This window comes from Lotus japonicus, chromosome 1 (genome assembly GCF_012489685.1).
Source record: "Lotus japonicus ecotype B-129 chromosome 1, LjGifu_v1.2".
Taxonomy (NCBI): Eukaryota; Viridiplantae; Streptophyta; class Magnoliopsida; order Fabales; family Fabaceae; genus Lotus; species Lotus japonicus.
Genome location: NC_080041.1, coordinates 11,539,299 through 11,610,960, shown reverse-complemented (window position 1 = coordinate 11,610,960; position 71,662 = coordinate 11,539,299). Strand labels below are relative to the sequence as shown.

General features: G+C 37.0%; 7 protein-coding genes across 8 annotated transcripts; 2 read left to right on the top strand and 5 right to left on the bottom strand.

Moving 5' to 3' along the window:
- Positions 1-1,410: 1,410 nt before the first annotated feature.
- Positions 1,411-5,031, bottom strand: LOC130733616 (uncharacterized). Its single transcript, XM_057585843.1, has 2 exons — positions 3,507-5,031; positions 1,411-1,849 (listed from the first exon to the last, which is right to left on the bottom strand). Exons 1-2 carry the CDS (start codon positions 4,715-4,717, stop codon positions 1,735-1,737), a joined length of 1,326 nt encoding a protein of 441 aa, XP_057441826.1. The 5' UTR covers positions 4,718-5,031; the 3' UTR covers positions 1,411-1,734.
- A 1,292-nt stretch (positions 5,032-6,323) lies between these two features.
- On the top strand, positions 6,324-7,306 carry LOC130733615 (uncharacterized). The gene has a single exon (XM_057585842.1). The coding sequence runs from the start codon at positions 6,510-6,512 to the stop codon at positions 7,116-7,118; it is 609 nt and encodes a 202-aa protein (XP_057441825.1). The 5' UTR covers positions 6,324-6,509; the 3' UTR covers positions 7,119-7,306.
- Positions 7,307-7,671: 365 nt separating this feature from the next.
- Positions 7,672-12,419, bottom strand: LOC130733614 (26S proteasome non-ATPase regulatory subunit 7 homolog A). The gene is made up of 10 exons (XM_057585841.1): positions 12,054-12,419; positions 11,867-11,959; positions 11,608-11,689; positions 9,649-9,745; positions 9,404-9,479; positions 9,181-9,239; positions 8,909-9,031; positions 8,561-8,618; positions 8,371-8,456; positions 7,672-8,037 (listed from the first exon to the last, which is right to left on the bottom strand). The coding sequence occupies exons 1-10, from the start codon at positions 12,238-12,240 to the stop codon at positions 7,966-7,968; spliced, it is 933 nt and encodes a 310-aa protein (XP_057441824.1). The 5' UTR covers positions 12,241-12,419; the 3' UTR covers positions 7,672-7,965.
- Positions 12,420-26,880: 14,461 nt separating this feature from the next.
- On the bottom strand, positions 26,881-28,863 carry LOC130731604 (WUSCHEL-related homeobox 5-like). 2 transcript variants are annotated; one of them, XM_057583885.1, is made up of 2 exons: positions 28,298-28,863; positions 26,881-27,275 (listed from the first exon to the last, which is right to left on the bottom strand). In XM_057583885.1, the coding sequence occupies exons 1-2, from the start codon at positions 28,641-28,643 to the stop codon at positions 27,073-27,075; spliced, it is 549 nt and encodes a 182-aa protein (XP_057439868.1). In that variant the 5' UTR covers positions 28,644-28,863; the 3' UTR covers positions 26,881-27,072. The 2 variants fall into 2 exon arrangements, with proteins under 2 accessions (XP_057439868.1, XP_057439866.1); XM_057583883.1 differs by having other exon boundaries at positions 26,881-27,281; positions 28,298-28,854.
- Positions 28,864-34,436: 5,573 nt separating this feature from the next.
- On the top strand, positions 34,437-35,075 carry LOC130725104 (uncharacterized). Its single transcript, XM_057576379.1, has 3 exons — positions 34,437-34,622; positions 34,708-34,878; positions 35,052-35,075. The coding sequence occupies exons 1-3, from the start codon at positions 34,437-34,439 to the stop codon at positions 35,073-35,075; spliced, it is 381 nt and encodes a 126-aa protein (XP_057432362.1).
- Positions 35,076-50,148: 15,073 nt separating this feature from the next.
- On the bottom strand, positions 50,149-51,924 carry LOC130725046 (protein FAR1-RELATED SEQUENCE 5-like). Its single transcript, XM_057576324.1, has one exon. The coding sequence runs from the start codon at positions 51,922-51,924 to the stop codon at positions 50,149-50,151; it is 1,776 nt and encodes a 591-aa protein (XP_057432307.1).
- An 11,595-nt stretch (positions 51,925-63,519) lies between these two features.
- On the bottom strand, positions 63,520-65,388 carry LOC130733613 (probable aquaporin PIP-type 7a). Its single transcript, XM_057585840.1, has 4 exons — positions 64,955-65,388; positions 64,306-64,604; positions 64,046-64,186; positions 63,520-63,956 (listed from the first exon to the last, which is right to left on the bottom strand). The coding sequence occupies exons 1-4, from the start codon at positions 65,289-65,291 to the stop codon at positions 63,864-63,866; spliced, it is 870 nt and encodes a 289-aa protein (XP_057441823.1). The 5' UTR covers positions 65,292-65,388; the 3' UTR covers positions 63,520-63,863.
- Between the last annotated feature and the right edge of the window lie 6,274 nt (positions 65,389-71,662).

Here is a 71,662-nt window from a genome sequence, read left to right as displayed (position 1 = left end):
CAACCTTCCTCCTTGATATTTGATAGGAAAATAAAGAACTGTCAACTCACAATTGATTTACAAAACAAAAAACCACCATACGCAATTGCAGAAATTTAATCTCCCATCATGAATTTAAGAAGACGCACTAGCCAGTACCATATGAGAAGATTGCGGTTATTGAAATTGAGTAAAAAAAAGGCAATCCATATGCAGTTATTGAAATGGAGAAAAAAACTACAATGCATATTACCATTATACCCATAATTGTGTGTTATTTTAAAATTGTTATTTGGTTTTTTAGTCCATAAAAAAAAAAGGTGTTACTTGTTAACTTACACCTTCTAAAATTCTAGTGGGTGTAAGTTAACAGCCCCGTATATATATATATATATATATATATATATATATATATATATATATATATATATATATATATATATATATACTCACAACAAAAAGTTCCAAATGGGATAAACATACCTATCCAATTATACATAGGTGCTTAAATTATCCATCTTACTAAAGTTCACAGCTTTCTCTCTTCCTTTCATCAAACGATCATGACGTCCTACTAAAACCAAAGCTGAAATTTGCATCTGGGTATACAAATTTAAGCCAGTTTTATCTAATTGCAAGTGTTGAAATGGGTTACAACAGTCGATTAGAATGACTATAGAGATCACTACTTTCAAAGACTAGTTTATGGGATCGCTTCATAATGCCGGTTGTTCCTTTCAGTCCTCTCCTTTCTTTGCTTTTTGGATTAGGGAGCTACATCAAGCAGAGGAGTGTCTCAAAATAGGGTCATAGAGAACGCAGGCAAAGATAGATACAACGTTAATGACCGTCCCATTAAGCAAGTGAGGCTAACAGTTCCAATCACTGATAACCCTACTCAGCTAGCACTACCATTAAGGACAAAGGTTCTGGAATTGGCATCATGTGTGCTCCTTGCATTTGTGAACCAATTTTCAGGCTACAAGACCAACCCCCTAAAATTCACTTGTCTCAGAATTTCACATATCAAGCACCAATAAACCATTTTTAAAAGCCAAAAAGTCATAGCAAGAATCATATAACAGAATGCAGAATCTGGAATCAAAACCAGTATAGTTAATTCAAGATCTCTTCCTTCTTGGCACCAATGGTGAGAATTTTTTCCAAAAACCAAAATTAAATATTTCTAGCTCACTTCCAACACTTCAAAGCCAGCAAATTGGTGTTAGAAACTCAAAAAAATTGCTGAACATAGAACCAATAAAACAGAACCACTTTGTCAAGATTTCAAGTCACGCATGAAGCTAATAATAAAGATAGGAGGAGAAAGACATACCCGAGTTATGTGCCAAGAAAACAAGGATTTAAAACCTATTTTACACTTAAAAACAGAGACTAAAATAGGGGAAAGGGCTCGGAATAATCACAGAGGAAGCGAAAAGGAGAGCATCCATTAAACATATGGTCAAAGTTTCAGAAAGCCAAGGCAAGAACTGAAATCCTTATACAAAGTTATAGAAACAACAGACTAGCTATTTCTTCTGACTGGTAATTACTCCATAACCATGAAATTTGAGAAGGGGTCTAGACTGCATCGTTGGGCATAATTATCAACTATAGAAGCAACAAGCTCGTGCTAATTCTCATAAAGTACTCCACAACATAAGCATATGCAGGATAGGAAGAATCTAATCTAGTATTTCTCCACCGTATTGAAAAGTCAATACCTTAATACATATTTTCGCAACTTCAAATTCATCGAGATTCCCAATCCTTCATTTTTTTGCTTCCTTTAGGTTTCGCTATAGGTGCGTCCATTGCTGCCATCTTCTGATTATATTTTGCACGAAGTGGATCATTGTAAGTCCACCTGTATTACAAATCAACAACATTAAGTTAGTATAAAATGTTACTCCTTGTATGGTAAGCAAAATGAATTCCTACCATCAATGCATTAACAAATCCAGAATTCATGGTATGGGAGATAGACCAGACCCATAGAAAGTACTTCAGGGCATAAAGACCTCAGAAAGGCATTTACTTTAATAACAAAAACCAATCCAAGCTATATGGATCCAAGAATATTCAATAATCCAGCTTAAAGAAAAATGTAGAATTTAAAACAAATGCATACATGGTGATGCAGCAATTTCTGTGACAAAGCAGCGAAAACTCTACCTAAACATGCTAAAGCCCAAAATTTCGAAGATGTTTATCAACATATAATAAAATGACCGTAAGCCTATCAACCTAGAATGAAAATGCATGATAAAATCCTGGTGAAAGAACAAAAAAGAATAGACCCTATTTGACTTTTCGTTGTTATAAAATCATAAGTGTGGTTACACAAGTTACAACAATATCCAAAACAAACAGATTCAGCATTGATAATAAAGCTAGCATTTTAGAGACACTGAGAATAGACCTTAATCAAGATAATAATGTAGAATAATAAGTTTTAACTGTTATGTTACACTCTCTTAACTTCACAAGCAAATGACAAAACAAACAGAAACATAAAAAACACATCTTTAAAAGAAAATGCATTATAAAGACACATAATAGCTACTTGACTTCTTTAAATGCCAACTAAATTACTGTTAATAATTTAGCATAGAATTATCATGATCTCAATTACAAGAATTTCGATAGAATATTTTGTACACACAAATCATAGATCAGACTGGGACATGAATAATGGGTGACCACAAAAGGTAAAGCATGCAACACAATCATTAAAAGGTAAAGTATAGCACACAATATTGGGGATGGAGACCAAAGAAGAATACAATCAGATTGAAGAAGTAGGTGCAGTATAGACCAAGAAGCTGGTCACATATGGAGCTAGACACTTTAGATAAAAACAATGGCTGCTGATAAACAATTCAATTAAATCATGACATGCAAGAACAAGATCACTCCTTACGGTCTAGCTTAATTCACTAAAGAAGTATCAGTAAAGATCACTTATTACAGTCTAGCTAAATTCACTAAAGAAGTAATAATCATTAGGAGGAAAACAAAAACAGAAAATACAGATGTCAGGGTGAAGTATTTGTAGACTTCAAATCAGGTAGACAGGTACACATTTTTACAAAATGAACTCCAGCAAAATAAAATCTATAGAAGGCTTAATTAAGCTTTTTTCAAATGAAACATGTCTTCAACTACATTTCTTCCAATCAAATCCCTACTTAAGATCAATCTCACACAACCAAATTCCTTTAAGAAAAGTCATCCTTCATAAAAAGTACTACATCATTTGATCCCTTATCGGCATTAAAAATTTGTAGATCCTAAGAGAAAAAGAAATCATAAATCAACATTTCAGATTAGACCTAAGCTTCTCAATATCATGCCAAGAATGTGAAAGTAAGGGTCCATTACCATTTTGCATCAGTGCCATAGCAGATAAACAATATATGTTTTGGAGGGATAAACGAACAAAAAGAAATATCAATGAATAGAATACATAATCTACCATTATTTTTTAACTAAAATATAAGAGAAAGAGAGAGTGAACTTACGGGTTGTTCCAATCAGTAGTGTCCTCATTGACAAGATGAGTCCACTTAGTTCTTCCGCTGCGTCCAAAGTGCTTGACTTGCATAACCTTAGGCAATATTGTCTTGTCCATTTTATCTTCACCAGTTGGAGCTGAGAAATCACGCGCGAAAATATTGTCAGTTCCAACGGTGGCAGCTCGGTCGTCGGGATCATCTTGGAAGAAAACACCCTTGTGATAGTATTTCTGCATAAATCTCCATTTCTGCTTTGATGATTTAGCTGGCTTAGGATTCTTCCTTTCCCATTCTCTCCTCTCTTCCTCAGTCATATTCCTTACCTTCTCAATCTCTTCTTTCTCCCTCAGCATTGCCTCCCTCTCCTCCCTATCCCTCTTGATCCTACCAATCTCCCTCACTTTCCACGCTTCATACTCCTCCGCCTCATTCAATTCATCATCAGTATCCACATCAGCAATGTTCGCCCCCAATTCCATATTCCTCTGAATCTCATGATCCTTCCGAATCTCCTCAACAACAAGCTGCTTCGTCTCGATCCTCCTCTCCTCCAATCTCCTTTTCCTCGCCTCCTCGAGAGCCAGCTCCTCAGCCTCGACTCGCTCGCGCTCAGCAATGGTATCTCTCTCAGATTTCGGAACAAACACAGGCTTCACCATAGCCACTCCAGTATACTCCTCATCCGAATCAGTCTCATACTCAGACTCCTCCTCCTCCTCTTCCTCTTCCTCCTCCTCCTCTTCTTCCGTGGGAAGCGCTTCTTCTTCTTCCAGCTCCCTCTGACGCAGCTTCTCCTTCAACTGCCTCCTCCTCTCCGCCAAAGCCTCCTCATCATCCTCCTCAAAATCCAACCTCTCCTGCCTCCTTGCCTCCTCTTCGATAGTCGAAACAATCTCCGCTTGCCGGATTCTACGATGATCAGCCCTAACTTCCTCCCGGTTATCAATCCGGCTCTCCGCCAATCGACGGAGCCTGCGGTCATCTTTTCTCACAATCGCCGCATCTTCTTCGTGACGAGGAAACGCTTCCTCCAATGCAGCTTCCCGGTTAGGTCTGAAATCACCGCCGGCAGCGGCGGCGTCGTCTTCATTCTCCTCATCAGCCCATTCAGGAACTTTTCCCGGCCAATACCGCTTCACTTTGGTTTGGCCGATTTTACCTCTGAGCTTATCTCTTACAGCGATTACTGTATCGCTAACACCTGCTGTCACTGACATGGTTCTTCTTCTGCGATTTCAACACCGAAGGTGAAAAGACCTGGTTTGGTTCCCTTGCTGTTACAAACCCTAGTTGGAAGAGATGGATAGTATGATGCGATGCGCTACCACGGGCGGCGGCGTTAAGTGAGGAGATGGACAGGGATGGCGGAGATGAAGGCTTGGACGGCGGCGCTCATGGCGGGAGAAGAGGGTTTGGAGGAAGTGTGCGACGGTGCAAAGGAAGGAAATCGGGAAATTTCGATTAGGGAGAAAGAACCAATTTGGATCGATGTGAGAAATTCGCAATTTGGAGCGGTGCCAAAGCCCTTTAGTTTATACTTTATAGTTTATACATATGAAAAACAATATTTCAATCCTGAGAAATAAATCTAAATTATCTCTTTTTTTGTTAGAGCAAATCTAAATTATCTTAATTACTTTATCATACCAACAATGTGTAGCGCAACTAAACATTTAGCTCAATATTCACTTAATGAGTGGTGTGTGTAAAGAAACATTTGTTAAGAGTGACATATCAATTGTTTTGTATGTAGTATGTAAATATCTTGAGAGATATATTTTTCATAACAATTCATCCGCACAACTACGTACGCCACTCTCACTTAAGGAAAAGGCAAAAAAAACAATATCATTTAATCTCCTTCACCATCTCCTTCTTCTCCCTCTCTAGAAATAGTTTGCGGTATGTTAATCTACATTCCGCAAACTAACTATCATACGATAGGTTAACTTTGTCAGTAAATTAAACATATTGCATGCTAAAATGTGATAGCCAATTTACTGAATATTATATTCTAATTTGTGGTATTCATTAAATTCACAATCACATTTTAAATGTGGTATGCTTAAATATGAATAATACATTAAATAAGAGTGTGGAATGTAATTTCAATGTATCACAAATAAGATTGTGGATGTAATTTTAATTTACCACAATTAGATTCAGTAGTCCCTCCTCCGGGTTCGAACCCAGGACCCTTCACCCTCACCCCACTCAACCCTTATGTCCCTAGCTCTTACCACTTGAGCTATCATTCGGGGACACAGAACAAGCATGTATTTCCACAATTTAGATTATTTCTCTTCCTTTCACATTACATGATATATCACATTTATCACTTATTTCTCATCTCTTCTATCTCACTCTAGGTGTATGCACAATTTAGATGTTTATGAAACATTTTTTGTTTTAGTTTTTCTCCAACCACATATTTTGAAAAAATAAAAATAAATAACGGGCCAGCCCGGCCCAATCCTCATATCAGCCTGATACAATAACACCAGTAAGTTTGGACAAAAAAAAAATCTAGTCATTTTGGAAATGTGATTTTCAGAAGATTGCATGTTTCTTTGACGGAGAGTTCAACTTTAGATCGCTAGTTTCTTCTCCTTGGAAGCCAAGTCTCAAGTTGTCAACTGTCTTGAATCGAGTCCAAGTTTCTGATATTTTAAGATTAACCTTTCCAATGCTATTGTACTTCATGAAGGAATTGAATTCCATGTTTTTCATTTATAAACAACTGAGTATAAATACACAAAGGTCATAAGTAGTTAATTAGGGAATAATTTTAAGCAAGATTACGTGCGTAATTACATAATTACATCAAAATAAATAAAAAAGGAATATTATAATATTATATTCTACCAGTTTCATTTGCTATGTATGACTTGAGTCTTCAGCATTAAAAGCTCGAACTTTGGGTTTCATTGATCGTGATTTGGTGAAAAGTTGATAACTTCAATTCAAGAATAGCAACTATTTCGCTTCTTAGATTCTGGGTCCAATCAAATGAGGAAGCGTCAGATCGTGAAGCATTCAATAGCTCTTGTAACCATGCTGGTATGTGTTTGCTGCCTTTTGATTCTGATCGTGACAGTTCTTAAGCTTCCAGATGCACAAACCAAGAACAACGAAATGGGGTTTCAGTTTAACCCAAAAATCAGGTCCAGAAAAGTGTCCCTGCAAGGTGTTAGCTTGGGCAAGTTTGGTGAAATGATGGTGGACATGTTGCCTCAAGATCTTGCTTTCACTGTGTTTGTTCCTTCTGAGGAAGCTTTCAAGCGTGATCTGCATCTGCGGGTGAATGATAGCTTGAAGTCTGACAGGTTCAATGATACATATGCAATTGTTTCTCGTGTATTGGGATTCTCAGCTGTGTCTCGTGCACTTTCTTCTGATACTGTGCGTTTTGGTGAGCTTGTGTCGTATGATTCTGTGTCTGGGTTTCCCTTGTACATTGCAAAAGATATCGATGGGATGCTTGTTGTTAATAGGATTCGATCAGAAATAGTAGATGTTAGGAAGAAGGAGATTGTTGTTCATGTCATTGATGGGGTTATTATGGATGCTGATTTTGAGCAATCGGTTCTATCTGATGATACAGAGGAGGAGGATTGATTGATATTCAGGTTTTGATCTTCGATTTTGGCTTTACAACTTGTATTCAACTGAGGTATAGATATATAGTCTTCACACTTGGACATGTAAATGTAACAACTTCTGTATTTCTTTTTTCTTTGTCAAAGGTTTTCATTTTCCCTTTGCAGAGGGATATATAACAGTATAAGTATATTCACTTGATAGAACTTTAGTGGGTCCAATCTAATCAATTTAGTTCTTAGATGTCCATTCTAAATTTGAAAGTCCTTGCTTATACCACAACTAATTTGGCTGTTTACATGTTTGGGTGATTAAGATCTTGTTCTCCTGGTAGATATTTGAAAATCTATGGTCACATCGCGGTCCATTTGGAGAGTCCTTGGGGTCAAAGCGTTAGTACTCACTTCAAGGTGAAAAATGAACAGAATTCTTCAATGAATTGGGATAAATGTACTTTCACGACGTACACACTAAATCAATTGACCCCGTGCAGCAGTGCCGACAAGCAAGTTAAGATGTCATAATTTATACACCTTCCCTGTAATATCACTAAAACTAATGGGAATGAAACTTCTAGTAAATGGGAATTAATCTTATAACGGTAAAGGAAGCTATCAGATAATCGATAACTTGAAAGAAAGAAAAAAAGCAAGAAAATTAGAATATATAATAAATAAACTATGCGCGGAAGCAACAGCATTCCTAGTGTAAGAAGAACATTGTGCCATATTACATGTATTTCCCAAATCAATGCAGCAATGCTCAAGTAGACCAGCATTAGTGAGCCGAAAAGTGCTATCCTCTTGGTCCATGAATTTAAATTATGGTGCTCATAGAGCTCCAAGCATCACAACCCTCCCAAACCTCAACTTGCTGCTGCACTTGGTACAGGCACTGATTTTGAGTCTTCTGCCCTTTCATGTTCTTTGTTGAGCATCTGAAATGATATTCCAATGCAAAGACATTTGAAAGTAATTGATTTACAACATGTTTCACTTGACAAACTTATCTAACGTATCAAAGACCTACATACTAAACTTGAGTTTAATTGAAGGTAAGTAATTCCAAACAAATTATCACATGTTACTTGACTGAGGCTCAAGAAATGAGGCATAGCAAAACCCTTAAAAGGAGGACTGACTGGATTTTCGCTTTAACATTTCTAAAATTGTTATTTTCACAATATATTAACAACCAATAAATATAAAACCAAATTAAGCAAACATCAATAATAAATACTTGCAAGATAATTCACCATAGTGTATCTCACCTTGTTGTTAATCAAGTTGTGGAGTGCAATCACACTTCTAATGAGAGACGATAGGTATATTACTAGCATCATATCATTTGTTTTCACTGCACAATGAGGACAGGGATCAACAATTTTGAAAGGTAATTGTTTTTGAATTTATCATAACTCACATTAAACATTTAAACTTAACATAATTAACATTCTTAACCTGCGAAAGCCTTGATCAGGTCAGAGACATTAAGATTCGGCAACAGGTTAAATACATCCTAATAAAAAAAAAGAGATGGTTAAACAGGATAATGAAGAGCAAACCCGGCAAAAAACAAAAGAGACTAAAGAAAGCTTCCTTTATAAAACAAAGAAAACTCGAAAACAAGTCAAATAATCGGATCATTTCAGTACTTATTTTTCCAGTCCTTAATGTCAAAAAAATTGATTTTCAAAAACCATTTTTGAATTAAATAGATAGAGTGGATAAGCAGAAAACCTAAATTCCTGGACCATTTGATAAAAGCCAAAGAATCAGTGGTTACTAAGAAAGAATATGTAAACCAACCTGCAGATGATACAGGATCTCATGGTTTAAGGGAAGCTTTCCATCAATGACAAGGTCAAGGTAACTTCTTATCTCTTTAAGCCTTGCATCCAAACCCTTTAAGGCTGTGAGTTTTGCACTAACCTACATAAAAAAAAATGCCAGCATTTGTTGTTATGTTAGAAAAGAATCATATAAGATACTCATCTAAAAATAAAGCATTCAAGGCAGGACTACAGAACTATAAACAAATACAAAAGACATAATAATATAACAAGTATCAAGAAGAGCACCTCTGTTGCGAGGGTGCTAATGGTTGTATCCTTCACATCTCTAAGCAAGTGTTCAACTCCTGCAAAGAGGCAAGAAGACTTTAAAAACACAGGATAAATTGTTTAGACTATCATGAACCATGTGGATGATATTCTATGATTTAGTATTGATTAAAGAAGGTTGATAATGAAACCAAATAAAACAAATAAAGAGAATGTAGCAGATTTGCATTTCATGGAATACCTATTTCCTCAACTTCATGAGCAGCAATTTCTGATTGTACATGCACAAAGACCTTTTGGCTTTTCTGAGTAGCATTCTGAATTCAAAATAAACCATATGTGAGTTCCTAGACCTACGGATAGATTTCAAGAAAATACTAACTCCTGCCATCACATAACGCAGAATTTGCAACAAGTAAAATAAATAAATTCAGAAGTGTAAAATACTAAATCTTTAAGCAACAAAAAAAGGTACTTCCGTTCTACCTCTTTGACCTCTTCAACAGTATAGTAAGCTTTCGTAGGAATTCCCAACTCTTTAGGTTCCACATCAATTATAACCAGAACAGGATTTGGAACATAACTGCAACACAGAACATGATTGAGATGAAGATTAACAAGGTATAAAAACAACATGCAGAATCTCTTGTTCTATAACAACTAAGGGTGTGTTTGTGAGTTGAGTTTTGGGGGGAGGGGATGCTTATGAGAAGCCCTCCCCTTGTCTGGGAGATTTTAAGAAGGGGGAAGGGTTTGGGGAATTTTTGAAAACCCTCAAAGACCCTCCTTTAATTGTTTTGTGGAGTTCCCCCAAATTAGGGGTTATAGAAATTTGGAACTTGCAAAGAAGGGAAGGGCCCCCTTCCCCGTCACTTGCCCTCCCTGTTAGAATTTTGGGTCACAAATATAACATTTAAATGTGTCAAAGCCATTATTTAATTAGCTAAAACTAAAGTGGTCTACTTGATATTGATTTTATGGTTAAGAGCATGTGTTATGAAAGCGAATTGTGTAGATACCATTAGGCAATATTCTAATTTGATGAGGGGCCAAATTAGAAATATTGAAAACTGAGATGTAACTAAAGGTAGGTACTTATATGGGTTATGGTCTCCATTTGTAGACACGTACAAACAAACGCTCTCTTCATCCCCATCAGTTGAGAATATTAGGAAACCCTAAGGTGGTCTACAACTAAAAGATCACAATCCCAAACCTTCAACCATTCACAATGGCAAATTTAGACACGCTCCTGTTTTCTATTTTCATCTTGAATTCGGGTATGAGTTCATCAAGAATTGATTTTAAAATTATGCTTTTTCTTATTTTCTATATGGTAGAAACATGTGGTTAGGAACAAAACCTTGATTGTTAGAAATCAACAAGTGGTATCAGAGTCATCCATACTTGATTCATGTGTGAATTTTGGTAATTCTTGACAAAATATATAATATATGTATCCATATAAATATAATAAATACGTGATATCCATAATCATTCAAAAAACGAAACTGTTTGATGAATTACAGTTATATCTAAACTTATTTTAGAACCCTAATATAAAGAATTACCAAAATTCACACCTAAATCAAGTATGGATGACTCTGATGCCACTTGTTGATTTCTAACAATTAAGAATAGAAAACGGAAGCGTACATAAATTTGCCATTGGGAATTGTTGAAGGTTTGGGATTGTGATCTTCCAGTGGTAGATCACCTTAGAATTTCCTAATATTTTCTTCTGATAGGGTCATGGGGATGAAGATAGAGCATTTGTTTCTACGTGTCTACAAATGAGGACCATAACACAATTGCCTTACGTTACATCTCAGTTTTCAATATTTCTAATTTGGCACCTCATCAAATTAGAATATTGCGCCAAATTAGAATATTGCCTTATGGTATCTACACAATACCCTTTCATAACACAAATGCCCTTAGCCATAAAATCAATATCAAATAGAGCACTTTAGTTTTGGCTAATTAAATAATGACTTTAACACATTTAAATGTTACATTTGTGACCCAAAATTCTAACATTCCCCTCCCTTCCCCTGAAAGCCTTTCCCTTTCCCTACCCTAAAAACTCACAAACAATGCCTAATGAAAAAGGATTAACTTATGGTGCAAGCAAAAATCATAGTAAAATCTAATCACAATAACACAAACTATTTTCAGGAGCAAGCATCAAGGTATTGATTGCTGAAACACAATAAAGTGTGAGTCTTGCTTGTAGTATTTTGCATAAGAGAAGTAGGCATATCTAAGGGAACTTATGAATCTCATATACAGTGCTGTTGTTATCTTATTATGCGCTGTAGCCCTATCATGCAGAGGCACCACTCTATTTTCACACCTTAGTCATGCAATGACACTAAAGCTATACTAGCATCCAATTGCAGTAAAGCTAAAAAGACAGCATTCATATTCAGTTAACAAACATACTCATTGAATAAACCATGAACGTCGAGGTCATTTTCTCGCAGTTTGGGACCAGTGCTATACCAACCCACAACATGCTCCTTCGCTGGAAAATAAACAAAGTGAAAAATTATTCAATCAATGAGATACAACAACAACAAAAGCCTTATCTCACTATGTGAGGTCAGCTATATGTATCACACTACGCTATTCAACAGGGATACAATCAATCAATTAGATATAACCATCAATTATAAAAATAGGAAATTATTTAGTAAAGTACCATTGATTCTCTTAAACATGGAGAACATTGATTCATGGTAATTGTGGTCAAGAAACCAGATGCTAGGGTCCTTGTCATCTTCTTCAAACGGCACTGTAAACAGAAATTGAGTTAGTTCTTGTGACAGTAACAACGGAAAATTGAAATTGAGAAATTGGAAGTTGATGATAGTAACTAACTAACTCACCGGCGTAACTGTTGGTGACATCAACGGTGCCTTTGAACGACGAACCAAGCAAAACGCCGACGACGCGCTTGCGCGTGTCCTTGGCGACTCGGTTGTAGTTATCGACGATGCTGAGCAACACGAGAGGGTGCACCACCACCTTCTCTATCGCTCTCGATGAAATCTGCTGCGTCTTTATCACATCCATTGTTCTTCCAATTCAACGATTCTTCTTCGAGGTCACAGTCGCATGAACAAACCCTAGTGTTATTTTCTTCTTCTGTAAAATCAATCAATGAATGAAATTTGAAAACCAAAACCCTCTTTTTGTTTCTTCTTTCTTGAATCTTCCGATCTCACCTTAACACTGAAACTGAACACACAAGTAATAATGAAGTAAAAGCAAGGTGCTTCTTTCTTCGTTGTTCATGGGCCGAATTAGAACCATCTAAAGTCTAAACCTACTCAGTCACTTTCGGCCCAAAATAAAAAGATTTTGCAATTAAGTTCCACTTGTTTGACCAAAAAATATTATCATTTTGTTAATTTTGGCCAACAGAAAAAGTTCATGGTTTATACTTTTATTATAGGGTAAAGTATGTTTGGTCCAATTGGGAATTATTGATTTTGGTCTCTCAAATATTTTTTCTTTGAAACACAATTGCTTGAGTTCCTGAAATTATATGACATTTTTTTTATTAATTTCCAGACCTTAAAGTTGTATTTTCAATCATTAAATTTTAGTTTTAATCCTGGGCGGCAAAAGTGTGTTAAACTCATGTGGTCAACCCACTTAAATGGGACGGGGCGAGATGCCTGATCCTTCTACCCGTTTTGATCAACCCATGTAACATACTTTTAAAACGGATTATACTGAAAGTTAATCAGGTGGGTTAACCCATCGAGTCAATAAACTAGTTGTTGGGGAGACAGGGGTCCATGGGCCGAGGAACAAGACACCAAGAGATATTGACGCCACATCTTAACCCAAAACCTTAAAGCATTAAGTATATGAGTTCATCTCTGTTCCGGTATGGAACCACAGACTGAAGGCTAATCAAATTAGAGAGCAGGCGAAGTAAACAAACGAATGAAAAATGCGTGAAATGATAGGTCCCCCCATCGCTTGGATGGTGTCTGTTATTTATAACTTGGATTTTAGTCCGGCTGGACCATGGGTTGCCCGGCCCATTTGATACATAGTTTTGGTCAGCCCAATTGTTAAATAAATCGGTGCACCCATATCAGACCACAAGCCCACAAGACACTAAGACTTAGGATAAGACGAAAGTGTCTTTAGTAAGCCCACAATTATTAAATCACGTTTAATGCAAATAAAATGGGCGCACAGGCTCCAATGTCTAAAAATTTAAATAAAAGGCAAATAATAATCACATGAATCCAACTTTTCCTCTTATCTCTTTTTCTTCGCGTGTGACCAGGCTGACAAGTCCCCTCAACTGTCACTTTGTTTGCCCTTACCGTGACAAGTTTCAAAGTCATCATTACTTCACCTGTCATAAATACATCAACAAGATACCATGCATATATTTGGGGACTTGGTGCTACAGTATTATTAGGCATTCTTAAGTCTCATTAACACAACCATCGAGAAGGAAATAAATGTAATTAAAATCACAATCAAGTTCATACACAAAAGGTCACACCCCTTCCTAAAGCGTTCCTTTTTTTGGACCAACATACCCCTTCCAACCTATGAAAACTTAAACTATCTTTGAAACGTTCTACCTTCCGGACCAATATGCTCTTTGAAATTCAAATTTCTCAAGCAATCACATCCTTTCAAATTCAAATTTCAGACCAACATGTCCCTTCAGCCCAATCGTCAGGATATGTCCCTTTATGTACACGCGTGAAGGCACGCGTCTGTTCACTATTCAACTCACCCTTTCACCTTCACTTCTTTCTTTATATAAAGTCCAACATTCTTACCTTTCTTCTACATTTTCATTTTCTTCTTACTCATTCTCTCTTTTCACCATAACTAAAAAGATCCAAGCTTTTGCTGCTTCTTCACCAAGTTCACTCAACGCTCAACACTCCCCACTTGCATTCAGTGTCAACATCCCCAGAAATCACTCAAGTTTCTATCTTTCTAAGGTAAATCTCTTCCCCTTTCTTCTTCTGTAACTTTAGCATTTCTAATCTCGCACTAAATTTTTGCATGAACATTTTTCATTCTAAACCCAGAAACCTAAACTTTTCACAACCCAGAAACTTTATATGAATCTTTTGCATTTTCAACCCGAAAACTTAAGCCCAACTTCTTCCTTCATCTCACACTTCTAAAATTTTACTTTCACGATTCCTTCTGAAAAAATGGCTGCCAAACGTACTCGTAGGGAAACTTCTGCCCTTAATGTTCAAACTACTGCAGACTCTTTATGGGTTGCTAGTAGGATCAACAAATTTTTTTCTAACATTTGCACCCCTAAGGCTGTTGTAGATCTAGTCACTAAATATAATTTTCGAAAAGATGGCTTAGATGCCCACCTAGACATACTACCCTGCTCCCCTGACGAACCATGTTGTTTTGGAAAAGTGGATGGTCAAGGGCGAAACTTCACTTACCTCTTTGAAAATTTGTTCTCTGATTTGAAATACACCCTACCCTTTTCTGACTTTACTTGCTCCGTCCTAACTCTCCTAAATGTAGCTCCTACCCAACTTCATGGTAACGCTTGGGCTTACCTAAAGGCCTTTGAAGTTCTATGTCACACCCTGCACATTGAACCTACCAGCAATAAATTTTTCTATTTCTTTGAAACCTGTGGGCGAAACGTTAGGGGCGAATATGTTTCGCTCGCTACTGCTAGGGGTCTAGGACTATTCACTCTATTCAAAAGCCACTATAAACACTTTAAAGGAAATTTTTTCAAACTTCGCGAATCTGAACCTTGCAAAGACATATTCTACTTTGCCGATGGGAGTCCTCGATTTCCATTCTACTGGACGAACCAGTATGAAGTTATCATCAAAATTCCCGATGATGCCCTGACTCAAGAAGAGCTAGTAGATTGTCGACTTCTATCCGGTCTAGGGTTAAATCTTAAGGACTTTATGGCTGCTCTTTCTAAAAATGAAGTGGGTGCATACGTTGGTAAGGCATCCTGACTTGCACTCCTGCCTTCGCATAACTTATAAATTTTTTTCACTGTATTCTAAGATCATTTTCTTGTTGCAGGAAAAATGGCTCGCCTATCTGAGGAAGATATATTGCGCTTCCGTCGTGAGCAACAGGCTGCTCGAGAAAAGAGAAATCCAACCAAATCACTAGCAGACCATGACACCAGTCACTCCGGTACCGAAACTGGTCGCCCCGCGAAAAAGAAGAAGAAGAATGAAGAACCTGCTTCTGTCAAGAGTAAAATTTCGAACCAAACTTCTCTGGAACAATTTATGAACAAAGGTGATGCTGCTGAGACGAACAAAGGTTGTTCGTCAAGTGCTCCGCCCCCTTGCGGGAAGAATTTGCTCAAGGAGTTCGAAGAGTTAACGTCGGATGAAGTGACTTCACTCTGGGATTCCAAAATTGACTTCAACTCTCTGGTGGAGACGAATCTGGTTTTTGAGGCGGACCATGAAAAGATGAGGAAGATTGACTTGAAGGAAGCTTGTCAGACCATGATGACTAAGGGTTTGGAGATTGCTGCTATCTCCAAGATGATTGAGCTCGAGTCTCCTGGATTTGATGGCCTTGCTAGTGCCAAACTTGTTGAAGAGAAAGAAAAAGAAATTGGAAAGATGAAAGCAACACTGAAACTGTTGGATAAGTCCAACAAAGCTAATGAGAAGAAAGCCGCTGACTTGGCTTCAGAAATTGGAAGTTTGAAGAAGACCGCTGAAGAAAACAATGCTTCTATTCAAGCCTTGACTAAAGAAAATGAGAAGACAAAGGCTGATCTTACTCAACTGACTACTGTGCACAACCAAGTGCTTGAAGAAAATTCCAAGTTAAAAACAGAAGTTGCTGAACTGAAGTGCTCTGTCTTAGAGCAACTGGAAGCTGGCTTCGCCAAGGCGATACAACAAATCTCCTTTCTCAATCCTGACCTGGCTATCAACTATGAGGGATCAAATCCCTACGCCCGAATTGTGGATAACAAATTGATTAGCCCGGATAACGCAGATGGAGAAGGCGAAGATGAAGATGAAGAAGAGGAAGATAGAGAAGGAAAAAAGAACGAAGAAGCAAATGTCAACAACAAAGAAGGAGAAGGAGAAAACAATTAACTCCAAATCTTGTACCCTGTCCTTTTATCGCATTATGTTAAAGACCTTCGGTCTCTTTTGCTTTCATGTTCCTTTATTCCCATCATGTAATGACTTTTCCTTTAATGCAAATGAATTTCCTTTCGGTGTTACATGATTGTCTAAGTTTTTTCTAATATAGTCTATTCTAATCCTCATAATCATAATATTGATATAATTCCTTCGCGTAGCGAAGGATTTAAACACAATTATGACAACCACTTAGCATATTTTTTATGCAATCACCTAAATTGAACCAAAAATATAACCTCATATATCAAAGCTTAAAAATATAACAATGAAATTTCATTCACTAACCTTTCTGCCGGACCACTCCATTTTACTTTACTGTATGTAGTAAGATGTCGTTTAATCAAAACTCAAAGATTTTGTAAGGTTTGTATTGATCAACTATTCTTGGAATCATAAGGCTTTTGCATATATAACTTAGTCAATATTTTTCCTCTTTTGACTTAGTTGTTCATTGAATCAAAGTCGCACTATTTGATTTCTTTATTTGCTCGCGTGGAGACTTGTGCTTAATTTGGACAAGCTTAAATCCAATTTAAGGTTGTGCTTATGAATTCGTGGCCAAATGCTCTAGTTTTAAGAGACTTACTCTTTCTCAATTGTCTGGCGTCGCCCAATTGATAGACCTAAGTTGATATATCTTCCTTTACGGAAATAAACAAAATGTTGCACACTTGAACCTTTTTGAAAAGGTTATGCCTCGTTAAAAACTCTCCCGTCTGGGGTAGAGAAAAGAGTGCATACCTGTTATTCATTAATACGTGATGCCTCGTTAAAAACTCTCCTTTTCAGGTAGAGAAAAGAGCACATCAAATTTAGTCTTACACAAACAAACGTAGTCTTAAACAACATGGAGATTAAACGTAGTCTTCAACACTCACAAGCTGAAACAAACAGTACAAACACAATACTAACTGAACGGACATCTTGCACATCAACTGTAATAGTAACAGAGATGCTGTTCATTCCAAGCCCTCGGTATCCTTCGAACAGACAGCTCCTCCAAATGATACGCCCTTTGTCCCAATTCTCTTCAAATTCTGTAAGGTCCTTCCCAATTTGGTGACAGCTTTGAATCATCTGGTCCTCTTGCTTTTCTCCTCAGCACTAGATCGCCCACTTCCATCTGCCTTGGAACTACCCTTGAATTGTAACGCATTTCTGATCTTTGCTTTACCACCGCTTGCCTCAAACGAACTTCTGCCTGAGTCTCATCAGCCAAATTCAAATCAACAAGTCTATTCATATCATTCTGCTCTTCATTATAAGTTGCCACCCTGAACGTCACATCTTGCACTTCCACTGGAATCATTGCATCAACTCCATAAGTTAACTTGAAAGGGGTCTCCCCAGTTGTAGACTGTGGTGTTGTATTATACGCCCAGATAACTGTGATCAATTCGTCAGCCCATAATCCCTTTGCTTCGCCCAGACGTTTCTTGATTCCATTCAAAATCACCTTATTCGCAGACTCTACTTGCCCATTTGATTGTGGATGTTCCACTGAAGCAAAACGCATCTCAATACCCATTTCTGCACAAAAATTCTTCACACTCCTGCTGGTAAATTGTGTTCCATTGTTTGAGATAATTGTAGCTGGTACACCAAATCTGCAAACTAACTTTCTCCAATAGAACTTCTTGACTTTTTCTGCTGTTATCTTCGCCATTGACTCTGCCTCAATCCATTTAGTAAAATAATCTACTGCAACTAAGACGAATCTAACTTGTGACCCTGCTGGAGTAAAAGGTCCCAAGATATCTACGCCCCACATTGCAAATGCCATGATGAACTCATTGAACTTAATGCTTCCGGCGGTGCTCTATGTAAATCTGCATACATCTGGCATTTTCACACTTTTTAGCATATTCCATGCAATCTGACCTTAACGTTGGCCATAAAATCCTGCTCTTAACACTTTCGCTGCCAAAGATCTTCCACCCACATGACTTGCACACACCCCTTCATGTACTTCGAACATAATTCTTTCAGCCTCTTCTTTGGAAACACACCTCAGCAATGGAATGCCTACTCCTCTCCTGTACAATGGATCACCCTAAAGAGTATAATGGCTTGCTTCACGAATCTGATCCTTAGTAAACAAAAGTAAGTCAGTTCCTTCCGCCTCCAAACACAACTTGATACGACCCATCCAATATTGATCTATTACCATCGGAATTGCCATAATCTCATCACTCTCAACACTTGGGCTATTCAAAACTTCCTGGATCACTGATTTGTTATTCCCTGGCTTTTTGGTACTCGCTAACTTTGACAATATATCAGCCCTCGTATTCTCCTCTCGCGGAACATGATTGATCTGCACTTTGTCCACCTGCTTCATCAAATTTTGAGCCTTCACTAAGTACTTGGCTAATTGTGCATCTTTCGCCTGATATTCTCCCTGAATATGTCTTGAAACTATCTGCGAATCTGTTTTGATCCTGATGCTTTGTACGCCCATCTCGATCGCCAATCTCAACCCTGCAATTATAGCCTTATACTCTGCCTGGTTGTTACTTGCTTTAAAATCAAACTTGAGTGACTGTTCAATTGTAACGCCTGCTTGCCCTTCTAAAATCACTCCAGCACCACTGCCCTTGACATTGGATGAACCATCAACTGATAAACTCCACTCACCTGGTTCATCATTTTTTTTCCTCTGGAGACATTTCATTAACAAAATCATTTAAAGCTTGTGCTTTAACTTGTCCTTTTTTCTCGAATGAAATTCCAAACTCTGATAACTCAACATCCCACGAAACCATTCTTCCTGCTAAATCAGGCTTTTGTAACACTTGGCGAAGTGGTAAGTCAGTTTTGACCACAACTGGAAAGCCTTGAAAATAAGGTCTTAACTTCCTGGCGGATATAATTAAGGCTAAAGCAGCCTTTTCTATTTTTTGGTATCTCACCTCTGCTCCTTGAAGAGCATGACTCACAAAATATATGATCCTCAAATCATCTTTAAGTTCTTGCAATAAGACTGAGCTAACAACATTATCAGATATTGAAATGAACATTGACAGCGAAATACTTGGCATGGGTTTTGATAAAATTGGTGGCCTTAACAAATGCTCCTTTAAATTTTGAAACGCCTTTTCACACTCTGCTGTCCATTGGAACGCCTTATTCTTTCTCAGACACTGGAAAAATGAAGCTGACTTGTTTCCCGAACATGGCAAAAATCTTGCCAGAGCTGCAATTCTCCCAGTCAATTTCTGCACATCTTTCACTGAAGTGAGACTTTGCATTTCAAGAATGGCTTTACACTTGTCAGGATTTGCTTCAATTCCCCTCCTTGTTATCATAAAACCCAAAAAATTTCCACTCTGAATCCCAAATGAACACTTCTCTGGATTAAGTCGCATATTATGTTTCCTGAGTTCTCCAAAAGCTTCCTTCAAATCTGAATAGTGTGTTAACATTTCCTCCGATTTAACCACCATGTCATCAACATAAATTTCCATGTTTCACCTCACTTGGTTATCAAAAACTTTATCCATTAACCTTTGATAAGTTGCACCTGCATTTTTTAGCCTGAACGGCATAGTCTGATAACAGTAGTTCGTCTGATTCGTCATGAAAGCTGTTTTCTCCTCATCTGGTCCATACATTCTGATCTGATAATATCCTGAATATGCATCCATGAGGCTGAGCATACCAAATCCAGACGTCCTATCCACAAGTTTGTCAATGTTTGGCAAAGGATACGAATCCTTCGGACAATGCTTGTTCAAATCCGTATAATCGGTACACATCCTCCACTTTCCATTAGCCTTTTTACCATAACGACATTCGCTAGCCAAGTTGGGTACTTCACTTCTCTGATAAATCCAATGTAACACCCCGGTTTCTCAACTGAGGAGTCACATTAGTAACCTAACAAAGTCTAAGGACTAATCTGCAATCCCTAAAATCCAAGGGAATTTTTTTTTCTGAAAAACAACTAAACACTTCGGCTAAAAGGTTGGAAACATATCATAACTTTATTTAAATAGCCTGTTTCCCGATATACTCTAATAATAGTTTACAACGCCATAAGTAAGGTTCAGAATAAATATTGCGCACTTTAACAGTGGCGGAAGCAAGACTTTAATAATAGAGTTCTCATATAGAAAAGGAGACTCAAACATAGTCCACAATAAGAGAAGCAAAGGTGCTTCGTACACCTCTACTCCACCGCCTACAACCCGATCTCCAACTCGAGCAGCTAAGCTTCGGCGGAAGGATCCCCATCTCCTAATAGCGTTAAGCGCCCAAACAACAAGTAGCAAATAGAAAGGGTTAACTCCATGCCATTACCACATATGAAAGGAGAAAATCATGCTATTCAAATTTAATTACCTAGCATGGTAAATAAACTAGCAACTTAAGTTAATCCAGATATCAACAAAACCAGCAATATAACTAAACTCATATATCAACAACTTAACATAGATTAACTCAGATAAAAATAACCTCAACAATATAACATCAAATCAGATATCAAAAAACCAATAACTAAAATCCAACAACATAGGGTCAGGTGTTAGTTCCCTATAATGCAACTATATGCTGCAACCAAAATGGATCGATCAATAACGTCTCACAAGACGGGACCACACCCACCTCATTGCCACTTAGCGCCACTACGGACGGGACAATCGCGTGGGACCACACCCACCTCATCGCCACTTTAGAACATCTCGAAAGATGGAACAATCCCGCGGGACCACACCCACCTCATTGCCACTTTATAACGCCTCGAAAGACGGGACAATCACGCGGGACCACACCTAACCTCATTGCCACTTAAGGACCAAAGCCTATATGCCAAGTCAGTCAACAACAATGTCAAGCAAATGATCAATTCAGAATAACCACATGTTATTCCTATTATCAACGAACATAACTCAATTCAATTGCATACCAACTCAGTTCAATGACAGAAACCAGTAAACGGCCGAAGCCTCTCAGAAAACGGAGACACACGTCTCAATAAGTTCACTCGGCCGAAGCCTTCAGAAAACATTTGGCACAAGCCTCAGAAACAGTCAACATAAGCAAGCATACAACATTGCAAGCATAATAATCATAATCCAAGGCCAATCAATATAAACATCTTCATCTCAAACGCAGGCAGTGCGATAAATCATGCAAGACTCAAAGACGCTCTAAAACTGAGTTACCCTTACCTTCGTGAGTAGAAGTTGTGCGTGGAAGTTGTGAACCTAGAACAAGGAAACACAATCATCAACACAAAGTCTCACTAGGAACAACACGATCTAATAATACTAATCGAAATCGTAAAGAAGCTTTTAAAGCTTCAGAGTTCACATTTGGGCACGAATGGACAACGGAGACTTCGTTCGCTAAAACGAGCATAACTCGAGCTACAGAACTCGGAATGACACGAAACCAGAGCCAAAATTTCGACAATTGAAAGAGCTACGCTATAGCTCAGGTCATAGAGACCCAAAAATTATTTTTGGACACGGTACCCTAACAAATAGGTTTCGGCCACTCTAAAAAATAGGGTTTCCGAACTTTTTCTTCGATCTAATTTAGTTCCTAGGTATTCTTAGGCGATATCTAGGCCAGGGAAACTCTCAGAAAAATTATCGGATCGAAAACTAGAACAGGGGTATTTTGGTCAAGATTTTTAGCTCGGAAACTCAAAATCAGAATTTCGAAAAACAAATTAGATGGGGTCGATACCAACGACGATTATGACGACTAATCCTACTAACGCTAAGCTCAGTCGAGAGTTTTAAGTCTAAAGGGCGAAGCTTTGGTCAAAAATGGGTTTTTTTGAGCAGAATTGAAACTCGGCGGCAATTCGGCGAAATGTAATCCGCTAAACATGCTCTTGGGCATGCAGGTAATAAGTTTAGATAGAGAGATCAAGTTATTTGGACAGTTTTACAAAAAGCTCAAAACTTTGAGCACAGAAAGACATAGAGAAAAACGACAGAATTGACGATCAGAAGTAAGGAATAGCATCAGTACCTTAAGGCCTACGCGTAGCAACGAACTGTGCGACGATCAGACAAGAATCGGTGAAAAACTTTTTCTCCTCCTTCATCCTTGAAGCCCACGGCCGTGTGTGTGTGTTGGTGGTGATGTTTTTGTTTTTTTGATTTTTTTCATTTTTCAAGCTATTTATAGAAAATGAAAAACGCGGGAAAATGAATATTTCGCGATTCTGATTTTTCCTGCACATTCCTCCGTGAATTCTAAGATAGGTTCTTGCGACAGAATTCCAGAACTCAAAACAGGTTTCTCAGAATTAAAGCAAACGATCCAAAGTCGGTGTAAATCTATTTTACCCGAAAAACTACTTTTTGCAGTTGATGTCGGATGAGAAAACTTATTTCTGAAGAAAGATTAGAAACATCGAAAGAAATAGGTGTACGCGTGTGGAATCTTCGTTTGAAGATCCGAATAGAAAAATTCTTCATCAACCGTTTATTCTAGGTTTCTTGAGCTATCAGGGTTTTAGTTTGGCAAACTTCCGAGAACTAGAATCGGACGTTCGTACATTCCAGGGTTTCGTATCGAAACGCTTGTCATGGAAGGATTAAGAGAAGTTCTAACATTTCTCTGAATATTTTTGGAATTAGTTTCCATCGTGTTTTTAAGTGCAAATTAGTCATTTACTAACGTTTTCGCCCTAAGGCGGAAGTGAATGAAACTCGTGCTATAACCTATAGTGATTATATAACTATTCTTAACCATTTCCTGAACTTTCTTCTTCATAACACTAATCCAAACATTAACACGAGTCAAGTTCCTCTCACGCTTTCACATAATCCTATACGTGAGTTGGAAATTAATTATTTATTTAATTCTAAAACCTTGGGTCTTACATCCAGCCTCTAACAACTTGTTAGTTTCCACTTTCACAGCTTCTGCTTTCTCTTCGCCCATCTTCCTTTTGAATTGAACGATTGGCTTCGCCCCAGGATTTAGAGCTAGCTTATGACAAATAAATTCCGGATCAATTCCCGGAAGATCTTTCGCACTCCATGCAAACAAATCCATGTTCTTAGCTAAAGGTTTAGTTTGTCTGTCCTGTTGACTTGCTGTTAAACTTACGCCCACTTTTAGATTTCTCTCGCCAATCGCCACAACTTTAGTTTCTTCTTCTGAAGTCATCTAGTGTTCCAAAAATCCATCACGAGGATCCAAACTTGCTTCATCTTGATACATGTTGACCTCATACACTCGATGTCTTTCCTTCACAGCTTTCTTTCCCAAATGACCATACTGTTTAAAGCTTTCAGAATAGCACTTTCGAGCTACAACTTGATCAGCCTTTAAAACTCCAACTCCTCCCTTGCTTAACAGATACTTGGCTGTTAAATGCCTTGGGGAAATGATCGCCCCAAGTCTGTTCAATGAAGGCCTCCCGATGAGCACATTGTACGGTGAAGTACATTTGACTACCAAAAACTTAATAGCAAATGTTTCCGCATTTTTCCCTTCTCCAAAAACAGTTTGTAACTCCACATAGCCTCTAACGAATACCTTTTCTCCAAAAAAAACCCACTAAGGAGCCATCATAAGGTAACAAATCAGATTCGGTCAGCCCCAATTTTTCAAAAGCATCGCCATAAATCAAATCCGCCGAACTTCCTTGATCCAACAACACCCTCACAATTTCATATTCAGCAATCCTCATCATTACCACAATTGGATCGTCTTCTTGAGGCTGAACTCCCTCAAAATCTCGCACAGTAAAAGTAATATCGGGCTGGTTGATTGCCCAGCTTCCCCAATCGTTAGAATAAACAGCATTAATAGAATGAACGTACCTCTTTCGAGCTGAATTGGTCGTTCCTCCACCACGAAATCCACCAAAAATGGAATGAATTCGCCCCTTTGCTTTTCCCTCTGGCTGCTTATTTTGACCTTCATTCTCACTTTCCTTACCATCTTCAGTACGCTTTGTCGAAGGTCCTGCCTCCTCAGAATGGTTTCGCCCCTCCAATTGTTTTATGCATCCAGTTTTTATCAATTTCTCTATTTCTTTTCTCAAAGTGAAACATTCATCAGTATTGTGTCCAGAAATTCTGTGATACTCACACCATTTTGTTTTATCCACGTGACCTGTTGGTTGTTTTGGTTGTCGAGGAAAACGAATTACGTTCGCCTCCAAACACGTATGCAAAGCTTCGGTTAAGTTAAACGCCAAAGGTGTGGCGTGATCATTTTGATTTCGAGTCCACGTCATCGATTGTCCATACCCACGAGTACCATACGGTTGAGCACGATTTTTAAAGTTGGGACGGTTATCATATTTATTATCGTAACGGTTCCGATTGTTGTTCCCTTTGTCTCCACGTTCGGGCCATCCCTTTGAACTCTGATCAGTAACCGCTCCCCTCTTCGCCTCAAACTGTTGTCGCTGCCCTGTAACCGCTGCATTTGGGCGGTTGTTTTTTATTTGGTCACTTTGCTCCTCCCTGATGAATCCTTGCACTCTTTCACGTAAGTGCGCCATTGTTTCCACCGGTTTCCTGCTTAAGTTGTTGTTTAAACTTCCAAGCCTTAAACCTAATTCAAAAGCTGTGATGCAAATTTCCGGCATCTTATCCTCCAAATGAATGGATAATTGATTGAAACACCCCATGTAAGACTGCAAAGTTTCATTCGGTCCCTGACAAACATTGAATAATGTCGCTGGAGTCACCTTTTGGGCCCGACTAGTTGAAAACTGAGACAAAAACTTCACCGACAATTCTGTGAAATTCACAATTGACCTTGAAGGCAAAGTTGTAAACCAAATCATTGTTGACTTCTTGAAAGTTGATGGAAGCATTTTGCACTTCAACGCATCCGATGCCCCCACAATAACCATTTTCGTGTTAAAATACACCAAATGGTCCTTTGGGTCAGTATCGCCGTAATAAGAATCAAGTTTTAGTGTCTTCAAGTTGTCTGGGACGGTTGTGTTTGCTATTTCCTCCGTGAAAGGTTGAAAATCCACCACCGTCTCAGTCATTCGTCGATCGCCCTCTCGTAGCCCCTAAGTCTGATTAAGATCAGTAAGTTGATTTTGTAAGTGTTGGTTGTGCTGACAGAGATCATTAAGATCATCCATAATTCGTTGAAGAACATCAGGAGGAACATTATCCTGTGGGACGTGGTTCCTCTCTCCATTCGCTCCGGATCGAGTCACCATTGTGGTGAAAAAATGAAGCCTAGGAAAATTTCCTTCGGCCCCACGGTGGGCGCCAATGTTCCGGTATGGAATCACAGACTGAAGGCTAATCAAATTAGAGAGCAGGCGAAGTAAACAAACGAATGAAAAATGCGTGAAATGATAGGTCCCCCATCGCTTGGATGGTGCCTGTTATTTATAACTTGGGTTTAAGTCCGGCTGGACCATGGGATGCCCGGCCCATTTGATACATAGTTTTGGTCAGCCCAATTGTTAAATAAATCGGTGCGCCCATATCAGACCAATCTCCTTATAAACTCTCTCTCTTACCCTAGCTTGTTCGATGTGGGACTATCCTAACACTTGTTTCCAACACTAGTCAACCTACCTCGGACGTCACCCCTATTTTTAGGGCTCAAACTCAACTTTCTAAAATCTAAGTGTACGTTTTAATTTATTTTTTTGAGAAATTAAAATCAACAATTTTCTATTTCGTAGGAACAAAAAGATGTTTAACCTTTTATTACATGTTCAATAAACAAAATTTCATGACTTGCTAGCTTGCTTACATGTGAGTTTGAGTGAGACTACTGATCTTCATAATTAATACTCCCTCCGGTCCTATTTATATGCATGAAAGAGAAGAAAAATCTTGGTCCTTTTTATAAGAACCAAATGAAAGTTTGAGCTATATTAATTATTTTTTTCCAATGATGCCCTTATTAATTCTAGTTTGTAAAATGTGTCTCATTAATTATTCTCTCTCTTTCCCACTTTCCAACACTAATAACAAAGGGTAATTTTGGAAGTTTATTTTGATTCAAGACATATTTAATGCATTTTATCTAGTTTAACTACATTTCTTAAACTATGTGATTTTTTTTTTGCTGCTTATAAATAGGACCGGAGGGAGTATATTAATATACCAAATCCCTCTTTCTGTGAATCAAAATTAGGATCAAATTGTGGATAACGATGAATGACATTCCCCAACCTAGGTAAATTATACCGACATTGTTTTTGACGTGTGAATATGGTTCATGATATTCAAAGATGGAAAGCATACCCGAGGTCTGACTTGTTTGAAATCAAAGACCACTAAATTAATGTTATCATCCTTCATGAATTCCAAGGCGTGACATTTCATGAGAGGCAAGGAATTAGAATCCAAGCCAACATAATACTCAACTATGCAAGTAGTCTCAAATGTGATAAAACCAAGTAAAAAAATGAGAGTATGCAAAAGAATATGGAGTTGAGGCATTCATAATATCACATTTTTTTGGTGTTAATCAAGATATTTTTAGAGCTAATAGTCGTGAGATTAAATCTCCCATCCTGTTATTAACACATTGAGAGGTAGAAGATTGACTAAAGAGTTTTTTTCACTCGCAAGAGTTTGAAATACGAATTTTAAACCACTTGCCTAAGGGATAAAGTCAATATTACATGATCACTAAATATTAATCTAAAGTTACATAGTTTGTAATTTTTAACAGTTACATGATACAAACCCTAAACATTTTCTTTTTATGCTAAACCTAATTAATTTCACTAAGTAACAACAATAAGTAAAAAATCTCCTCCTCCTCACAGAAAGCTCAATCGCAGGTCTAATGGTGGGTGCTCCATCTGTTCTGCCATTGTGTATGAAAACATTGCATTACCCCTGCCTTCATTTGGATGCACCCTCACCTTCTCTGACTCTGTTTCACCAAAGGAATTCAAGGGAAAAAGTGGAAGTGTCTCAATCATCCTGTCAGGCTCTGAAACTTGATACATCTCAGCAATACCTGATCCTTTGAAAAGTGTCAAAAACACACATATTTACATCATTAGATCATTAAAAGCTAATGAAAAATAGAAATTTCAAAGGGTCTCTTGGCACTTTCAAATGAGATTCTCTTTACTCAGAATGAATTATGACACTTAAAAAAACTACTTACATAAATTTCTCAAATACTTCAGAATTAATTGTAGAAAATTCCCAAACATGCATGCTGTTAGGATTAATTATATTAGGATTTAATTTATTTTAATTTAGGAATCTATCTTTATAGTATCTTTTATATTAGGATGTTATCTCTTATTCTAGTAGTATATCTTATGTATTTCTTAGGGATTAAGTTATTGATATTAGGATTAGTTATTATAAATAGGAGTGCCCTCTTTAGGTTAGAGTTATGGATTAAATTATTGAGTTTTGTAAAGGGAACCAGCCCTATTGAAGAGGAACCAGCCTCGGTTCTGTAGAGGACTCAGTCTCTCAGTTCCTATTTATTCTTTTTTATTTCAATAATATCAGTTCTTATTCAGAAAATACAAAAATATTAGCCTTTATTATATTTTTCTCTTATGTTTCACCACGTTAGGATTTTCGGATCCTAACAATTGGTCCGACCTACCGGATCGAAATCCCGCCAACGATTCGATCCGGTAGGTCGGACCAATTGTTAGGATCCGAAAATCCTAACGTGGTGAAACATAAGAGAAAAATATAATAAAGGCTAATATTTTTGTATTTTCTGAATAAGAACTGATATTATTGAAATAAAAAAGGATAAATAGGAACTGAGAGACTGGGTCCTCTACAGAACCAAGAGGCTGGTTCCTCTTCAATAGGGCTGGTTCCTTTTCGGATCCTAACACATGCACTTGATTAGATTTATGTGTATGTTTAGATACACAACATATTTTCATATTAGACGAAAGTATGATTCTGAGAGAAGCTACTAATCCTAGTAGCATTTGTGGCACAATTGATTTTGGAAGATGTGAATGTGAACACAAACATGCAAATGACAGTAGTACTTACTTAGTGGAGAAGCATTCATGAAGTTATCTCTACGAATTACAACATCCTTCTCATCATATGAGACTTTGCGGCGTTTCTGTCTTTCCCTGGCCTTGTGATTCTGAAACCAATAGAACACGTTCTTGCTCTCTATCTTACCATAGAAACTCAGCTGATTGGAGATCTTCTGAATCTGATCAGTGCTTGGGGTTCTGAGACCAGCCCTGAAGAGTTCAGTGAGAAGTTTAACCTGTTCTGTGGTGGGGTTCCAACGCCCACACTTGGTGCCACTGCTGATGCCACTTTTACCTCGGACAGTACAGCTTCCTGATCTGATGCAAAAGCCTGACATGTTTCCCTCTTCCATGTTTCACTTCTAGCTAGTTCCTCTGATCAATGATTCTCTGCCTCTGAAGTGAGAACTTTAGCTCTGAGCTTCTCTGAACCATGAAGATTCCAATCCGTGTACATATATATAATACCATGATTAATGTCTCAATCTAATGTCATGATCTTTGTCTCTACGTTCTGTCTGCTTTGAATTTAGGGACTATATATTATATGTGGATTTGATGGTTTATTTAGCTGGTGCTTTTGATGGTAATAAAGAAATACAAATGGGTAAAAGTCGGGGTTCGATATTCCTTTATGAGGACTGAAACACATTTCATAGTTATTTATTTACGATTTAGTGCGAATATTCTGTGGTGAGGTGATTAGTCATTGCAGTTAATGGTAAATTGATTTAAGAAAATTGAAGAGAAACTATATAGTGTTGTGTCTGTTTCTTTACATGATTTTTATTTCCTCGAGTTCATCTTCTTAGAGACACACAATGTGTTTGGATTCAATGATCAAACTATTTTAGTAATACTGTAGCATACTATATAAGCGTGGTAACACACAAGTTCAGTAATCAAGAAAGGACAAAGACCACATTCTTCCGTGCACCATGTACAATTCCCCATGATGTCAACTATTCACGAGTGCCATTTTGTCTCTTGAAACATGGCACTTGCACACTAACTTCTAGGTGTTTTGGACTCAAGCTGTAAAGCGTACATCTTAGGCACTTACCCACCAAGCAGCAAACAAGTTATTTATTCTGCATGTAATCCACCCTGTAATTAAGAATGTATCATTTCTCAATTACACCAAATATTGTATATATATGTACAATTAAATTATCACATTTTATACCATGATAAACTTTGATATAGTATTTGTTTGCTTGCCTTTTTAGTTTGGTTTGGTTAATGGAACATCTCAAGCTCTGACTTAAACAACTTTGATATATGTATTCACACCTCTCACTTTTGTCATGAAAATTTCACTTCTTTTTCTTTGTATTTCTGATAGAGAGAATTCTCTATCAATTGAATCAATAGGAACCCAAAAGTAAAAGCTAACAAAATTCCTAAGGAAAGAAAACAATATAATTTATAGCTTGTTAGGATAAGGAGTGCTCGACACGTGACATCATCTCAATTCTAGAAATGTTTTAGAATATAAAGAGATAACTAAACATATAAATATAAAGTGACTAGCACTAATTATCCACCCACTTGAACTTAATAGATCCGACTGAATAAAGCTCAATAACTATGTAGCTATCAATTTCTCTCTCTTTTTTTTCAACATGTCATTCATCATATTTCATATTTTATATTTCTCTCTTTACCACTTTTGTGTGAGACTGTGAGTGAACTGAGTTTGAATGTAACTTTAATCTAACCTTAAATCCAACCTGGATTAGGATGCTCTGCAGTTGGATTTCCAACTGCAAGGATATTAGCCATAAAGTAATATTTGTAATGCAATAAAATGTAAATAAAAAGGTAAGCGAATGAAACTGCACCCCACAGTTATTTCCCCAACTCTAGGGGATCTAAATCCAACCTCAAACACCAGAAAAGACTTCAGTATGAATGAATGACTTTAAGGATTTTGGTAAAAGCGCCTTACCTTTAATATACCTTCCTGTGTCTTCTTATAATTGTCCAAGTATATATCATAAAAGAAAGAGAGACCATTAACAAAGAAAAGAAAATGGGTTGGTTATGTTGGATTTAGGAGGTGATTAGTATAGTGTGTTTGCTTTAGCTTCTTTTATCTCAAAATCAATTATGGGACTCAAAAACTGCTCACAATAATTTCTCATCAAAATTAATTTTGGTGAGAAATCATTTGTAGAAGAAACAAACACTATGAAGTGCAAGACTAGATTAAGAGGAAGAAATCTAGGACGCCACCACCCCTCTCCGGATCACCCGTGTCTTTTACTTTCTTGTCTCCACCACTTTTGTCGGCACTTTTGTGAGAACAACTACCTACTATGAGGATGTGGGAACAGTAAAAGAGATTAGCACTTGGCATCATGGTATTTGGCATCACATCCCATTCAATTTTTTAACATAAAGTAAGCTAGAAAGTTTTTGGTTTCTATTAGTGTTAGATTAGATAGTAGATACAACAAACACAATACGTGGACGTGCTTTTGAGTCATGACAAAAAGGGCAAAATGAGCGTGAGTTTGAAAACTCGTTCAGATCACTGCAAATTAATTAAATGAATCTTTACATTTTCGTAAGATGATGTACAATGATTTTTTCATTCAACACCCTACTTTTTCATTTTTTTCACTCCATATTATTTTCTCTCTTTCATCTAATAATTCAGCACACATTTAACTTTTACACACATTTAGCTTTTGAGTCATGACAAAAAGGGCAAAATGAGCGTGAGTTTGAAAACTCGTTCAGATCACTGCAAATTAATTAAATGAATCTTTACATTTTCGTAAGATGATGTACAATGATTTTTTCATTCAACACCCTACTTTTTCATTTTTTTCACTCCATATTATTTTCTCTCTCTTTCATCTAATAATTCAACACACATTTAACTTTTACTCACTGCAATTGTTTTGTTTAATAAAATTCAACACCCTAACTCACAACTTTTATTTCATATTCTTTACTTTTTTCTTATGTTTTTGTTTTTGTGATTATATATTAATAACAATTATCAATTTAAATTAAATTTAAATAATTTAGAGTTAATTTTTTTTCTTTCTAGTTTAGTAATTTTATATTTTTAATTAATTTTTTCTTGCAAGTAAAAAAAGACAACATATAGGGATAGTCATTATTAAAAGGGTTATTGTTGAGATCCATTTCACTAAAAATATGTTTAGAGCTACAAACAAGAGTTTATTGAAGGCTAATTAAATAGAAAAACTAGAGGAAAAAATGTCGTTTTTTTTTTCTGTGTCCAAATCAAATGAACCAAGTCTCTATTTATAGACAAAAAAATGATGAATTTTGGTGAAAAAAAATTAAATAAAAAATTAATTTGCTACGAAATAATTGACCCCAAATAATTATGATGAGATAAGAATCTGAAAATGAAAACAACCAATGAGATTTTGCCATGTGGGATGAGTGGGACAAATTTACTGTTCATTCAACATGTTGAATATTAGACAATTTACAATGATGTGTTGAAAGGGGAAGAATTTGGTGTTGAATGGGTGCAATGGTTTGTTGAAGAGTGTTGAAAGATGATGTGGTGAAGAGGTGATGAAAACTCTCAACATGTTGAATCTGCCACGGCTGGGACACGTGGCAACGTGTGATTGGATGTTTGGATTTTTATCATCTTAATCTTTTGAACTCAATTATTTCATTGCAAAAAAAATTTGCTGGAATTTTTTTTTTAACCAAAATTCATGATTTTTTTCCCTCTATAAATAGAGACTTGGTTCGTTTGATTTGGACACAGAAAAAAAAAACCAAGTTTTTCACTATTATTATTATCTTTCTATTAGCCTTTGTTTTGAAATGAATCCCAACAATTACCATTTCAACACCGAGAATTCTTTTAAATAAAATAAATTATTGTCTATATTTTTTTAAAAAAATATTAAATTGTTAAGTGTTTATTATTTTAATTTAATTTAAATCGATAATTGTAATTTTATGTAATCATAAAAATAAAAATATAAAATTAAGGCTTAATTGCAATTTTGGTCCCCCAACTTTGCCCTTTCTGCGAAAATCGTCCGCCAACTAAAAAATGAGCAAAAACCATTCTCAACGTTTACACTCCGTTGCAAAACTGGTCCACCGTTACACTTCTGTCTAAAAACTAACGTTTTCTGGGTAAAAAATAAAAAAATAATAAAAAACATATGAACTTCATCTCTTTCTTCATCTTCTTCCTCTTAGTTATCTTCATACCTTCAAACCCAAAATTCCAGAAAAAATAAAAATCGAAATCTTCATCCCACACACCCTCCACCGCCCCCACCCAAAAATCAAAATCCACAACCTCCATTATCCCCACCCCTAAATCGCAGCCCACAACCTCGACCCCTTAATCGCAACCTCTGCTGCCCCCACCCCTAGATCGTAACCCAACCAACCCACACTGACCCACCACCCCAACCACCATCGAACCCAAAACAAAGGCAAAACAGAAGTGTAGAAGAGTGTTGCTGACTATCGATGCATTCAGATCTGGGTGTTTTTGCTTTCTGAGAGGAACTGCAAGGTCGAATCTCGAGGGGGAAACAGAGGAACCAATCAGATCTGGATTTGGGGATTCTGGGGTTGGATTTGGATTTGGGGTTTTTTTATTTGGTTTTGAATGTTCTTTAAATCATCAAAGAACCCATTGCAGATGCAATTGCTTACGGTTTGGACAAGTTCAGAGGCCAATTCGAATTTTGGGTGTGCAATAAATCAAGAACTTTGCAATTTGCATTCAATATTTGGGGGATAGATTTGTTTGGTGTGTGAATTGACAAATTCATGTTTCTCATTCTTGATTTGGTTGGAATTCTCATCTTGGGTGCATGATATTTGAGAGTTCTACATTTGGGGGATAAAGGGTGTTCAATTTGGGGGTGCTAATATGGTGCTAATTTTTGCTCTTATGATGAGGATTCAGCTGCTTTGAGGCCACGGCTTGGGGACATACTTGAGGGTTGTGTGGCATTGGTATTGATGTACTTGGATACATCTGATATGTGCAATTCAATGGTTCAAATTTCTTTCAAAAAAAATTGTAAATGAGATTCTTGAATTTAGATTTTTTTTTTTTGTTTTTTCTGGAATTTTGGGTTTGAAGGTATGAAGATAACTAAGAGGAAGAAGATGAAGTTCATGTATTTTTTATTATTTTTTTATTTTTTACCCAGAAAACGTTAGTTTTCAGACGGAATTGTAACGGCGGACCAATTTTGCAACGGAGTGTAAACGTTGAGGATGGTTTTTGCTAATTTTTTAGTTGGGGGACGATTTTCGCAGGAAGGGCAAAGTTGGGGGACCAAAAGTGCAATTAAGCCTAAAATTAAATAAAAATATGAAATAAAAAAGTGGTGGGGTAGTGTGTTGAATGAAAAATCATTGGAGTGGGTAAAACTTGAATGAGTGTTGAATTGGAGAGAAAAAATGATGTGGAGTGTTGGGAAGAGGAAAAGTGGTGTTGAGAGTGTAGAACCATTGTAAATGGTCACCCTATTCAACAGGGCCATTGGAACAATTCAACGGTTGAATCCATTTTTCAACACCCATTCAACAGGGCCATTGCAAGTAGTCTAATAGAAAGTGTGAGCCGACCTCTAAAAAAATATTATTGCTTTAGATTCAACTCATATCTAAACATACAAAGTGATTTTTGAATGTATGTTTATATTTTTTTGATAAGCAAATTTTGCATTAATGAGAGTACAAGGGGTACTCAACCCTTAATACATAGTAGAGTCAAGAACAAATTAAAAACGCTTAATTGCACTTTTGGTCCCCCAACTATGGCCTTCCTGCGAAAATCGTCCCTAAACTTCAAAATTAGCAAAACTCGTCCCTCAACTATACACACAGTTGCACTTTTGGTCTTCCGTTAGCTTTCCGTCAGAAATCTAACGTGAGAAGCCTACGTGGCTTACTCACGCGTTTCTCACGTGATCATTCAGGAGAGAGAGTGATGACTGGACACACATGTGCTTCTCACGTGATCTAACCAAAAGCTACAACGGTCATCTCCTCCCATCATCTTCTTCTTCACCCGACCCACGATCTGAAGAGGGTTAAAAGATGGGTTTTTGATTTCTTCTCTCTCCCTCTGAATCACAACCTGAAGAACGAAGAAGAAGGATATGCGAGCTCCTCCAAGCGAAGGGTGGAAGGAAATGGGAGGTGGGTCTCAAAGTTCTGGCTCGTATTCTTGTTCACAGAGGAGGAAGGGAGGTCCCATTTGCGATTGTGGTTTTCAGGCTCCACTCATTACATACTGGACTGGTGATAGCCCTGGGCGAAAATTTTACGAATGTGGACTGTTCAAGGTTCGTGTTCTTACCCATTGTCTTCTCCTTGCTCTCATATATTTGTTATCTGCTCTCTCATAACTCTGTTTTTCTGTATTTGCAGATACATGGCAAGAGAGTCTGCAGATTCTTTGTTTGGTATGATGAATATCATGGACTAGTAAAATGTGATAGGTTTGATGAAGAAATTGCAAGGGAGAAGAAAATTATTGGTGCACTGTTGAGGAAGATTAATGATATGAAGAAGAAGGAAAGGATGTTGGAGATTTCTTTGGTGACTTGTATCATTTTGATGATTTTGTTGGTGTTTTCTTATGTAAACAAATAGGGGGATAGTTGGTGTTGGGCTATGTAATTTGTTGTAGTTGTTATGTATGACATTGAGATTTTGATGCAATGTAAACCTGTGGTATTTCATGAATGAATTTGAGACCTGTGGTATTTTAGCCATCTCTTTATGATGCAAAGTAAACCTGTTGTATTTTGATGCAAGGCCTTCATTTGTCATGCAACACACAAAGTAACTTTGGCACTTAGGCCTTCAATTGTCATGAAGCAAAACACAAAGTAACACACAAAATTACTGCACTGATTCAACAAAATAACAGTGGCACTTAGGCCTTCATTTGTCATCAAACACCCACAGTAGAGTACACAATTGGCAGTTAGGCCTTAACAACATTACATAAACCATAAAAAGAGTCACATTGCTCAATTGGCACTTAGGCCTAAACCACATTACAGAAACATTAAAAAGAGTCACATTGCTCAATTGTCACTTAAGCCTAAAACACATTACACATTTTGAAGCCTAAAACACATTACTAATTTGATCCACTAACTTCTCCAAGCTTCCTCTTATTTCCTCCCTTAGCATTTTGTCCCTTCCCTTTGGCTAGTTGTTTCACTTTCCCTTTCCCTTTAGCTTTGTCAGCCTCATTTGATCCAGCTTGAGCCCGTGGAGCCTGAGATTGTGGAGCCTGTGGAGGCTGAGATTGGCTAAGAGGAGGATCACCCTGGGTCTGCCTCACAGGAGGTGCATCCTGAGTTGCATTTTGAGTAGTTTGCACATCCCTCTGCTCAGGTTGCAATATTGTAGGGTTATCCTGCAAAATTAGAGAACATCCATGAGAACAAAAATATTACATATAGGAACAGATATAAGAGTACATGCAATGGACAAGTATCTGATCTTATTCCCTCCAACAGGAATCTCTCTGTCAGCTAGGTCCTTGGCCTTGCAAGTTCTTACATTGTGCCCTTGTCCTCCACATCTTCTACATTTTAGTGCAGAACCTCATTTCTTCAACTTTGTAGGGTTCTTCTTCTCATCATTTGCCTTGTTTCTAGCCTTCTTTGGCCTCTCAGGAGCTCTTCTTACAAAAGGAGGGTTCAGGGGTGGTGCAGGATCTTCTGGCCATAACTTAGGCCCATTATTGGGCTGGATTAGATAAGAATATGTTTCCAGGAAAGTTGATTTCCTGTGATTTTTTCAGAATAACAAGTAGAACTACAAATTGGAATTTTTTAAGAACAATTATAACAACATTTAGAACTATAGATTGAAACTAACATGTAGCTTGGATCCACATAATTCTCAGGGTTCCGGCGTGCAAACCACATACATGCAATGGAATGTGAGCAAGGAATGCCTGTTAACTGTCATCTCCTGCAGGCACATGTCCTTTCTTCCAGGTCTACAACATAAGAATCAAAATCTCTCTTCACTTGGAAGTTTCTGAAATTGTCAGAACCATTCCAAACTGCTACGCATTTATCAGCTGCTTCCTTGGAGAATTCCAACCTTTGCTGAATCAGTGGGCATATGATTGAAGTCTTCCATCTCAGCATCAATTGTCTCTGCTTGACAATCCTATTATTGATGTAAAACTTCAGCCCCTCTAGCAAAGAAATGATGGGCTTGTCCCTATGCTCCAACACTGCCATATTAAATGCCTCGCACATATTGTTGACCTGCAAATCACATCTTGTGTCTGTGCTATAGACTGATCTTGCCCACTGCTTTGCTGGCAGCCTCATCATGTCTTTGAAAGCCTCTTCACTAAATGCCTTCATCAAATCCATTTCTTTCTTCCACTCCTGCACTGTGCTTGCCCTGGCTGCCTTCCATAATGCCACTTTCAATTCTGATCCTGGATACTTCTTCCTGAAGTTACCATAGATATGCTTCACACATAGTCTGTGGTCAACATCAGGAATGAGCTCCTGCAGAGTAGGAACTAAACCCTGCAAATAAAAATCATTTCAAATGTCAGAACAGAATTTAAATAAATATAAAGCATAAATTGGAAGATTAGGTTTTACCTTCTGCTGATCAGAGATAAAAGCCCACTTTTTCTTCTTAATTTGGTCTAGATCCTCCAACAACAAACTCACAAACCAGTTCCAAGAGTACTTAGTTTCTGCCTCTACCACAGCATAGCATATTGGAAACATTTGATTGTTTCCATCCTTCCCTACAGCTGCTAGGAGCTGCCCTCCATAAGTGCCTTTCAAAAAACATCCATCTAGACCAATTAGCGGTCTACATGTGTTTGCAAATGCCTGTTTTGTTGCAGCCAAACAAACATATATTCTCATGAACACTGGCCCTTTAGGTCCCTCCTCACTCTTGATGATTACAGTGCTGCCAGGATTGCTTCTCAGCAGTTCATGAGCATAATTTCTCAACTGACTGTACTGGTCAATGCATGTACCTTGAATCATCTCTATAGCCTTGACTTTTGCCATGTAAGCTTTCCACCACCCCAAATGTACGCCCCACCTACTTCTTGCTTCTTCAATTAATCCAGGTATGCTCAAGTTAGGACTGTGCCTGAGAAGAGGCATGTACTTCCTAGCCATTAAAATAGTCTTAGCCTGCCTGTTTGATGCAGACCTGGAACAAAATAAAAACCACAATACAAATGTCAAAACAAAATTTAAATAAGTACAAAACATAAATTGGAAGATTATGTTTTACCTGCAGCAATTGTGAGTAGCCTCATATGTGACAAGCAGGAAGTAGTGCCTGCTATTTGTCTTACTGATTCTCAGATTAAATGGGCAGCCTTTGACACAATTAACAACCACCCTCTTCTTGTCATTCTTCACTATTTTCATATCTTTCTTATGTTGCAGAGCAAATTCCTTAACAGCATAAATAAAAATATCCTTACTGTCAAATATCTGACCAAGGACAAAGTTCACACTATCACCATCTTCTGCAGGCTTAAACCTGGGGTATCTCCTTGCCCTTCCCTCTCCTTCTCCTTCAGATGGACTCTCTAAATCATCAGAATCCCCATCTTCATCTTCAAAATCTGAGTAAGTTGCTCTTGGATCATTGGTGTCTACAGGTAATGAAAGTTCATACAGATCAGGTGGTGGAGCATCATGAGGTATATCAACAAGGGACTCATGAGGCAAGACTGTGGTCCAGTCCCAGTTTTCCTCATAGTCACTATCATCTAGTGACACCACTGAGGAATCATCACTGTCATCACTGTTAGGGTGATATGACTCATCATCTCCCTCTTCTCCCACCACTTGGTTATCCTTCTCAACTTGTTCTGCCACTACCTTCTCCTTCTCAACCTGTTCTGCCACTACATTCTCAGCCTCGTCTTCCACTAACTTTTCCTTCTCAGCCTCTTCTACCACTAACTTGTCCTTACCAACCTCTTCTTCCACCACCATCTCCTTATCACGTTCTTCTTCAACCACTTTATCCTTCTCACACTCTAGTACCACAGAAACAACCTCCTCTTGAATCACCTTATCCTTTTCCACATCCTTTTCACCCTGAATCAACTTCCCACAAATCACATCCAACCTATCAACTATTGCAACATCATCATCTGAGTCAACAACATCTAATGATATCTCATTGTCATGCTCAACAAATAAATGGACTAGATTATACCCCTTAACATCAGAGCAGAACTGGTGCACATCCTTATCAGTGATTATACGCCTAATCCCACTTGGACCTATTGCCCCAGGGTGCCTGTACCATAAAGCTTTAAAAGCCTTATACCCTAATCTAAATACCTCCTTACCCATCTCAATAGAAGATATTACATCTGTGTCCCAATCAACCAATTGTTCTACAGAACAACCATGATATTCAAATCTGGGTTCAAAGGTCAATTTCCCACCATGATGCAGCAGTATTCTTATACTATTAGACACTAAGAAGCTGGACAAAACAAAGGACAATATTAAATTCAAGCCTAAATTCAACAAACAACAAAAGGACAACAAACAACATTGATTTAATTCAACTACCCATTCAACATGACATAAAGATAAAGGGAAGAATAAAAAATCTTACATTCGCACATGGGTAGAGGGCCAAGGAACAACATCCCGAGAAAGTTCACGTTCTGGGACCACACCACTTGTTCTTCCTTGTCACAGTCTACGTTCTTCTTAATCACTTTCCTCGGGGTCCCCTTCTTGGGTTCATTGCTGTTGGTCGCAGATGGTTTCTTCCTCGAGGTCCCCTTCTTGGGTCCATTGTTGTTTGTCGCCGCTGCTATCTTCGTCGGGGTGCTCTTCTTCATTGTTGCCTTCTTCGTCGGCATCATCTTCTTCTTTGTTGCCTTCTTCGTCGGCGTCGTCTTCTTCGCCGTCATCGTCTTCACCCTCCTTCGTTCTCTTCTCCTAGGGTTTTCTATGAGCTGCAATTTTGGTCCCTTAGGTTTTGAAATTAAAAAACCTAATTTTGACCTGAGTAGCTTGGTTAGATCACGTGAGAAGCACATGTGTGTCAAGTCATCACTCTCTCTCCTGAATGATCACGTGAGAAGCGCGTGAGTAAGCCACGTAGGTTTCTCACGTTAGATTTCTGACGGAAAGCTAACGGAAGACCAAAAGTGCAACTGTGTGTATAGTTGGGGGATGAGTTTTGCTAATTTTGAAGTTTAGGGACGATTTTCGCAGGAAGGCCATAGTTGGGGGACCAAAAGTGCAATTAAGCCAATTAAAAACAAAGAAGCTATCCAAAACAGATAGCTAAAAAGGTAACAAAATCCCTTTGAAACCCAACCTCACCACATTAAGCTATTAAATTGTATAACAATACCCAAACCAACCAAGAAGACGAAACAGCAACACAATGTAGGACCAGCTACAAGTAATTAATCCAGCACCACAACATATCAGATAAAATTCCAAAGATGCCAAAACAAATCAACTTGGACCTCAGACATGTTGAATGCACAGTAAAGGTTCAGCATACCACTCAACCATGGAATAAGTAAAACTCTGAATAAGTGCCTTCACCCATTGCCAAGACCTCCATTGAATTAGTTCTAATGTTGTCAGAATACAAACGACACCAGCTCTAAAAATTAGCTCATTCCTCAGAAGCCAAATTGTCCACACTGTTGCCAACCATATTGGAAACATTCCCCTGTAATTAGCATTACTCCAACCTTGCTGAAATTGAAGAATGTGACTCTTAGCATCTTTTGGAAGCACAGTAGAGACTCCAAGCCACTTATACACTTCCTTCCACACATCCATGGAAACCGGGCATGAAAACAAAATATGAGAACAAGATTCTGCTTCAATGGAACAAAATTTACAGACCGCATCTTCTCGAGAAGTCAGCACCCCCCTCGTAAGCAAATTGTCTGATGTGGTCAATCTATTTAACAAACACCTCCAAGCAAATGCCTTCACATTAAATGGCGCAAGTGCCCGCCAAACAATTGAAAACACAGTATCTGGCTCCGGTAACATTGGTCCCTGCAAAAATAAATAAGCTGAATTAACTGAATATACACCCTCCGTGTTTGGCAACCACACCCACTTATCAGGTACCCCTTCTGTTAGTTGGGCCAAGGATAGCTTTTGGCGCAACTCCTCTAGCCACCCCATCTCTCTCCCTACCAGTGGTCTGCGCCATGTGAACTCCCATTGCCATATCCCTTGGTTCCATCGTCCGCAGTCTGAAATACAATAGTGTTTACCTTTGGACAGGTTATACAACCTATAATACTTCTCACGAAAGCTACCTCCCCCCACCTAATCCTCACTCCAAAACCGTGCTGCATCCCCACACCGGACATGTTTAGACATGCCATCATGGAACCAACCCAAATCATCATCCCCACAAGCTTCTTTTACCCCTTTCCACCATGGTGAATCCTACATACTGAATTCAGTAGATTACTTAGCACTCAGCCCACGACACCATAAACTATCCTTTTCAGTTCTCATCCTCCACATCCATTTTCCCAACAACGCCTTATTAAAAACAGATAAATCCTTTATGCCTAGCCCACCTACGTCCTTACGCTTACAAATATCCATCCACTTTACCCAAGCAATTTTGTGCTATAACTCACCACCACCCCAAAGGAAAGCTCTCATAATCTGATTACAAATATTCACCACACATGCCGGTAACTTAAAGAAAGACAGATAAAATAACGGGAGCGCCGTGAGCACACTTTGAATAAGGCAAATCCCCCCCAAAAAGAAATAGATTTCCGCTTCCAACTTGATAGTCTATCATTTATGAATGTATGTTAATATTATTTCAAATAGTGATGATACATGAACCACTAATAATACTGGAAGGCTCATTTTTGTGGAGGATTTAGACCGTTATAAAATGGAAAGTTTGAAAAAAAAAACATATTTTGTGGTTGTCACTTGTCACGTAGGTGTTGCCTCTGTTGTATATGGGCTCTTTAATAATTTCTGTAGTTAAAAATGAAATAGAGACCCAAATCTCTCCATTTTGTTAATTGCATAAACAAGAAATTACTCCGTGAAGATAGCTTATAGACTGACCTCTAGCTAGCTGCTTAATGGCTTTGAACAAAAGTAGACTAGTGAATATTAATTATTTTCTCCACATAAACAATATTTTCTCTATTTTTAAAATTTTGTTACCTTAGTTCTTTGTTCATTAACATATAGAAAAGGAAAAATTTAATATGGACCAGTTTTTGATGGTCTAAAGTTAGACCACTACCTGTTTACCTGGTACTGGAGGTAATATTGTAATTTTTTAATATTCGAAAAAACAAATAATTAATATATAAAAAATAAATGATTTAGTAAGTAAGTAAAGGTTAGTAGTTAATTGAAGGTAAACCCAAGTGGTAATTGGGGGAGGTAAAATGAAAAGGTAAATCACTTAATTAATTAATTACTCCAACTAATTACACCAACAAATCATTAATTTACTCCCATTTACTCACCCCAATTACTCTAGCTACCCACTCAACTAAAGACTATACCCTCAACCCTAATACACCCATAAATCAAACCCACCCGGATCCTTCTAGAGAACTCTACTAGGGTTCATGGCCACCTTTTCATTTTACCGGATCCCTTCTGCAGTTCTCGTCGCCGTTCCTCCTCTTGCTCCAAACCCACCTTCATCGAGCGTTCTCGTCGCCGTTCCTCTTGCTCCAAACTCACCTTCGTCGAGCGTTCTCGTCGCCGTTCCTCTTGCTCCAAACTCACCTTCGTCGAGCGTTCTCGTCGCCGTTCCTCTTGCTCCAAACCCACCTTCGTAGAAACCCATCCTCTTTCTCCAAACCCACCTTCGTCGAAACCCATCATCCGTTGAAACCCGCCTTCGTTCGAAGCCCGAGATCGTCCTGCGTCTCATTTCGTCTTCCTCCAAACCCACCTTCCTCGAAACCCATCTTCCGTTCAAACCCACCTTCATTCGAAGCCCGACATCGAAGTGGTGGGTGGTTGATTCGTGTCCAGATGTAGCGAATACCTTGTAACACATCGCGTTGCCTTTTCTACCTTGACCGAAGTGTAAGTTGTCCTCCCATTCTGTGTTCAAATTTGGGATTTTGTATTTTTGAACGAAATTGGTGATTTGAGTGTCGTTTTGCCAGATTAAAGCGATTTTTATCCGTTTTAGAGTTGAAATTAGGGTTTAAAATGATTGAATTGAAGTTCTTCTGAAATTAGGGTTGAATTTGGGTTTATTATGAAATTAGGGTTGAATTTGGGGTTTTTGAAATTAGGGTTGAATTTGGGGTTGTTATTCTGAAATTATTAGGGTTGAATTTGGGGCTTTTCAATTTAGTGCATGTATGAGTAGATTATGCGATTGGATTTGGTTATTGGATTGAATGAATACTAACAGATTTGGTTTGTTTGTGTTAAAACAAGGGAGGATCTGGGCGTGCTTGTAGGTATGCTTGAAGGAGGATCATGGTGAAGACATGAAACCCAGGTTTATCTGGGTATGCTTGAAGGAGGAGTATATTTTTTATTTTTTAAAATGAAGAAGGAAGGAGCGGAGCGGGTTGTGCGAAGTGGCCCAAGAAGTTTTTGTAAGTATTCATTTTTTGCGTCTCATGGGCCAGATGGTTTTTTTTTTGCGTCTCCCATCTGGGCCAACAAAAACTGGTCCAGGTCCGTGCTTATGAAATTTGAATTTTAAAAAATAACATATTAATAAATATAATAAACATTTATTAATTTATTAAGTATTTAAATTTGTTTTTATTAATTATAATAAATATTATTTATTAATTATTATATTGTAATTATAATAAATATTTTTTTTAAAATTTTAATTATAATAAATATTTTTTTAATTATAAAAAATATTATATTTTAATTATAATAAATATTACTTATTAATTATTAAAAAAAATTTATACTTAATAATATTCAATAAACATAATAAATATTTATTATAAATATTATTTTAAATAATAAATAATATTTAATTAATTTTTATCAGAAAAGATAGATTAATTATTAATATTTATAAATAGAATATTATGTAATTATAAATATTTATTAATTATTAATACTTATCTCATTTGTCCCATCAGATCTTCTACCTCTTCTACCCTCATTTTGCTGACACGCATGATGCGTGTTCAGCTAACTAAGCACGTGATGTGCTTTAACTTGAATTTGAACTAGTACAGTTGTCCTCACCTGTCTTCCCGTCAGGTGTAGGTTAAAGCATACTCTGCCGCTCCGCCGCAGGCTATCTGTCAGCGTGCAGAGGCTTGTCACTATGTGGTTCTCTTTCATAATATAATATGTTATGTTACGGTTAGGTACATAGTAAATATTGTAATTAATATCTTAGATATATATTAATATCTTAGATATATATAAGCAACGGTTCCTACATACAACTTCTAAAAAATGGAAACACCAAGTAGTGAGGGAATGGGGAAATGCGTTGTGTTTGTGGGTAGAGAACCGGGCATTTACAAAACTCAGGCTGAAGTAAATCGCCAAGTTTATTGCTACCCTGGCAACATTCATGAAAAATACTCCACTTGTGAGGAGGCTGCCAGCGCGTGGATGAAATTTCTGGCCAAGGAATCGTTGAGAAAGTTTCCTCGGACAGCAGCAAGGGAATTGGGACATGTTTACTGGGAAGGTGATCTACACTTTCGTCCATCCCCTTCAACCACAACTCCATCTGCAGCCTCAATGTGTCCTACATTGAGTGAGGCTGTAAAAGGTGGAGGTTATGGAGGTTGTGAGGCTCTCAAAGGCTGTGGGCTTGAGAAAAAGAGGGATGGTGGAGCAATGAACTGGCTGTGGGTTACCATGTGTTGTGTTTTATTTGGTATTTTCATTGGAATCATGGCCACTCTTTATGTGGTTTCCTAAATTTCTTAAGTGTTTTATTTCTGTTGTATTAAGTCTTTCCTATGTTTAATGGACCATTGTTGGGACCCCAGTGTTGTATGTTGTATTCGAATTTATAATATAACTTGTATTAATGTATTTTGACCTATTCTAATTTAAATTTTCAATTTCCTGTTTGTGGGGTCCTTTATTCACACATAATATAGTAATCTGAATGTGGGGTACTTGGTTCTTTGGTTCTTGGTTCTAGTTATAATCTTAGTACTTTTTAAGGGAAATCTTAGTACTATGTAATGATGTAGTTTATATCCCTAGCTCACGTGTGGGGTACCCAACCCAGTTGGAAGTGACCTGACTTGAGTTGTTGACATACTAAACCCTAATTTATGTTCTATTAAATTGACTGTTCGGCTATTCACCCCCCACATTCGGTTGAAGGCTATTCACACTCTTCTCTTCTGTCCTCTTTAACATTTGGGGTTTTTGTAAGTTTTCTTCATAGTAGTGATGTCTTCCCCTAACCCTGGAAAGATACCCAATGATGAACCTAGCCTGAATACTCCATTGAATGGAGGAGAAGGAAGGTTAGTTATTCTGCATATTCTGATTGTTGGGTTATTTGTCCATCATTTCTTCTCTTCCCCAAATAACTTTTCCCCATTATTTCTTCTGTTTTTTTTTTTTTTTTAATTTCAGCCTTGATACCTTGACTGAGGAGGCTCTTGATCAAACTCAGTTGTCTACTGATGTTAAACAGCTGACCGCTACTGTGATGGATCTTGCTAGTTCTGTGAAGGTAGCCATGGTGAAGTTCCAAGAAGTGGACCACCGTCTACAGGAATTTCACCAGATTCAGACTGTGATGCATGGTAACATGGAGAGGGTAGACAAGTTTCTCAGCATGGTTGACAAACCAAACCTTGGAGAATCAACCCCAAAATGTGGTATTAAGTCTAAAGCTCCTGCTGAGTCTGCTGGTTCCAAAAAGAAAAGGAAAAATGCAAGGGCAACATCTGAGATCCTAAAAAATGATGTAATCAACATTGATTTGGACTTTGAGAAGAATGAATGTGAAGAAAAAAATACTGACTCAGCTGGTTCCAACCCAAGCAAAGGCATACTTACACCTTGGCTACAAAAAAGTTTCAGAAGTGCTACATCTGTAGAGGTATGTTCATTAATAAACTTTTTACCCCTCTATCTGCAATTTTTCTTAAGTAACTAATAAGATTTGTTATATTGTAGGGACTTGTTGGTGCCTTTGTTAGGCAAGAAGTAGAGCAAACAAGGTCTAGGCTGTTTGTCACACCACCCTCATCCAAAAGAGCTTCTAGCTCTTCAGCTACTTTTCGAAGTCCTATCACTGGCCCCCAATCGATCAATCCAGTGACCCAAGCGACGCTCTACATGCGCCATCTACCTCCTCCACTTGTTCCAAAGGTATACTTCTGTTTATGCACAGGAAATTTTGCTTTTATTTGTTTTTTATTTGCAAAAGCTGATTAAGTTTAGTTCATGTTTTAATGTCAGAGTGCCAGGCCAAAGTTTGCAGTCTCTGAAGAGTTGGACTTGTTATTGACTGATACTCAGGTTGCTACATACTTATTCGAAGAGGATAGCGACCCAGAGTATGTTTAATACTTATTCCTATTTGTTATAACTGTATTTTGTATTATGGTGATATTTTAATGAGCTGAATTCTTTGCTCAGTGAGCTGTTGTTGAGTATGGGTCGTTATGAAGCTGTGAGAAGGGACTTTGATTGCCTCATCCCTGGGCAGGAAATAACTGACAAGGTTTGTGATTCATTATTTTAGCTTTACTGCTTTATTTTCATCAGTGTTTGATTTGTTTATAAATCTGCAAAACAGATTATAACCTTGGTTGCTGTCAAGATCATGCGTGAACAAAGCTATCTCATGGATGATACTATCTGGTGCTTCCCCCCATCTTTTGTGGTAAGATTTGAAAGAGTCCATGATCCTGATCTGCATGATATTATTGATGTTATTGAATTCTTATATGTTTTTATTGTTAAAATAGGAGGATGTTTACAAGGGCTTTTCTGTTGAGAAATTGTGTAAGGAATACTTGAGGCCATTCATGTATCCATACAACACTCTGAAATATGTAAGCTTTGTTTAAGTTTCTTGTGTATCAATAATGTTTGTGATTCACCTTTTAACACATTTACTTGCATATGTAGATCTACATTCCTATCAAGACTGAATCTGGCCATTGGTATTTGTGCATCATTTCCATTGGGGATTACACCATTTATCACTTGGATTCCCATCTTAATGAGGAGGACATAGCGGTTAGATGTGCATCCATGAAAACATTGGTAATGTTTATATGATACTTCACTTGAATCTGATTACTATTTACATTCTAGCAACTTACTTTAATTTGTTTGCTCTTATTGTTTCAGTGCAACACATTGGTGGAAATGATGAGCACAGAGGACAAATATGTGGAAACTAACTTTTACCGGAAAATTGTGGACTTTCATTCTTGGAAGCTAAAGGAAGCAAGGGGTATCCTCAATACTGGTAGCAGGTAGTCCCTTTTGAAATTGAACTGCATACATTTAATTGCTTAAATTTGTCTAAGTTTCGGTAATTCTTCCATGTTATTATGTTAACTGCAGCCATGATTCAGCTGTGTGGCTGTTAAGTTGGCTTGAATTGGGTTCTGGGTTTAATCCCAATCGATCTGGCTATGTAAGTAAATAGTCCTCCTCATGGTTTATGGTTGTTTTGTGATTGTGTTTGTTGTTAGAATTAATTAATTTCTGTTTATTTTCTTATCCCAGCCAAATGAAAGGGTTGTTCGCATGAACACTGCAACCTCTCTGTTATGTGGTGACCACAATGACACTCGGAGGAGCATGGAGGAGAAGGCCACTGTCTTCTGGAATGCATGTCACACTGCTGATGTTGAAGGGGTGGCTGCGACTTTGTGAAGTATGTGGTTGTAGGGCAGGGCAAGTATTATTTTTTGGCTGCATTTTTATGTTGCACAGATTTTGTGTTGCACATATTTTGGTTCTGTAAAATATAACTTTACAACAATGATGCAACAATGATGCGTTTGGTGGTGGTGGTAACACAATGCATTGAATTTCCTATGATAGGCAATGCATTATTTTACCATTTTTTGTCACCTTTTTGTTGGAATCTGATCTAACCCCCAACTATTGACTATTTGGTTGAATTACATGATCTGGTGTTGAATGCATTTACTTTTGAAACAGCTTTTTCTTTTAATTTTTTCCATTCAATATTTTGCATTTAAATGATATCAATGCTGTCAATGCTATGAAAAAATAACTCCCCTCCCCTATTGAAACTGTCAATGCTATCAATGCTGTCATAAATCATTTTACTGTTTTCTGTGTGGTCAAATGTCAAACTTTTGAAAAACAGCTTTTTCTTTTTCCCAGCTTTTTTGCATGTATAGGTTCCCAACACCATCATTCCCAAAGTCCTCACCCACCCCTCCCCCCTCCCCCCATAACTTTATCTATAAAAGTCACTATTTCCCCATCTAGCAAAACCACAAAAACCAGAACTAGCTCTCTCAATTAGCAGCTGCCGTGTCCCCTTTCTCTCTTCTTATTTTCTACTCCCCTTCTCTCAATTGTCCCTCAATGGCAAGCTCTAGTCGATTCCCCCCCCCCCCTCAGTCAAATCTGAGGTTATTGACATCTCATCTGATTCTGAGGATGAGGTTTACTATGAAAGTGATTCTGATGGTTCTGATGATTACCCTTATGGATGGATTCGAAGCAATGATCCAAGGTTTGTTGGGAAGGAGGTTAGGGTAGGTGAACTTCCATTTGGTCCAGGCTTTGTTAAACCCATTACAAAGTCTCAAGCTAAAAAGGGTCAAGCATTGGTAAGCCTTTTTTCTTACAACCATTGTTAAACCCATTCATGAATTTCCACCAGGACTATTTCCAACTATTATGTCTGTACACGTTTTTCTTACATGTTAATTTCCACAATGTTAATTTGTGATTTCAAGTAGGTTGTTCCTGCATGGTTTGTGGAAATGTGGTTAGATAGGAAATATGAAAAGGTTATTTGGGTATATGAGTAGGTGAAGCTTTATACTGTCAAGGTGTCGTGGCACTATCCCACTGGAAACCAGTGTTCATTTGCAAAGGGTTGGTATGATTTCAAGGTGGAGAATCATGTTGGGCCTGGAGACCATATCTATTGCACGCCAACAGTTTTTGAAGATGTTTTTGCCATCTCGATCTCGCGCGCAGCTGACCGCCGTGGGTGAATGATTTCGTATCATGCTTTGCCCGTGTGAACAAAATATTTTGTACTTTTGTGTGTCCCTATTTTTGTACTTTTATTTGTCATCCTCCCCCGTGTCCCTCTTCCCTCTTCCAGTTTGTAGCCAAGTAAGGCCATTACTATTTCAATGAAATTCACGTTGTGTTGGGCACATACTTTCCATTACATATACTTTCCAACCACGGTTAAGCAAAAAGATGATAAAAAATACCTCTCCCAAATTAAGTTAATGGACCTAAGTTAATATCAATATGCAAAAAGATGATAAAAAATACCTCTCCCAAATTAAGTTAATGGACCTAAGTTAATATCAATATGCAAAAAGATGATAAAAAATACCTCTCCCTCCCTACAAGCTAAATAAATATCCACATCCAAAATTACATTACGATTGTGGATAAATATTATGATTGCCACAAAACTTTGGCAGCTAAATAAAAAAAATGGCTAGCTAGACTCAACACTTTGGCAGCTAGAGATGGACGTAATTTTCCATATAATATAACTAGTTCTCTCAATGGTGGGCAAATATATATTGCATCCTGGTAAATTTCAAACCTCCAAAATTTATAACTAAACGCCACGAATTAAATGAATCTATCATAACCATGCGTATGGTACCATGAATGAATTTGAAAACAAACCATTTAAAGTACTGATGGTTCAAATAAAACAACATTACAAATCCCCACAAAGTATCTCACAAGTTTGTGAATAGGAAAATTACAAATCCATGAATTGCATATTACTAAAGCTCATTACAAAGAGCATCCAACTTCCACATGCGAGGTTCCCCTTCCAAGATAGACAGTGTGTGATTCCCTTCCAAGAGTGCACAATTCAACCTGTGAGATGACAAAAACAAAGGCCAATGTCAAGTAAGTGGTAGAAAGCAAAATATGTTTTGTTCATGTAATTTTACATTTGTTGCACATGAACATCATGAAGTAAGTCAAAATGCCTAGGCCACTAACAGAACCATGTACATAAATGCATATGCAAAACATGAAGAAAGTCAAAATACTCACTTCACTGTGTAGCTCGTAGACATGTTTTCCGATTATGCCCTGCCCCGCCGCAAAGACCACAGTGGGAAGTACGCATCCCCGGTCCACTACCTCTAGAGGCACTACCAATGCGCCTTTTGATGGGTTTAAGTGGGTCACGCAAGTACTGTTCAGGATCATTGGCCACCACATGTACAGCTTGTTTCACACCATCACCTTTCTCCAATTTCTCCAACCTCCTTGCTTGCTTTAGAACCAGTTCATTTGTGTCCCTGAATGTTTCCGGTGCTCTACATGCTGCTTTAGACATTCGCCTGCAGTTTTCCCTCAATACAGTAAATCTACATAGATCCATGGGGTCCCATGCACCCAATTGTTCCCCACGCAGCTCAAGCCCCTCTTTTGCATCCTTGGTCCATCTCCCCATAATTAATGATGAGGGAATTCCAGGAAGGTCTAGATATCTACAAACAGCAAGAATATGGTCGCATGGAATGCCATATGATTCCATCCTCATACAAGAGCACTTGAACTCACTGGTTGTTTTGCACAGAGTCACATTCCATCTCCGACTAGACAGAGAAAACCTTTCAACAAAGTAAATGATGCAAGTTTAAGTCTCCTTGAAAAGACTAACCTTGAGCATCAAACAGCGGTGAAGACCCTTAGTGACAAGCCTGAAAATGTTGTTCGTGTAATGGTTGGAAGCTGACTTTTCAAGCCTCTTCAATTGTGTTTGCCGCACATGGTCACCGTGCATTGATGCAAAATCTGCTTCAAGTTCCCTTTGTCGCTGATAACTCATATATCGAAAGAAGTTATGCATAAAATCAGTCAAATTGTTCCATGAGTCTACAAACTTCCCAACTTGGGCATGTAATCCCTCAACCCGAGAGGTTGTACGAAAGCCCGCAAAGAATTCACCCCGCATATATGCAGCAGCCCACATCTTCCTCCGCTCATACAAATCCTGAACCCAAACATTGTCTTCACACCCACATTCAATAACCATTTGAGCCCACCTGTCCTCAAACTCCACAATTTCAAGATCCCAAAGCATGCATCTTGAAAACATTTGAACAAACTTGGGTTCTGCAACATTGCTCACTGCATTCCGAAGATGCCAAGCACATAACCTGTGATGCGCATTTGGAAACACAATTTTAATTGCATTTTTCATTGCCACATCTCCATCTGTGATTACTGATACCGGTGCTTTCCCTCGCATTGCATCTAACAAATTGTGAAGCAACCAAACATATGTCTCCTCTTTCTCATCAGAAACTAAAGTTGCAGCAAATATAATTGTCTGATTGTGATGATTAGCTCCAGAGAAAAGCACAAGTGGCCGCTTGTACTTGTTTTTCTTGTATGTGGCATCAAATGCCAACACATCCCCAAACAATAAATAGTTGTCCCGGCTGATTCCATCACTCCAAAACAACTTGTCCAACCTTCCTTCCTCATTAGAGGTGTGTTTCCACATCAAGTCAGGATCCTTTTCCTTCAAATTTCGTAAGAAACCAATCACTCCTCTAGCATCACATACGTCCACCTTCTTCTTTTTAAATTTCTCATTGTACATTTGTCTTGGTCCAAATGGAACATTTTGATATCCACCCATCTGGTTGGCAAACACACCATAAGCCTGTGGAGTTGTAATGCCTGACTTCCTAAAGCAATTCAATTGAGTAATGTCTGCCTCATTCATTCTCCTATGAGTAGGTGTCAATCCAATCATTTTTTCTTCAACAAGTACATGATTATGATCATCACAAACAGATCTAACATGCCAACGCTTGTTATCCTTATGAACATGGACCTGACAATAAGCCTTACACTCACATCTTGTGGACTTTCTCGAAAAACGCTTTCTCTTTTCACCAGCATGACCATCAACCTCTGGCTCAGCTTTCTCTTTCCTTTTACCCTCCCTGAAGCAAACAAATCTCTGCTGGATTACATCTCCGTGATTGTTTTTGAGGACCTTAGCCTTCCTCGCAGCAAATCCATGCATCCGAGCATACCAACTGTAGAACAAGTACGCAACCTCACGATCCGGAAAGTGATAGGTGACTATGTCATTGGCAGATAGTTGTTTGAAATTTACAATCCCCAAATCTTCTAGACCATTGATAGCAATCTCACTTGGAGGCTCCACATCAACATTTTGTTCATTTTGCCCATTTTCAGCCTCTTTTTCACCTTCTTCTTCTTCATCAGAATCAGTCCCTTGTTCATCTCCACTTTCCTGTTCTTCATCAGCCTCTTTTTCACCTTCTTCTTCATCAGAATCAGTCCCTTGTTCATCTCCACTTTCCTGTTCTTCATCAGCCCCTTGTTCCTCATCAACAGAGACATGTACATCAACTTCCCCTCCTTCAACCATTAATCTAACAACATGCTGAGGACCCTAGCGCAGTCAAATTAAATAAATTTCCCCAAATCAAACAACCCATATACTAAGAAAACAATATGCTATAATTTAATTTAAAATCACACATTATCTTTGCTGCAACAATTCTCATGGAATCAAACACTTTGCCACTGGAAACCATATTATGCAATTTAACTGTTACCTGAAGTGCAGATGAATCAAGTGCTGCTTCATCAATCCGAGTGTTCGACCTAGACTCCTGGGTATGGGAAGACATGTTCAACAGCCAGCGAACCCACCCTTTCCCACCGGCGAACCCGTTCCCACCAACTAACGCGAACAGAGAACGAAACCCGTTCCCACCGGCGAACCAACCCGATTCCACCGCAGAACCAACTCGTCACCACCGGCGAACCAAACCGAGCTCACACTACTGCATAGGAAACCACCATAGAACACATTCATTAGAAGCTGAAAGCTACTAACTCTACAACATCATTCAGAAAGCTACAGAGGAGGGGTGCTTCGAGGAGGGATGCTTCAGATGGAGTAATGAGAAGGTGAAAGCTGCAGCGAACCTGTTGATGAAGAAGAAAGAAGAAAGCTACAGAGGAGGGGTTGTTGATGAGGAAGAACGAAGAAAGCTCACGAACCCTAGCCGTCGTGGAGTTGTTGATGAGGAAGAAAGAAAGCTGGTTGATGATGAATGAGAATGAGAATGAATCAGGTTATTTTTAGTTAGAAATAAAGATAATTTACTGAATTTTGTTTAAATTGTATTAATTAACTAGCACAATTAGTAGTTTGTTTTAGTTTTATTAATTATGTCCCAATTTTAATTTTTTACTGATACAATTACCTAACCCAATTAGTGCAAATTCTATTAACAAAATTACTAACTATATAACTAATTATATATTATATATTAAGTATTTTATTTTTTAAAAATTACAAAAAACCTGCTGGACCTGCACTAGCAGGTCAAAAGCAGGTGGTGTAACCATGGACCACAAAAAAGTGGTCCATAGTAAACGGATCCTATAGAAAAACAATTTAATGTTAACTGGAGATTTCAATTTAGTGTAGCTTTTTCTCTTAAGCTTTTTCTCTCCTCTTCTTGGTCTCCGGCCTATACTCTAGGTATCAACTCTAGACTCACAGTGAGGACATTATAAAAAATTTAAGTGTGAGTAATAAGTTTTACATTAGTTAATAATGGATTAATTAAAAACATAATATATATAAGTATGAAGACCCATAAATTCATTGCTCACTATAGAATTCTCTTATCTTCTTGGTCACCCCTCTACTCTAACATTTGAAAGTGTAGTAGGGGAAACTAGAAGAATAGACTTGTACAATTAAACATTCATAAAGAACAATTCCAAAATAGAATACCACTAACAAGAAGGTAAAGCTATCAAGAATAACCAAATTATTGCAGATGAAAATAAAGATATGGTGGAACTTGGCCATTAAGCTCTGCCAAGAAGACACAAGGAAGGAATAGACCCAATGTGGTGGGTAGTGGGCGGACCGAAATTGGCGGAGTTTTGAACATGGGCTACGTTAGGCCCAAGTCAAGCAGTCTCGTTTGTTTCATACACCAGAGAAAACAAACTACCAATTAACTATTCTTCATTGGACAAAAAGAGAAGTATCCTTCATCATTTTCCTTCTACTTATTTTTTTTAAAGTATTTTCCTTCTACTTAGAACTTTAGTTATTTGTACAAAATACACTGTTATCCGTAGTAAATTTTTTTTTTCTTTACTTGGCCTTTGAATTTGTTTTAGATATCGTGACAGTCTCTTCCAATAAATAATTTTTGCGGAGTTTGAACTTATAACAGCACTTTTATGGAGATTGTTTGTCTACAACTAGACCAACATCTTATTGGTATTTGTAGTAATATTTATTCAAGGAAAAGTATTTACCAAATAAAACAAATTTTCTTATTCAGAAATTGGTCTGATATGGACTTATTGATTAGTTGGGCTTATCAGCCTAATGTAAATATGGGTCACGCAACCCATGGTCCGGGCGGACCGAAACTCAATCTATAAATATCAGACACCACCCAAGCGGTGGGGGATCCAACTCTTTTACACAATTTCTGACTTTTTCTCTTTCTCTCTTGGCTTTCTGATTTGCTTAGCCCTGCTTCTTTAGTTCTATACCGGAACATTGACGCCCACCGTGGGGCTTCTATAAAATAAATCCCCACTACCATGAACAAGAGGCTATGTGATTTCTGCTTCTGAGAGAGGAGGGCGAACGAAATTGAAGAAGAAAATGTTCAGCCCATCCCAAATAGCAGTGGAAAAGAAAAATGAAGACCTGCGAAGTTGATAGCGTTGATACACCATCCATTTTTTCAGAAACCGTCATCATGACTAAGCCTGTTGGCGAACATGATGCCACTCGCATTCTCTCTCTTTCTCTGATATTTAATATGGTTTTTTGATCCTCTTGGAAAGTTTTTCTTATGGGCTTTCCAACCCTCATTGTTCTCTTTTTAGCAGTGATTTATTTCGTATTTGATCTGTGAGTTCATTTGTGAAAATGAGGACCTTGAAAGGAAATTGGAGAAGAATTGCTTCTGGATCACAGATCTGCTTCGCCGCTTAAACAACATCAGTAAACAGATCGAGGAAAGGGAGGGCAAGCGGCGAACGGTTACCAGATAAGGTGAAAAAGAGAAGGGCGATCAAGAAGAAGAAATTGCACAACCGCCACTTAAGAGATGAAGCCACCACTTCTGAGTCGAAACCGCCCACTCAATATCAACCGCCAACTCTCAATTTAAAAGATTATTTTGTCTCAACTGCCACTAAAAAGTTGCAAGCACTCATGCTGTCTCAACCGTCACTCTGATCGAAATCGTCCATGTTCGCCCATGAGTTACATCAATCCAAATGGATTCAGGACCACTCTAAAAACGGATACGGATCCTCGTTCCTTTAAATTTTTCTTATACCTTCTGTTCAGTTTTGATTCTATTAGTTTTGTACTTTGATTACCAATAGCTGGAAATTAATTTCGTTACTCTCTTCTGTGTTTGATTCAACATGGAAAAATTGGATCAGATCAAGAAGAAATTGTGGCGAATCGGTTTGGCACGCAAACTGTTCGATGGAATTGGTGAACGATTTCTGCACTTCAACTTTGCATATGAGGCAATCTCAACACGTTTGCTGCGGCGATGGAGTTATGGCGAACGCGCTTGTTGCGGGGACGTTGTTCCGGCGAGCAAGTTTTTGCTTTTGGCGGTTGAAGCTCGGCGAGCAAGGGTCGCCGACGTTGAAGTTCAGCGGCGAGCAAGTTGTCGCCGGTGTTCAAATTCGGCGAGCAAATGTCACCTATGGTTCAGATTGACGAGAGGATCCTTTTGAACGTGAACCTAGTCTATGGCGGTGGCGAACAGGATGCGGGAAACCAAGAAAATTCAAGCATCTTGTTTAGGATCGCCCAAAGCAGATTCTGGCTTTTTTGGATTATTTCTTTGTGTTTTGTTTCCTACTCTCCTTTGATTGTTTTTGCTTTAAGACTGATATCTCCATTTTTCTCATGGCATATGGTGGACCACACTTGATGGAGCGAGGCAATGGAAAATCAGAGTTGCATACTAACTGTTTGACAAAATCGGTGAACGATTTCTGCATTTCAGTTTTGCATATGATAACAAAAGATCAACTCAAACTCAACTCCCTGCTGCGCCTGCAATTTCTACTGGTTTATTCTTTCCAGGCCTTATCACATTGGCTCTCAATTTCGTTCATGATTCTATTTTGGTTTTATTACCTGCTATATGCTTGATAAATCTCCTATGTGAATTTCAAGAAACAAAAGCCAGATGGGTGACAATTTAATCCTTTGAGCCTAATTCCTAGTGAATATATATCTGTTTATGATTGCCCTATATTGGTTTGGTGAATGCATATGCCGCAAGTTTGCTTTGAAAATAACCTGCATAATTAAAATTTTGGTTCCAATATCTAGTCCAAGTTTGCTTCTTGATTAAAACACTGTCTCTGCATAATCTGCCAGTTTGCTTGTTTGCTTTTTGCCAGTTTATGTAGCAGATAGTGCTCTGTTTTCTTATCATGTGGTTTTTGTTCATAAGCATGCCTGCTATCTGGTTCATTCCTTGCCCATTTGAGTAGTTTAAATATGAACCTGCACTTATTTGCATCCGAACATGAAACTTGGCAGTTAACTTCCTAATTAGAGGTGTTTGATTTTATAACTATTTCTTTCTCATGTGATCTGGTTATTATGAGGGATAAGGCGTTGAGTTTTGAAATGTGTATCAAGTATAATCATATGTTTTGGTGCTGGTTTGGAACTTAGTTTACTACAACTAATTAATTTATTTGAGTCCTCAAAGAATATGTTGATTTAATGATGACCTACTTGTTTGTATGAATCTGTATGTTACCTTCTGTTTCTTCACAGGCATGTAATAATTCTGGTTTGAGTTTTCTTTTGTGTTGCATGGCATAAGTCTCTAGTTTATTATATTCTAATTAAGTCTTGCAATCTGTCCTCATACTGTTGCATCTTCTTACCATTTTTATTTGTTTCATGAGCTCCACTTGAAATTTGAGGGCCAAAACTCTCCACCTTAAAGAAGGGGCATCGGAGTTGGCAGCAACTAATCTAGAAGCTGGTCACATTTTGAGGAATGCATGAAATCTGGAGGTGAGATAACGCATTGGGTGATGAGTTGACTAAAAACAGTCAAAGCATAAAACATTATGTACTGGAAAAAGAAAGGAGCAACAGGTATGCACTCTTTTCTCTACCCCAGGCGGGAGAGTTTTTAACGGGGCATCAACTATTAATGAATAACAGGTATGCACTCTTTTCTCTACCCCAGGCGGGAGAGTTTTTAACGAGGCATAACCTTTTAAAAATGTTCAAGGGCGTAACATTTTATTTGTTCCCATGGCGGAAACATATCAACTAAGGTCTATCAATTGGGCGACGTCAGACAATTGAGAAAGAGGAAGTCTCTTAAAACAAGAGCATTTGACCACGAATTCATAAGCACAGCCTTAAATTGGATTTAAGCATGTCCAAACTAAGCACAAGTCTCCACGCGAGCATATAATGAAATCAAATATTGTGACTTTGATTTCCATAAATAACTAAGTCAAGAAATGAGAAATTTTGACTAAGTTATATACACAAAGGCCTTATGATTCCAAAGTAGTTGATTGAGATAAAACTCTACAAAATCTATGAGATTTGCTTCACAGTTATTTTACTATATACAGTAAAGAAAGGCGGGATGATTCTGATGAAAAGTCGTATTCGAACTCTTTAGTTGAGCGATATTAAACAATATCGTCTTTTGGGCGATATTAAACAATATCGTCTTTTGGGCGATATTAAACAATATCGTTTTTTATGATAAAGTTCATCTGACAAAGGATACACTACACTGAGCATAGATGAATGTGCAAGCGATGTGAAGTAAGTGTGTTCCATATTATTGATTTACATTTAAGTCTTTAACTTTTATTTTGTTCAAGTTTCAAATTATTGTGCATTATTACTTGTGGTATTATGAGAGCAGGTTGTGATCATGGTTTAGGGGAAGAGAAAATTAATCATGATAATGACAGTGAGGATGTGATTGATGCGAAGAGACGATTTGGGTCAACTTGCACACGCTACACAAAGATCAAGAAGTAACAGCAAAAGTTGAAATGACAAAGGAATGACTATTTAGCTTTTATGCCTTTTAAATTTTGATTTTGGAGCCTGTGTGCCCATTATTTCCTTTGCACATTTTGGGCGTGTCAATTACTTGTTAGTCTTTGTGTAGTGTTGGGTGAGTTGATTACTTGTGGGCTCGAAAAAAAAGACACACTTCGTCTTAAAGCTTTTAAGACTCGGTGTCTTGTGGGCTTGTGGTCTGATATGGGCTTATTGATTAGTTGGGCTTATCAGCCTAATGTAAATATGGGTCACGCAACCCATGGTCCGGGCGGACCGAAACTCAATCTATAAATATCAGACACCACCCAAGCGGTGGGGGATCCAACTCTTTTACACAATTTCTGACTTTTTCTCTTTCTCTTTTGGCTTTCTGATTTGCTTAGCCCTGCTTCTTTAGTTCTATACCGGAACAGAAATTATTTTTATTTGTACACATTACACACTACATAGCTTTATAATCTTACCTATAAATAAAAGTCATGCTTTTCTTTTTGTTTCGACATGGTTCGCCCCTAAGCTAACCATAGCTTGATTCTTGTAATTAGGATCCAACCCCCAAGACTAAATCAGACTCTGAGTAGAGTGAGTTGAATTAACCCCACCTCATGTTGACTTTACATGTCCTCTAGGTCTAACCTGCGCCCTCGTGTTGAAATCTCTCAACCTTTAGCAACCTTTTGGTCCTTCGAAGCTATGTGTTTCCAAGCCAACAACTATTAGAACTCACTTACTCAACGACTTAAGATCTAAAAAAATAAAGAAACTCGAAAATAGTTATCAAGAAAAAACTAACCAACAAAAAGAAGAGATTTGGACTCAGTAAAAAAAACAATTACCAAAAATTAATTTGAAGTTTTTCTATCTAGACTTAAGTTCAGACACTAGGAGTACTGGAGCACAAACTCACAAAGATGTCTTTGAGATTTGCTTGAGTATAAGTCAAGACAGAATAAGTCCAAGAAGAGTACGGCTGGACTTGAGGAGGAGTGTTAAAACTAGGCTTAATTGCAGTTTTCGTCCCTGATCTATACCTCTTGTGCAATTTTGGTCCCCTTTGTTTAAAAGGAGCAATTTTAGTACCTCAAAGATTAGGACGTGACAATTGGGTCCTTTCGTTAGTTTCCGTTCAATTTCAAACAGAATTTGCATACGTGGCGCTCATTAATGATGTGGCGCGCTCACACATTTAAACACTAAGACTCCACATAATAAAACTAAAAATTAATAAAAATTCAAAAAAAAACAATTTATTTAACTTTAATTCTAATTAAATCATTAATCCCTAATCACCCTCCACCTTCATCTCAGATGAATCAACAACAACAACAACAACAACAAAATCTGATATGTTCTGATGATCAACAAGAGCTTCCTCCAATAAGTGATAACCCCTCTCACAAACACTGTAATTCAAGTGTGGACAATGCAGTAATTGCAAGCAACAACAACAACAAAAATCTGGAAAAAATTGAGAAGCAACAACAAATCCAGAATCAACAAGAAGTCAAGAAGGCTATAGAAATTCCATAAACAAAAATCAATTTTTCCCCTTCCTTCACCCAAATCCAAAAAATAATAAAAAGTCCAGAAATAACAACATCATCTTCATCTTCATGTTAGATTCAACAAATCTAACCCAAAATTTAACGTCACTTGCCCCAAAACACCCAAAACCTCTACATATTACTCAGAAACCCACCCCACAAACCTCTGCCTTACCCAGATCACCAAGCTTCTCCCCATGCCCAATCGACGAAGCTAAGTGAAACAAGATCGACACAAAAGAAGAAGAGATATGGAGACGGTGGAGGAAGACATGCGGTGGCTGCGGCGAAGCCTCTTCCCCTTCCACGACCATTTCCCCTTCTCCCTCTTCGATCTGGAGACGCACCACCGTTCAAGAGACAACATGGATTTGGTTTTTTCTCTTTCTGGAGGCGCACCACCGCTCCAAAGACAACCTCGATCTGGAGACTCACCTTCATCCACTCTTGATCTGGCTTTCTCTCTCTTCGTGTGTGAAGATGAAGAGGAGGAAGATGAACATGCTCAAAGGCGGAGGAAAAGAGGCCATGTCCGGATCGGCTTGATGCGTTGGTTGTTGGATTGAGAAGAATTTAGGGGAGTTAGGAGCAACGATGGTTGTGGGCTGGAGGTTCTGAACTGAGATGTTAGATATTTGGGATTAGGGTTCAATGTGATTTAATTTTAGTTTTTAATTAATTTGCTTTATTTACTTTGTTTTTTTTGTTTTATTTATTTACTGATGTGTCATTTCTGGTGGTGAAATTAGTAAAAAGGAATCTAGAAAAGAATATTCCGTTAGGAATTGAACAGCAACTAACGGAATGACCCAATTGTCACGTCTAGATCTTTGGTGGACCAAAATTGCTCGTTTTAAACAAAAGGGACCAAAATTGCACAAGGGGTATACATCAGGGACAAAAACTGCAATTAAGCCTTAAAACTAATAGTCTCAATTGGATAATTTGAAGTGTACAAACAATAGTTCAAGGCATTTTTTTATTGACCAAAAAAAAAGTTCAAAGGCATTTTTGAAGAAGTTCACACCCTCCATAACTCATTACTCATCACTCTCATGATCTTCAGCAACTTTTTGGGCCCTGGTTCCTGTGCGTTTCCAGCTCCCCAAAAGGAAGTTTTCAATTAGAACACAACTGATCACCATCTTGGAATGTGAGAATAAACCAATCTGCCCATGACATATATATAAAGCCAATTACTAGTTCCCTCTTCCAAAATTTAGATAATGTGCAGCACCTTGGATACTTTAACTGTTGCTATCCATCTAACTGTAACCATTACTCTGTTTGGCTGTCGCATTCTCCTCCTAGCAATGCCCAAGAAACAGGACAACGACAAAAACATACCATAAAGTGGTAATGTTTTACAGTTTTAGTAGGAAAACGATTAAATTTGAAAGATGAATAACAAAAGAACTAAAAAACAACCGAGACAGCACCAAAATCTACAGAATCAACAAAGGAGCTACAAAACAAACCAAGCCAGCGGCGCAAAGGCAAAATGGTAACATGCCAGCAATGGAAGGGTGGGTGAGGACAGTGTTGAATACCCTATCCACGGGATTCATCCTCTTTGTAGTTGGGATTCAAAGGATTCAGCCTCATGGAATAAGTAATTACAATTTTTTCTTTGATGGACGTTGTTAGTAGCGGATCCAAGACCCGGGGTCAGAGGTTCAAATTTTTCAAATAAACATATCTGTAAAAATAAAATTAAAAATAACTTTATATTTGTTTATACATAAAAAATTATACAAGTCATAGTTGTACAAATAGGTGGGTTTTTTTATGCAAATAAATGCAAAACTTGATCTACTAGTATAATTTAAAATTTTCAGGGGTTAAAAAAAAAATTATATTGGAAAGTAAGTGCAATTTTTTTTGTCCAGATGAACTCTCTGGGCATAAGCTACATCTGTCCCTAGACGTCGTCATCCGTTCAAGAAACAAAATTACACCTTAAAGTAGTGTGTGTGGCCTTGAATGACTCAGCATGCATGGCAGAACTGCATAGACACAGAAGGTGTATTATTTGTAGAAAACACATAAGTGAGTAAAAAAAGTTACCAGAGAATCTCAAAATGTAGAAGAATTTAAAGTTTAGCATAATGAGCAGTGCTTAATGTAAATGAACGAATACACACATATTTATAGGCTCACTGTTTATTATAGTTGTCTTTGCAAGTTGTTAGGATGTCTTACGGAAGGACTTCCGAAATAGTGGTTGCCCTTTGGAAGCCTTGTGCGATTGTTAGTAAGCATGTCATCATATGGCCGATCGGCCTTAATTAGCTGAGACGAGATGTTCCTTAACTAAGTAATCTTGTCTGCTAGTGTGACTCTCAGTTATCACATTAAGTTATGAGACTTTTATGCCGATTGAGATGCTATTGGATATTTTAACCTTCTAGGCCATCTGAAAAGGTGTTAATGATTTTTATCTCTGGTAACATACATTATATAACATCATTAATTATTTGCTATCATTTTTATCAAAAAAAAATACAAATTAAAACAAAACAAGACTATTTTATCAAAATATTAATAGATGTAAATAGAAAACGAGCTAAATTTCATAATTTTTTATCAAAAATTAATTAAATATGTAAGATTAATTAGTGCATGTGATGCATTTAAATGTGGTATCAACGAGAAAAAAAAACCTAAGTTGTGGGAGTTGAAAACTCTCACATGCACAAAAACCACCATAAAATAGATTACAAAAGTAATAGTCATGAATTTTTTTAAATTTTTTCTAAGGTCAAATCCAAATCTCACCACTATTTTACATGCACTAAAAACATATTTTAAACCAATAATTAAACATATCTTTATGTTGCATGCATAATCGTGGGTTGGTTAGTGATCGTGACCGCCATGTGTTATATATATGCTAGGTCTAACATAATTCATTTATTCATTTTACAATATATATTCGCCAACTTTGTGAGTTTACACAACGATTAAGATGTACCAAAAAAGAACACAACGATTAAGAAATCATAAAAATGACCATTTCACTAAATATATTTCAAATTGCAAGTTTGCAACGTACATATGAAATTATACGAAGGTTTGGAATAATTATATCTTCACACCTCATTTTTGAGGTGTGGAGAGGTGGAGAAAGAGATATAAGAAGAAAAGAGAGAGAAAGTAAAGATGTGATACATGATTTGATTGATAAGAAAAAGAGAAATAAATAGAATATGAAGGTGGAAAAGAAGTAGAGAGGGGTGTATATATCATTACTCTGATCCAAATAGCTTCTCTTTTTCAGCATTCAATCTCTTTTAATTTGATTGTATGTGACCCACTCATATATCACTCTCTAGTTTTTAGCAAGGCACTAAGAGCATCTCCAATGGAGTCCTTATTTTAGGATCTTAAAATAAGATCCGAATCTTATTAGATCTCACCATTGGAGCTATTCTACGTGGCATGAGATCTTAGTTTTTGCTAAGATCCGTGTCTTAGCTCATGTACTCTCAAATGTGGGATCTTAAATAAAATAATATTTTTTTCTCTCTCTTCTTCAATACAAGAACCAAAGTGAAAAATAGAGAGGGAAATAAATAATATAAATATATTGAGTACTGTGGGTCCAGTCAAAAGTAAAATAAGATCTCAACCATTAGAGTGAAATGTGCATAGGGACCTTATGAGTGTCTTAAATCCTATGTGGCAATCTGGACCCACAAAAAGTGAATTAAGTCCAAAAATAAGATCTCACCATTGGAGATGCTCTAAGGCAGAATGGAGATGCTCTAAGGCAGAATTGCCGAAATAACTTATATTCGTTGCCATTTGATGAATACCAGCAAATACCAAAAAATTGTCGTATAATACAATTCATGTTTTCTTATGGCTCACGGCTCACCCACAATTTGTTAATTGTCACCCCACTCAATGAATTATTGCCACTTGCCCACTTCTTGAAGGATTTCACGGAAGTAATTAGTAGGAAGTAGCAATCTTTGTCGATAAATAATCAAGCTTGTCCTTATCTGATAAAGCAAGGAACCAAACCTAGTGTGTACTTTTTTCTCAAGGCTATGGTGCTAGTGAAAAAATATTTTTTAGTCCCTCACATGATGTGCATTATTGATGAAGGGTTGGTCCCAGAACAGGGTAGGGTAGTAGGTCACATCAACCCCTCAACCCACACACCTCATCCATAACAAGTGATAACGATCACAAGCGTGGATAGAGAAATCCAACCTTGGCATATATTCTTAGATAAAACGACAAGAATTACAGCAAGGACAAGAGATGGGGCCAGTGAGAGATTTAATGACAAGAAAGAAAAAAAAAACTGAAAAAAGAAAAGAAGGATCCAGAAATGACTCGCTGTTATTTTTGATTTGGCAAAATACACAATCACAGCCGTAAATCACACATGGGCTGGGTCCTCTTCCAACTTAAAAAGCAAAGGATTACTGACCCATGACCCGAAAACATGACCCACCTAAAAATAGATAATAATCATCATAATATTACATTGCATAGATAATCATCTTTACATACAAATTACAAAGACTTTGGAAATTAAAAGAAGAACCCAAAAAAAAAAAGATAAACAGAACATCATGATGTTGATGATGAAATGAAACCCACAAACATGGCTTTGATTATGATTCTCCCAAACATTTACTGATCATGAACCGTTTGATTCAATCACTTGGACTTGAAGGGAATGGCTCGGATAACAACCACGTGGTAGATAGCTGCAAGAGCAGCTCCGATGAATGGTCCCACCCAGAAGATCCACTGCACAAGAAAAAAAATCAATTAGCATCAATCAGAGATCCAACGGTTCAGATTCATTCTCTTAAAAACCAAAAAAATTATCAACGTACGTGATCATCCCAGCCACGGTCCTTGTTGAAGATAATGGCAGCACCGAGACTCCTAGCAGGGTTGATACCAGTTCCTGTAATGGGGATGGTAGCCAAATGCACCAAGAACACAGCGAACCCAATAGGCAGAGGTGCCAAAATCTGATCAAAATAACAATAGCTAGGTTAAAACCGAGAGAGAGTCGCTTTACCCTATATAAACACTTATTCGGTCATATCTCTAATCAATGTGAGTTTCTCGGCCTTGTGAGAGTACTTACGGGGACGTGAGAGTCTCTGGCGCTACGCTTAGCATCGGTGGCGGAGAAGACGGTGTAAACAAGAACAAAGGTGCCAACAATCTCAGCACCGAGACCATCACCCTTGGTGTAACCAGGGGCAACAAAGTTAGCACCACCTCCTAGAGTTCCGTACTTGGTCTTTCCCTCAAAACCTTTCACCACGCCGGCGCCAACAATAGCACCCAGGCACTGCATCACGATGTAGAAAATAGCCCTTGTCAAGGACAACTTCCTCGCCAAAAACAGCCCAAAAGTCACAGCCGGGTTTATGTGACCTCCTGTATCACACACACATCAAAACACCCAGTTTAGAAACCAGAAAAATTTAGTTCGCAAATTAAAATGATTTGTGTGCAATTCAATTTAAGTACAAGAGCACAAACTTACAGTTAACATAGACTAACAAAAATTTAGTTCACAAATTAAAATATTTCTGTACAAAGTTTCATTTAGCAAAGACCATGAAAAATTTGATCACATTAAAATATTTCTGTGTATAAAGTTTCATTAAAAATTTAGTTCACAACATAAAATAGTTTCTCTGCAAATTAATCATAATCTACCAAGAAAAATTTAGTTCACAACTTAAAACAAATAATTTGTTGTGTGAAGTTTGTGAAATTTTGACCTGAGATTCCGGCGGTGCAGTAAACGAGAGCGAAGATCATGCCACCGAAAGCCCAAGCAATCCCTTGAATACCAACAGTTTTGCACTTGCTATCGGCACCGCTGACACCCATGACGGTCAAGACGGTGATGTAGAGGAACAGAAAGGTGGCAACAAACTCGGCAATACCGGCTCTGTAGAAGGACCATGAGGTGAGCTCCGACGGCTCAAACAGCGGCGCAGGTGGTGGCTCCTGGTAGTCCTTGCCATCATCTTGGCTCTGAGCTGCTATGCCGATGGGTTGCCTCTCCGGGTACTTGTTCGCACCCAAGGACACATCCTGCTCCTTCGCCTCCATCGATGGTTAGTGGTTGTTCTGGTTCTTCTGATGATGGTGGTGATGAATGATTGGTGTGTAGTAGTGTGTGTCAGTGGAGTGGTGTGAGAGAGTGGGTAAGGTGCGGATTTATAATGAGAATATGTTGTGGTTAATGGAACTGGAGGTGAGCGTGGTAGGACCCACATGGCGTAATATGTTGAATATATTAATGCTGTGATGATAGGGACTGGTCACTGATGAACGTTGTGTCCTAGCTGGTGTGATTCTAACCACTCCTATCATTACCGTCCATGTTCTGCGCATCACTGGAACGTTGTATTACTGTAGTTTTCAGGAAAAATGGAACATGTATTACCTCACCTCCAATTATAAAAATGCATTCATTTTTTGTGTTTCATTTCTTGTTTTGGATTTATCTAATTGTCTAATTGTCTAAATAGACATCAGCTCAAATTTTCAAAAACACCTGTCAAGATACTACTTAGAGTCATTTAAATTAGGGTATTTACACTGTTGTTTCTTAATAGTGATTTAAATAAGATCTATTATTATGATAAACTTATTATTATACATTTTTAGTTATATGTTTATACTTAGAGAGGAGAAAATTCAAAATTAGTTTTTTTTTATTCAAGTGAATATAATCATATGTAAGTGCTACTCCCTACTACATTGGAGGAGAGAGTTAAGGTTGTTGTTCCGGTGCTCTTTTAAAATAAAAATTTTTAATACAACTTATTATTTACACTATTTAGGATTCGATTGTAATTTATAAAAAATTATTTCAAAAGTTAAAATGATACATTAAGATAAAAGGGTACGAAACTTCTATTTTTTAAATCTGGAAAATCACTAGCAACTCGTATGATGAGGAGCTCTATGATCGCTCATAATGAAAATATCACTCGTGATCAAGTCAGGTCGCATGTGATGAGTCATGTCTCCTTAAATCCACAAATTTACAAATCCAAAAATTCCTGGAACATCAAACCTTAAGTAGTGTGCGTAATATGTCTTTTTGAGTTACATCAACTTGTGTTTCTCGAACATAGCTCAATTGCTCAACTTCTTTTCTGTTAGTTTTAAAGTATCAAATAATTTAAAGAATCACATGCAAGATTTAGTAAGTGCTCAAGATTTTATTGGTTAAAGATGTGATACAAATAATTAACAAATATAAAAATAGAGCTATTTTTTACTCGTAAGCTAGCTTTTTATAGTTGGAGTGGACTAAAAAATAGGGAAAAAACCAATCATGTTATAGAAGAAATAAAATTTAAATAGTAACAATATTATTTAGTTTTTATATATTTTTTTTGTCTGAATATGGGTTGATTAATAGGGGAAATGGGGCGGTAATAAACGTGGTGATGTATGCGACTATACGGGGACCAAATTCTATGGCTGGGCGGTGCTTTTTGTCAACAAATGCTCGCAATATCACGTTGAACTCGCGCCTGTGAATTGACACGTGTCAGGTTGCAGCAATAGTGGACTGGGGAGTTAAAATCCTACACGTAAGAAAGTGCCATTACTCCTGTCAGGTGTCTACAGTTACACTTTGCCCCAATTAAACTGCACAGGATACATTATGATAACAATAATAATAGTAAGTGTTGCCTTTTATGGAGTAATATAGTTTTAATAATCTTAAACTAGACGTAAATATAAAGTTTCACTTTAGCACTTCAAAGTTAAGCATAATTTGGGATTTGTACGAAATGTGTGTGTGTGTGTGAGATTAAAAGAAGTATTAAGGCATCTTATGATGTTGAATATAAACTACTAGCTAGTAGTATAATAAATAGTGCGCAATATAAAGTATGCACTAGAGTTTATAAAATGTGAAATAATAAAGATTAACCATACGGTAGATATTTTTGAATTCATACAAAAAATCCTAGCGTGAATGAATGTAGATAATAAGGTTCAAGTGTATGTACCAAAAAAAAGTGTACAAGAAGATCTAACATAATTGGTAAATAATTGAGTTCCTTAAACATTTAATTTAGTTCTTAAATAATGTATAGAAACAAACTTATTGTGACAGACATACTCACTTAATATGATTTCGAGTTAAAAAAAAAATCTCATAATCGTTAAATGTTGGTACCCTCGGGGATTAAAAAACAAGGTTTTAATTTTTTCTTTTTACAAAAAATTGTAATAAAGAGAAAACACCTCTAAACTACCGAATAGAAAGTAAGTGATATTTTGGAGAGATTAATATAGGAAGCGCGGGCATCTCCTCAAGAAAGTTGCTCATTAACCGTGATTTCACTAACTCAAAAGAAATTCGAACACTAAACAGATAGAGAGATGAGTGTCAACCCAACAACGTTTTAGTGCTAGTTATTACACTCGCTAAGTTACAAAAGAATATAAGTGACATGCTAAGATAATGATCAAGCAATAATTTCGAACATTCCTGTCTTTTCATTTTGTGAAATCACTTACGATTAATTTAAAAAGGTCGGCGCGGCTTGTTTGGCTGTGAGCAATTAACTAATTAATCTCAACTCTATTATTTGCTGCTTTTTCTTATCAATCATCTATATACTATAGAAAAGAAGAACACTGTGAGACCCACTTAGATGAGTTAGCACTCCCAGGTTCACTCTTATCCACCCTCCCTCATTAGCTGACAAGTGTCAAGCTCTAAATCATTCTGACAAATTTATGGTGAGACAATTTCTCCTTAATTTTGGTTTTGTGGCCCATAATTGACAATCTATTGAATAATTATAAAAAATCTCATTAATTGTTGATTAATTTTTTTAACTGTCCATTTATGCTGAATCAAAAGTCATCACCCATCATTAACTACTTATGGAATAGTCATTCAAAATATTATTAATTGTTGTTTAATTTTTTTTAAACTCTCCATTAATGTTGTAACAAAAGTCATCACCCATCATTGACTACCTATGGAATAATCATTTAAAATCACATTAATAGATGTTTAATATTCTTATTCATACATAAGGCTTAAAAACAAAAACTTTCTCACTTTTGTTATACGTATTTTCCTTTTTTTTTATGTGATTAAAACTGATTTTGCTAACCTTTCAAAATGTACGTTTTTTGACATCAAGATTCAAATTTTAAAATTTTGACAACCTATAAATTCAAATTTTGAATATTCTTTTTGGAACAATATTCTCCTTCCTTTTTTCACATGCAAACAACATAAACCCTAATTGTTTTCATCTATATAAACTCTCTTATGTAATTCTTCTCCTCTATCATTCCATTATTTAACCATCATCTAAGAGTTTTGAAATAACTATTGTTGTGATGACTGGAAAATTGAGAAGCAAATGTTGAAAAAGCAAAAAAAGTTCAGGTATTGCTTCTGATTCAACCAGTTTCTTGCCATATCATAAGGGTATAGTTACATTTCTATGAACATTATGAAATGATCTGCAACGTGTGTGATTTATTGAAATGATTTTGATTGGAGTGATGTTTTTTTACTTTTTCTTTGTAATTTCATAGGCCTCATCACCATGGGACTTTTATTGTGAATTGGAATTGGGGATGGTGAGCTTATATGGAAGATTCTTCAAGAGTGAATACAACATGTGAGGTTTTTGCCCTCTTCCTACTTTCTGTTAGATTTCGCTGAATTTTTTTGTTTGTTTTTCCAGAGTGGCTTGGTTGAGTTTTGTTCTACAATTAAAAACCAAAGAAGAGATACGAGGAAGGAGAGGTAAGCCTTATGAATTTTTTGATTCACATTTATTTTGAGCAAAGCATATTGAAACATATAACTCAGGAAAACATATACATCTTTATATTTTAGGCATGAATCTTCATCTACTGTCTACTGACCTTGCTGCTTGATTTAATGTTTAGCATGTTACAATTTGGTCATACTCTTTTTCTTTTGGTGTTCACAAATTTTGGTTGATGATGACAGTGTTGAACAGTTGCGGCTTACATAATTAGTATTAAGTGATGTAAGTTAAAATAAAATTAAATACTATTATATATGCACATGCTATCACTATAGATAGTTATGTATTGTGAATTTCAATTTTTACTCTTATTTCAGGATAGTTCAGATCCGTTCATGACAACTACTTCTAGATTAAAGGCTGATGCATCTTCTTCCAACTTAGCAAAGATTGTCGTTTTATGTTGTAATTTATTTATTTATTTGTGCACTTTGAGTTATTTACTGTTTTGCGTTTAGATTATGGTGTGAATATTATATTTTTTAGGTCATATAGAATTTTTTAGGTCATAATATTATATTTAAGTTAATGGAGTTCTTTTTTTATAAAATGTAAACAAAAATTGAGATTTGAGTTTGAAATTTTAATTGAGTACTAAATAATAGTAATTGGAGCCTAATTTTCAGTCAGATTTTAAAACACTTGATACTTTTTTAAACAAAATAAGCAAATCAATAATAAATATAATGGGTAGAGATTAACTTTCTTATGCAAAATCAGATTTAGTTTGTGATCAATATAAATAAGAGAAATCCGTTTATTTAATGAAAAGGAAATGAATAATCAATTTAAAAAAAATCATTTTGATTGGGATACATTTAATTTCAAGGTAAAATAAATTAAAAAATGTCAATTCTGTTTTAGTGAATAAATTTGATTTCTCCTTTAATGGAGTTTCTTTAACTTTTTTATGTAATAAATATAAAATTTAGAATAATTCCATAGATTATGGTGTGGATATTCAATTTAATATTGAAATTTGAGTTTGAAATTTGAAATTGAAAATTGGTTGTGAATAATAGTACTTGCGTCAAAATTTATGGTGTGATATTAAAAAAAATGTAAACGCTTAATCCTTTAGTTTTAATGAAAAAAGAAAATAAATATTGAATTTAATGAGTGCATTACATAATCAACTTTCTTAAGCAAAATCAGATTTAGTTAGTTATGAGTATAAATAAGGCAAATCCGTTTTTTAAGTAAAAAGGAAATGAATAATCAATTTAGAAAAAAAAAAACATTCTAATTGGGCAACATGAAATTTCGGAGTGGAATGATGAAAAAAAGAGTCAGTTCCGTTTTAATGAGTAGATTTTAATTTTTCCTTTCATAATAATTATTGGGGTTTCTTTTACCTTTTTTAGAAAAAAGGTAAATAATGGAATGATCTCATAGATTAAGGAGCGAATATTTAATTTTATTTGATTAATTTATTATTTTTAAAATTGTAAAAAATAATTTTGCGATTTGAGTTTGAAATTTAAAATGGGTACTAAATAAAAGTAATTTGATCCAACTTTTCACTCGGATTTTAAATTATTATGCTCAGACACAAATTACGCTTTTCTTTCCACCCTAAATCATTTGTAAATTCATTCATATTAATTAATTAGGTTTCTTTTAATTTTTTAAGAAATAAATATAATTTATAGAATGATCTCATTGATTAATGAGTCAATATTCAATTTAAGTTAATGAATTTCCTTTTTTAAAAATTGTAAAAAAAAAATTGAGATTTGAGTTTGAAATTTAAAATGAGTACTAAATAATAGTAATTGAGGCCAAATTTTCAGTCAAATTTTAAAACATTTTTCTTAAATGAGTACTATATACTTATGATTAGATTACATGGTAAGAAAGTTCGACAGGGAAAAACATTCTACACAAGAAATAGTTCATGTAAAAACTAATAATTTTTGCTAACTCTTCATTCCCATCCTTCCCTTATGGCTCCTAGCTTTTACCACTATTGCTAACTCTTGGAAACAATTTTTAATCTAATTTAAGTATATTTTTTATAATTTTAAAAATATTTAGAATTAAATGTATATAAAGTTTTTGTCAAATTTTGCAAGTTGTGTAATACTCATTGTGATTTTGTTTGGTTGAATGCTCATTTTTCAATTTTTCATATCTTAATTCAAGGCTTAATAGCTTTTTTGGTCCCTCACTTATCACAGTTTTGCACTTTTGGTCCCCAATAAAAAAAAATTAGCACTTTTGGTCCTCCACATTGCTTATTTATTTGCAAAAATGATCCCTATTTAGACGAAAACTGTAAAAGTGTGTAAATATGAGGGATTAATTTTGCTAATTTTTTCCTAAAGGGACTAAAAGTGAAAAATTGTGATAAGTGAGGGACCAAAATAGCCATTAAGCCTAATTCATTAATCGTGCTTAAATAATGAGATCAATATTCGCCGTGCAACGCACGGGGTAAAAACGCTAGTAATTAATTAAAGCATGATATATATGCCTTTTTAATCCTTTTTCTCTATTTGTTTCGATCTTCCCGGATGAGACAATGATTTAGTCTCAATACCGTAAAGAAACCATAGTTTAGCTTTCATTTTTGTTTTTGTAATCGGAAAATAGCAGCTTTTTTGGGGAATACTAGATATATACAAAGTTGGTAGACAAAAAGAAAAA

Bases quoted from the DNA above. Each gene is read 5' to 3' on its own strand.
- LOC130725046 (XM_057576324.1), bottom strand. From the start codon at position 51,924: ATGGTTGAAGGAGGGGAAGTTGATGTACATGTCTCTGTTGATGAGGAA.
- LOC130733614 (XM_057585841.1), bottom strand. From the start codon at position 12,240: ATGGATGTGATAAAGACGCAGCAGATTTCATCGAGAGCGATAGAGAAG. The intron at 9,240-9,403 runs GTATTCCATGAA...GCCTCTTTGCAG, and splicing joins TCATGAAGTTGAGGAAATAG to GAGTTGAACACTTGCTTAGA. The intron at 8,038-8,370 runs GTGAGATACACT...ATATCATTTCAG, and splicing joins ACAACTTGATTAACAACAAG to ATGCTCAACAAAGAACATGA.
- LOC130733615 (XM_057585842.1), top strand. From the start codon at position 6,510: ATGAGGAAGCGTCAGATCGTGAAGCATTCAATAGCTCTTGTAACCATG.
- LOC130725104 (XM_057576379.1), top strand. From the start codon at position 34,437: ATGCGAGCTCCTCCAAGCGAAGGGTGGAAGGAAATGGGAGGTGGGTCT. The intron at 34,623-34,707 runs GTTCGTGTTCTT...CTGTATTTGCAG, and splicing joins ACGAATGTGGACTGTTCAAG to ATACATGGCAAGAGAGTCTG. The intron at 34,879-35,051 runs GTGACTTGTATC...GTGGTATTTTAG, and splicing joins GGATGTTGGAGATTTCTTTG to CCATCTCTTTATGATGCAAA.
- LOC130733616 (XM_057585843.1), bottom strand. From the start codon at position 4,717: ATGTCAGTGACAGCAGGTGTTAGCGATACAGTAATCGCTGTAAGAGAT. The intron at 1,850-3,506 runs GTAAGTTCACTC...TTTGTAATACAG, and splicing joins ACTACTGATTGGAACAACCC to GTGGACTTACAATGATCCAC.
- LOC130731604 (XM_057583883.1), bottom strand. From the start codon at position 28,643: ATGGAAGAGGGAAACATGTCAGGCTTTTGCATCAGATCAGGAAGCTGT. The intron at 27,282-28,297 runs GTAAGTACTACT...CACTTTTCAAAG, and splicing joins CATGAATGCTTCTCCACTAA to GATCAGGTATTGCTGAGATG.
- LOC130733613 (XM_057585840.1), bottom strand. From the start codon at position 65,291: ATGGAGGCGAAGGAGCAGGATGTGTCCTTGGGTGCGAACAAGTACCCG. The intron at 64,605-64,954 runs GTCAAAATTTCA...TGTGTGATACAG, and splicing joins CTGCACCGCCGGAATCTCAG to GAGGTCACATAAACCCGGCT. The intron at 64,187-64,305 runs GTAAGTACTCTC...TATTTTGATCAG, and splicing joins CCAGAGACTCTCACGTCCCC to ATTTTGGCACCTCTGCCTAT.